The 72,089-nt window shown below is 41.7% G+C and overlaps 4 non-coding genes and 1 pseudogene across 4 annotated transcripts; 4 read left to right on the top strand and 1 right to left on the bottom strand.

Moving 5' to 3' along the window:
- Positions 1-4,110: 4,110 nt before the first annotated feature.
- Positions 4,111-4,224, bottom strand: LOC140317414 (U5 spliceosomal RNA). The gene has a single exon (XR_011917730.1). It is a non-coding gene; the product is annotated as a U5 spliceosomal RNA (small nuclear RNA).
- A 16,187-nt stretch (positions 4,225-20,411) lies between these two features.
- On the top strand, positions 20,412-20,547 carry LOC140317450 (U5 spliceosomal RNA; annotated as a pseudogene).
- A 17,637-nt stretch (positions 20,548-38,184) lies between these two features.
- On the top strand, positions 38,185-38,298 carry LOC140317364 (U5 spliceosomal RNA). Its single transcript, XR_011917685.1, has one exon. It is a non-coding gene; the product is annotated as a U5 spliceosomal RNA (small nuclear RNA).
- Positions 38,299-38,606: 308 nt separating this feature from the next.
- On the top strand, positions 38,607-38,790 carry LOC140317053 (U2 spliceosomal RNA). Its single transcript, XR_011917403.1, has one exon. It is a non-coding gene; the product is annotated as a U2 spliceosomal RNA (small nuclear RNA).
- Positions 38,791-57,042: 18,252 nt separating this feature from the next.
- Positions 57,043-57,156, top strand: LOC140317277 (U5 spliceosomal RNA). The gene has a single exon (XR_011917605.1). It is a non-coding gene; the product is annotated as a U5 spliceosomal RNA (small nuclear RNA).
- The last annotated feature ends 14,933 nt before the right edge of the window (positions 57,157-72,089 follow it).

Below are 72,089 nucleotides of genomic sequence, written 5' to 3'. Positions count from 1 at the left end.
ATTATGCTTAAGATACGAATGGGTTTATCAGTCACATCAGAATCCATACATACTGATCCTCCCGTAATAAAATGGTCGGATCTTATCAAACACACTTTGTTTCTTGTGACAATCAAGTCAGCGAAACAGCGTATACACGTCAAGACACTGAATCAAGTTTGCCACAAGAACTCATAAGTTTGGCAGTATTGCTCTGCCGTCAGCAATCATACACCCATTTTATTTTCGTGAGACGTGCAGGCACCTGTTCATCTACTGTTCTATCACTATGAATTAGTTTATCTATTATCAATAAGGATACTTCTACAACTACTATCAAAGTATGTCCAGACTTCTTATGTTGTCAGTTGCTATATATGAATAAGTGGGTAGCTACTGACAAGCATTAAGCATGTCACACAGCCCAAACATATAACATTTCAGGACACACCACACAGTTAACAACCACAGTGAAGTGTCAAAGCCCAAACCTTCAACAGGACACTTACACAACACATTCAAATCAAACAGTCAGACAACATACAAGAACATATACCCCAGCCGGCATTGCTCCCTGCCTATTTTCCTACAGCTCACTATGTGTGCGCACACCTTTATTCACAAACTCTTCAACTTATACTCTTTTACCGAAGCTGCTACAGCTCGATTGGCCGAATACCCTTAGATCCTATTTCGGTGAATTTGACATCTGCCTTACATGTAACAGATTAGCGGTTTAGCAGTTTTAATTTAGTTTGAGTGAAGGAATTCATTTTATAGCAAAATCCGAAATCGTGAAGCACTCATGAAAGTAAGCTTATTCTCGGATTCCTGAAACTTTAGATTTGCTCTTTCTTTTACTGCAAAGTACAACGTTGTTTTTTTTGTTTAAATCTTTCTAGACATGGTAAATATGAACGACAAAGCAGTTTTAACATAGTTTGAGTGAAGGAATTCATTTTATAGATAAAATCCCAAGAGTCTGCAGAGAAAAGAGAGTGAATGCGAAGTAGACTTTAACACGGCTATGGGAGCGAGCCGAGTGTCGGCTAACCGGGAGAATTGCTTGAAAGAAACGCGACACCGAATGAGCGGTCAGAACAAAGCCTCAATACGGGATTCTCGTGGTGTTTTTGTTGCTGCCTTGTCTTTTGCACAGAGTAAAAGACAAGGCAGCCATCGAATAGATTGTTTCTACTTGGTCAGCCGAGGAGCAGGGGGGGGGGGGGGCAAGCGTCTCAACCAAGCAAAGCTCACCAAGTAGGAACAATCGGGCCCTTTTCGATGGCTGCAACACCTGAAAGAGATATTGATGCGAGACCCGATCAAATGCTTTTTCAAAGTCTAAATTTAAGATGACAAGCCGGGTGTTTCTGTCTCTAGCGTAATCAATGATGTCTCGAATCAGTACGAGGCTGTCGGTGAGTTGTCTCCCTGAGATGGCACAAGCTTGGTCTGGGTGAATTACCTCCTCTAAAACAGAGGACATCCGTGTCGCTAAAACCTTGCTAAAAAGTTTACAGTCAAAGTTTAAAAGTGTGATGGGCCTCCAATTCTTTAGGTCAGTCTTATCATTTTTTTTATAAAGTAGAGTCACTATTCCCACTCTAAAACTGTCAGGCAGTCGGTCGAGTTTTTCAAAATCTTTAAAAACATCTAAAATGTCTGATGATAAAAGGTCCCAATAGGTCAGATAGAATTCTGCAGGAAGCCCGTCTAAACCCGGAGCTCGACTTCTCTTAAAACCTGTTAGGCATTTTTTTAACTCTAAAGCAGTAAAATTCTGTGTCAAGTGTGCATTCTCTTTTACGGTTTTGTCAACGAATTTTAAGATTTCTGCCGATGTTTCCAAGTGCACTGGTTTCTCTTTGTACATGTTACTATAAAAGGTATGTACAGTTTCAATCATCTCTTGTGTGGATTTTGTTAAAAACCCATCTACTCTTTTTAGATTTTGAATACACTCCTTTTTATTTATAAATTTCTTTCTTTTTCACCTTCCTCAATTTCCTGCTCCCTGCTTCTTACAAAAATTCCTTTACTCTTTATTTCTGCTAAAACTGACATTTCCTTTTTGACATCTTTGATTTCTTCTTTAAAGTCTATGCCACACTGATTTAGTTTAAAGTAGCGCTGTAAGCGTTTATGTAGTCCCATCATACATCTATTCTCTTTCCTTTTTTTACGTTTACCTTGCTGTTTAAAAAAAGTCTGGGTCGTTTCCTTCACCATTTCCCACCATTGTGCATGTGTTTCGTAGAGGTCTTGAAGGGTCTGCCACTCTTTATAACATTCCCTGTACTGACTGACTATGATTTCATCCTCCAACAGGGAACAGTTGAGTTTCCACAGACCACTTCCTACCGTCACACCAGAAGGGGGTGAAAGGGTGCAGGAGAGCATAAGGTGGTCTGAAAAGAAAACAGGGGTTAATCTAACATCAGTGGGTGGGCAATCTCTAGTAAAGAAATAATCAATGCGAGAGGCTCTGGTGCCATCATGACTAAACCAGGTGAAGCCCTCCTCTCTGGGATGCATGGTTTTAAAACAGTCAGTAAGCTTAAAATCCCTGCATATGCCCTGAAGTAAAATCGAAGTCTTATCCACTTTAAAATCTACCCCTGCTCTTTTTCTATCTTTCCTGCTCAAGATACAGTTAAAATCCCCTCCTACAACTAAAGGTACTTGCCCTAGCATGTAAAGCTGTATATCTTCTAAAAGGTCATACCTTTCATTTTTTCCATTGAAACCATAAATATTTAAGAGGTTAAAGTCTTGCCCCATAAAATTCAAGTGTGCTAAAAGTGCCCGTCCGTCTCTCACCACTGTGCTACCTTTCACCAGAACATGCGGATTTTTAATTAGAATGGCCACACCATCATTTTTATTTTGATTTGAGCCACTCCATATCGATAAATGGGGCCACATTTCCTCCCATTGTCTATGGTTTTTTAAAAAAGGTAGTCCACATTCTTGTATTAAAAACACATCTGATTTTATGGAGTCTAAGAAGGATAAAATACTCTGGGCTCTTGTCTTTGATTTCACACTTCTCACTTTTAGTGTTGAGAAGGTGAGAACCATTAAAAGCATAAAGGAAAGTAGGTATGTCATTTTCGTTTTTCTAAGTTATCAAAACAAATTGCACACAGGTTATTTCTTGGGAAACTAGCTCTTCCTTCATTTCTTTAGGTGAAAAGTGATTAGGGTGATCTATATTTCCTTTTCGGACTCTCGGTGTTGGCCTCTGACGCAATGTTGCATTTAACTTTGAGTCCCTGGGGGTTGATTGCAGAGCTGAAGTTAAAAAGGAGACCTCATTTGGTGAGTCGGAGGGGAAGACTCTAGGTTCTTCCACTGAAGAACTGTCTGAAAGGGACCTAACCCTTCCCCTCTTCTCTGATACCACTGGGGAATCAGAGGCTCAGATGCCGTCCTCTTCGGCCGTCCTCTTCACTAGACTCACCTGTCTGCTCTTCCTCCTCATTTAGCGTAGCTCCACCCTCTGCCTGTGAATTTTCACAGACTTCAACACTGAGTGGTGAGGCCTCTACAGGCCCTTTTTGCTCCTCACTTCCAATCCAAGCTTTTGGCGGGAAGTTTGAATTTATTGGGTCAACCTCTTCACTTTGTTCACCAACTGCCACCTTTGGTCCTTCTCTTTGTTGGCTTGACTGTGGCTTTACTGTCTTTAATTTGTTGGCAAAAGATTTAGGGCAATCTCTGAAGAGGTGACTTAATTCTCCACAGAGATTACATTTCCTGCCATTTGGACACTCTCCAAAAGTTTGCCCAATTTCTCTGCTCTTCCCACATAACACCTTGGTACAAGCCTCAACCAGGTGCCCATGCTCACCACACTTGCGGCAGGACTTGGGCTGCCCCTGGTAGTGGATGTAACCTCGGTTTTCAAGGTGGCCAGAGTGTCGCCCACCCGCTGCACTGAGCACTCTTCAGCCCTTTAAAATGGTATAACTTTGCACTCCCGCATGCTCCAGCAAGCACCATTCAAGCAACAACTTTACACTCCAGCTTCGAACATCGGCACAGTCGCAACAAGTAAGGTGACTCTACTCAGAGAAGTCACTCTGCACAGTAACAAGATTTCTTTTGCACAGACAGAAAGGGCTTCACCCGCAAAGGTAAAGCCTGCCAAAAATAGAAACAACTCATTAGTGCTGCTCTCCACAGAAATCTTTAGTAAAAGGCGAAAGACTTGTACATTATGAAGAGAAACCAGAGTACGATTATCCGTCACTGCGGGAGCAGGGCATCAGGCTAGTTGGCATAGCCACCTTCCCCATGGTGAGCTTTGCTTGGTTGAGACGCTTGCCCCCCCCCCCCCCCCCCCCCCCCCTTGCTCCTCGGCTGACCAACTAGGAACAATCGGGCCCTATTCGATGGCTGCCTTGTCTTTTACTCTGTGCAAAAGACAAGGCAGCAACAAAAACACCACGAGAATCCCGTATTGAGGCTTTGTTCTGATCGCTCATTCGGTGTCGCGTTTCTTTCAAGCAATTCTCCCGGTTAGCCCGCACTCGGCTCGCTCCCAGAGCCGTGTTAAAGTCTACTTCGCATTCACTCTCTTTTCTCAGCAGACTCTTGGGATTTTATCTATAAAATGAATTCCTTCACTCAAACTATGTGAAAACTGCTTTGTCCTTAATATTTACCATGTCTAGAAAGATTTAAACAAAAAAAACAACGTTGTACTTTGCAGTAAAAGAAAGAGCAAATCTAAAGTTTCAGGAATCCGAGAATAAGCTTACTTTCATGAGTGCTTCACGATTTCGGATTTTGCTATAAAATGAATTCCTTCACTCAAACTAAATTAAAACTGCTAAACCGCTAATCTGTTATATGTAAGGCAGATGTCAAATTCACCGAAATAGGATCAAAGGGTATTCGGCCAATCGAGCTGTAGCAGCTTCGGTAAAAGAGTATAAGTTGAAGAGTTTGTGAATAAAGGTGTGCGCACACATAGTGTGCTGTATGAAAATAGGCAGGGAGCAATGGGGTATATGTTCTTGTATGTTGTCTGACTGTTTGATTTGAATGTGTTGTGTAAGTGTCCTGTTGAATGTTACATGTTTGGGCTTTGACACGCTTCACTGTGGTTGTTAACTGTGTGGTGTGTCCTGAAATGTTATATGTTTGGGCTGTGTGACATGCTTAATGCTTGTCAGTAGCTACCCACTTATTCATATATAGCAACTGACAACATAAGAAGTCTGGACATACTTTGATAGTAGTTGTAGAAGTATCCTTATTGATAATAGATAAACTAATTCATAGTGATAGAACAGTAGATGAACAGGTGCCTGCACGTCTCACGAAAATAAAATGGGTGTATGATTGCTGACGGCAGAGCAATACTGCCAAACTTATGAGTTCTTGTGGCAAACTTGATTCAGTGTCTTGACGTGTATACGCTGTTTCGCTGACTTGATTGTCACAAGAAACAAAGTGTGTTTGATAAGATCCGACCATTTTATTACGGGAGGATCAGTATGTATGGATTCTGATGTGACTGATAAACCCATTCGTATCTTAAGCATAATCTAATACGTGAGACAACGCCCTGGCACACGATAAAAAAAAAAAAAGAGAGAGAGCGGTTTTGTGTCCCCACAGTCCATAATGTAGAAAAGAGAGAAAAAAAGCCTTTCTGATTTGGTGTGTGTGCTCATAGTGCAGAGTGTAGAGAAAAGAAAGCCGTTTTGGTGTCACTGGTGTTGTGACTTACACACACACATTTCTAAATTGAGAAAGGAAATTATTTTAGAGGAAGCACTAGAGTTTAGATCCCACATTTGTTGATAGGCATTCATTTATTTCTTCACTTCTGATGAAGTTTCAACAATAAACAACAAACTTTGTATTATGAGAAAGAACCAGACTCATTCTTCAGGAATCCGAAAATAAGCTCTATTTTATGAGTTATGCACGAATTCGGATTCTCCTATAAAACGAATTCATTAACTCAAACCAAGTTAAGACTGCTTTGTCCTTCATATTTATTCATGTCTAATCAAGTTTCAACGATAAACAACGTTGTACTTTGTAGAATGAGAAAGAACTTCTTCAGCAATAAGCATCTCTCGACATATGACGAAATACAGATTTTGCTATAAAATTAATTCCTATCAGCCTGACTTAAAACTGTTTGTCCTCCTTATTTATCCACTTCAAATCAAGTTTCAACAATTAAAAAAAATTTGTAGTTTGAGAAAGAACAACTTAATCTTCAGCAATCAGTATAAAAAGAGGTGCAAATGCCAACCATACATACCTAAAAGGTGGAGCGGAAGTATTCAGCTGCAAGTAGGTGTGAATGTTCGACCATAATTTGTAAAAAGTGGGTAAGAAAAGGTTCGAATGCCCGACTATATATTAACAAAAGCGGGAGGAGAGGTCTTCGGATGAGAGTGGGTGAGAATTTCCAACCATAATCTATAAAATACGGTGAAAAAAAATATGTGAATGCCTCATAGAACACTAAAAGCGGAAGTGTTCGGCTGCAAGAAGGTGTGAATGTCCGACTATATTTGGTGAAAAGCAGGTGAAGCAAGGTCTGAATGCCCAACCTTACATTATCAAAAGCGAGATCAGAGGTGTTTGGCTGCAAGAAGGCCATAGTTTGCCAAAAGCGGGTAAGGTGCGAATGTCCGACTAAATATCAACAAAATTTGGGGCGGAGGTCTTCGGATGCAAGTGGGTGTGAATATTCCACCATACAAGTATGGTGGAGAGGAAGCTGTGAATAGCCGACCATAGTTTGGAAAAAGCGGGTAAGAAAAGGTTTGAATGCCCGAACATACACCATCAAAAGAGGGAGCGGAGGTGTTCCGCTGTACGAAGGTGTGAATATCCGACCATAGTTGGTAAAAAGCGGGTAAGAAAAGGTTAAAATACCCGACTGTACACAATCAATAGCGGGAGCGGATGTGTTCGGCTACAAGAAGATGTGAAAGTCCGACCATGGTTTGTAAAAAGCGGGTAAGAAAAGGTGCGAATGTCCGACAATGTATGATCAAAAGAGAGAGCGGAGGTTTTCGGATACAAGAAGGTTTGAATGTCCCACCATAGTTTGTAAAAAGCGGGTAAGAAAAGCTTCGAATGCCCGACTATACACCATCAAAAGCGGGAGCAGAGGTGTTCCGCTGTAAGACGGTGTGAATGTCCGACCACAGTTGGTAAAAAGTGGGTAAGAAAAGGTTAAAATACCCGACTGTACACAATCAATAGCGGGAGCTGAGTTGTTCGGCTACAAGAAGGTGTGAAAGTCCGACCATGGTTTGTAAAAACTGGGAAGAAAAGGCTCGAAAGCCCGACTATACACCATCAAAAAGAAGGTTTGAATGTCCATCAATAATTGCTTTAAAACTAGAAAGTAAATTTTCGAATATCAAACCGCACATGATCATAAGCGGGAGAGGAGGTGTTCGGCTGCAAGAAGGTGTGAATGTCCACCCATAATTCATGAAAAATGGGTAAAAAAAAAGGTGCGAATGCCTAACAATACATTATCAAAAGCAGGTGTGAATGTCAGATCATAATTTGTAAAAAGCTGATGAGAAAGGGTGAGAATGCCCGACTATACACCATCAAATGCGGGAGCGGAGGTGTTCGGCTCTGAGTAGGTGTGAATGTCCGACCATAATTGCTGAAGAATGTGTTAGAAAAGGTAAGAATGCTGGACCATACATCATCAAAAGCGGGAGAGGTGGTGTTCGGCTGCAAAAAGGTGTGACTGTTCGACTAAAGTTTGTAAAAAGTGGGTAAGAAAAGGTGCGAATGCCTGACAATGTATGATCAAAAGCGGGAGCGGAGGTGTTCAGCTGCAAGAAGGTCTACATGTCCATCAATAATTGCTAGAAGACATGAAAGAAACTTTTCGAAAATCAAACCGCACATGATCAAGAGTGGGATAGGAGGTGTTCAGCTGCAAGGTGTGAATGTCCACCCATAATTCCTGAAAAATGGGCAAAAAAAAGGTGTGAATGCCCAACCATACATCATCAAAAGCAGGAGTGGAAGTGTTCGGCTACAAGAAGGTGTGAACGTCCAACCAAAATATGTAAAAAGAAGTTAAGAAAAGGTTCGAATATCCAACCAAACATAATCAAAAGCGGGAGCAGAGCTGTTCGACTGCAAGTAGGTGTGAATGTCAGATCATAATTTGCAAAAAGCTGATGAGAAAGGGTGAGAATGCCCGACTATACACCATCAAATGCGGGAGCGGAGTTGTTCGGCTGTGAGTAGGTGTGAATCTCCGACCATAATTGCTGAAAAATGTGTTAGAAAAGGTAACAATGCCGGTCCATACATCATCAAAAGCGAGAGAGGTTGTGTTCGGCTGCAAGTAGGTGTGAATGTCCAGCCATAATTACTCACAAACGGGTAAGAAAAGGTAGTTTTGCCAGACCATATATGATCAAAACAGGGAGCGGAGGTGGTTCAGCTGCAAGAAGGTTTGAATGTCCGACTAAAGTTCAAATATATTAACAAAAGCGGGAGGAGAGGTCTTCGGATGAGAGTGGTTGAAAATTTCCGAACATAATGTATAAAATGCGGTGAAAAAAAGGTGTGATAGAACACTAAAAGGTGGAGCGGAAGTGTTCGGCTACAAGAAGGTGTGAATGTCCGACTATATTTGGTGAAAAGCAGGTGAAGCAAGGTCTGAATGCCCAACCTTACATTATCAAAAGCGAGATCAGAGGTGTTTGGCTGCAAGAAGGCCATAGTTTGCCAAAAGCGGGTAAGGTGCGAATGTCCGACTAAATATCAACAAAATTTGGGGCGGAGGTCTTCGGATGCAAGTGGGTGTGAATATCCCACCATACAAGTATGGTGGAGAGGAAGCTGTGAATAGCCGACCATAGTTTGGAAAAAGCGGGTAAGAAAAGGTTTGAATGCCCGAACATACACCATCAAAAGAGGGAGCGGAGGTGTTCCGCTGTACGAAGGTGTGAATGTCCGACCATACTTGGTAAAAAGCGGGTACGAAAAGGTTAAAATACCCGACTGTACACAATCAATAGCGGGAGCGGATGTGTTCGGTTACAAGAAGATGTGAAAGTCCGACCATGGATTGTAAAAAGCGGGTAAGAAAAGGTGCGAATGTCCGACAATGTATGATCAAAAGAGAGAGCGGAGGTTTTCGGATACAAGAAGGTTTGAATGTCCCACCATAGTTTGTAAAAAGCGGGTAAGAAAAGGTTCGAATGCCCGACTATACACCATCAAAAGCGGGAGCAGAGGTGTTCCGCTGTAAGACGGTGTGAATTTCCGACCATAGTTGGTAAAAAGCGGGTAAGAAAAGGTTAAAATACCCGACTGTACACAATCAATAGCGGGAGCGGAGTTGTTCGGCTACAAGAAGGTGTGAAAGTCCGACCATGGTTTGTAAAAACCGGGAAGAAAAGGCTCGAAAGCCCGACTATACACCATCAATAAGAAGGTTTGAATGTCCATCAATAATTGCTTTAAAACAAGAAAGTAAATTTTCGAATATCAAACCGCACATGATCATAAGCGGGAGAGGAGGTGTTCGGCTGCAAGAAGGTGTGAATGTCCACCCATAATTCATGAAAAATGGGTAAAAAAAAAGGTGCGAATGCCTAACAATACATTATCAAAAGCAGGTGTGAATGTCAGATCATAATTTGTAAAAAGCTGATGAGAAAGGGTGAGAATGCCCGACTATACACCATCAAATGCGGGAGCGGAGGTGTTCGGCTCTGAGTAGGTGTGAATGTCCGACCATAATTGCTGAAGAATGTGTTAGAAAAGGTAAGAATGCTGGACCATACATCATCAAAAGCGGGAGAGGTGGTGTTCGGCTGCAAAAAGGTGTGACTGTTCGACTAAAGTTTGTAAAAAGTGGGTAAGACAAGGTGCGAATGCCTGACAATGTATGATCAAAAGCGGGAGCGGAGGTGTTCAGCTGCAAGAAGGTCTACATGTCCATCAATAATTGCTAGAAGACATGAAAGAAACTTTTCGAAAATCAAACCGCACATGATCAAGAGTGGGATAGGAGGTGTTCAGCTGCAAGGTGTGAATGTCCACCCATAATTCCTGAAAAATGGGCAAAAAAAAGGTGTGAATGCCCAACCATACATCATCAAAAGCAGGAGTGGAAGTGTTCGGCTACAAGAAGGTGTGAACGTCCAACCAAAATATGTAAAAAGAAGTTAAGAAAAGGTTCGAATATCCAACCAAACATAATCAAAAGCGGGAGCAGAGCTGTTCGACTGCAAGTAGGTGTGAATGTCAGATCATAATTTGCAAAAAGCTGATGAGAAAGGGTGAGAATGCCCGACTATACACCATCAAATGCGGGAGCGGAGTTGTTCGGCTGTGAGTAGGTGTGAATCTCCGACCATAATTGCTGAAAAATGTGTTAGAAAAGGTAAGAATGCCGGTCCATACATCATCAAAAGCGAGAGAGGTTGGGTTCGGCTGCAAGTAGGTGTGAATGTCCAGCCATAATTACTCACAAACGGGTAAGAAAAGGTAGTTTTGCCAGACCATATATGATCAAAACAGGGAGCGGAGGTGGTTCAGCTGCAAGAAGGTTTGAATGTCCGACTAAAGTTCAAATATATTAACAAAAGCGGGAGGAGAGGTCTTCGGATGAGAGTGGTTGAAAATTTCCGAACATAATGTATAAAATGCGGTGAAAAAAAGGTGTGATAGAACACTAAAAGGTGGAGCGGAAGTGTTCGGCTGCAAGAAGGTGTGAATGTCCGACTATATTTGGTGAAAAGCAGGTGAAGCAAGGTCTGAATGTCCAACCTTACATTATCAAAAGCGAGATCAGAGGTGTTTGGCTGCAAGAAGGCCATAGTTTGCCAAAAGCGGGTAAGGTGCGAATGTCCGACTAAATATCAACAAAATTTGGGGCGGAGGTCTTCGGATGCAAGTGGGTGTGAATATCCCACCATACAAGTACGGTGGAGAGGAAGCTGTGAATAGCCGACCATAGTTTGGAAAAAGCGGGTAAGAAAAGGTTTGAATGCCCGAACATACACCATCAAAAGAGGGAGCGGAGGTGTTCCGCTGTACGAAGGTGTGAATGTCCGACTATACTTGGTAAAAAGCGGGTAAGAAAAGGTTAAAATACCCGACTGTACACAATCAATAGCGGGAGCGGATGTGTTCGGCTACAAGAAGATGTGAAAGTCCGACCATGGTTTGTAAAAAGCGGGTAAGAAAAGGTGCGAATGTCCGACAATGTATGATCAAAAGAGAGAGCGGAGGTTTTCGGATACAAGAAGGTTTGAATGTCCCACCATAGTTTGTAAAAAGCGGGTAAGAAAAGGTTCGAATGCCCGACTATACACCATCAAAAGCGGGAGCAGAGGTGTTCCGCTGTAAGACGGTGTGAATGTCCGACCATAGTTGGTAAAAAGCGGGTAAGAAAAGGTTAAAATACCCGACTGTACACAATCAATAGCGGGAGCGGAGTTGTTCGGCTACAAGAAGGTGTGAAAGTCCGACCATGGTTTGTAAAAACCTGGAAGAAAAGGCTCGAAAGCCCGACTATACACCATCAAAAAGAAGGTTTGAATGTCCATCAATAATTGCTTTAAAACAAGAAAGTAAATTTTCGAATATCAAACCGCACATGATCATAAGCGGGAGAGGAGGTGTTCGGCTGCAAGAAGGTGTGAATGTCCACCCATAATTCATGAAAAATGGGTAAAAAAAAAGGTGCGAATGCCTAACAATACATTATCAAAAGCAGGTGTGAATGTCAGATCATAATTTGTAAAGAGCTGATGAGAAAGGGTGAGAATGCCCGACTATACACCATCAAATGCGGGAGCGGAGGTGTTCGGCTCTGAGTAGGTGTGAATGTCCGACCATAATTGCTGAAGAATGTGTTAGAAAAGGTAAGAATGCTGGACCATACATCATCAAAAGCGGGAGAGGTGGTGTTCGGCTGCAAAAAGGTGTGACTGTTCGACTAAAGTTTGTAAAAAGAGGGTAAGACAAGGTGCGAATGCCTGACAATGTATGATCAAAAGCGGGAGCGGAGGTGTTCAGCTGCAAGAAGGTCTACATGTCCATCAATAATTGCTAGAAAACATGAAAGAAACTTTTCGAAAATCAAACCGCACATGATCATAAGTGGGATAGGAGGTGTTCAGCTGCAAGGTGTGAATGTCCACCCATAATTCCTGAAAAATGGGCAAAAAAAAGGTGTGAATGCCCAACCATACATCATCAAAAGCAGGAGTGGAAGTGTTCGGCTACAAGAAGGTGTGAACGTCCAACCAAAATATGTAAAAAGAAGTTAAGAAAAGGTTCGAATATCCAACCAAACATAATCAAAAGCGGGAGCAGAGCTGTTCGACTGCAAGTAGGTGTGAATGTCAGATCATAATTTGCAAAAAGCTGATGAGAAAGGGTGAGAATGCCCGACTATACATCATCAAATGTGGGAGCGGAGTTGTTCGGCTGTGAGTAGGTGTGAATCTCCGACCATAATTGCTGAAAAATGTGTTAGAAAAGGTAAAAATGCCGGTCCATACATCATCAAAAGCGAGAGAGGTTGTGTTCGACTGCAAGTAGGTGTGAATGTCCAGCCATAATTACTCACAAACGGGTAAGAAAAGGTAGTAGCCAGACCATATATGATCAAAACAGGGAGCGGAGGTGGTTCAGCTGCAAGAAGGTTTGAATGTAAAACTAAAGTTCAAATATATTAACAAAAGCGGGATGAGAGGTCTTCGGATGAGAGTGGTTGAAAATTTCCAACCATAATGTATAAAATGCGGTGAAAAAAAAGGTGTGATAGAACACTAAAAGGTGGACGGAAGTGTTCGGCTGCAAGAAGGTGTGAATGTCCGACTATATTTGGTGAAAAGCAGGTGAAGCAAGGTCTGAATGCCCAACCTTACATCATCAAAAGCAAGATCAGAGTTGTTTGGCTGCAAGAAGGCCATAGTTTGCCAAAAGCGGGTAAGGTGCGAATGTCCGACTAAATATCAACAAAATTTGGGGCGGAGGTTTTCGGATGCAAGTGGGTGTGAATATCCCACCATACAAGTATGGTGGAGAGGAAGCTGTGAATAGCCGACCATAGTTTGGAAAAAGCGGGTAAGAAAAGGTTTGAATGCCCGAACATACACCATCAAAAGAGGGAGCGGAGGTGTTCCGCTGTACGAAGGTGTGAATGTCCAACCATACTTGGTAAAAAGCGGGTAAGAAAAGGTTAAAATACCCGACTGTACACAATCAATAGCGGGAGCGGATGTGTTCGGCTACAAGTGTGACAGTCCGACCATGGTTTGTAAAAAGCGGGTAAGAAAAGGTGCGAATGTCCAACAATGTATGATCAAAAGAGAGAGCGGAGGTTTTCGGATACACGAAGGTTTGAATGTCCTACCATAGTTTGTAAATAGCGGGTAAGAAAAGGTTCGAATGCCCGACTATACACCATAAAAAGCGGGAGCGGAGGTGTTCCGCTGTAAGATGGTGTGAATGTCCGACCATAGTTGGTAAAAAGCGGGTAAGAAAAGGTTAAAATACCCGACTGTACAAAATCAATACCGGGAGCGGAGTTGTTCGGCTACAAGAAGGTGTGAAAGTCCGACCATGGTTTGTAAAAAGCAGTTAAGAAAAGGTTCGAATATCCAACCAAACATAATCAAAAGCGGGAGCAGAGCTGTTCGACTGCAAGTAGGTGTGAATGTCAAGCCATAATTACTCACAAACGGGGGAAGAAAAGGTAGTATTGCCAGACCATACATGATCAAAACAGGGAGCGGAGGTTCAGCTGCAAGGTGTGAATGTCTGACTATAGTTTGTAAAAAGCGGGTAAGACAAGGTGCGAATGCCCGACAATGTATGATCAAAAGAGAATGCGGAGGTGTTCGGCTGCAAGGTCTGAATGTCCAACCATAATTTGTAAAAACCGGGGAAGAAAAGGCTCGAAAGCCCGACTATACATCATCAAAAGCGGGAGCGGAGGTGTTCAGCTGCAAGAAGGTGTGAATGTTCGACTAAAGTTTGTAAAAAGCTAGTAAGACAAGGAGCGATGTCCCGACATTGTATGATCAAAAGCGGGAGCGGAGGTGTCCAGCTGTGAGTAGGTGTGAATGTCCGACCATAATTGCTGAAAAATGTGTTAGAAAAGGTAAGAATACTGGACCATACATTATCAAAAGCGGGAGAGGTGGTGTTCGGCTGCAAGAAGGTGTGAAAGTCCGACAATGGTTTGTAAAAAACGGGTAATAAAAGGTTCGAATGCCCGAATATACATCATCAAAAGCGGAAGCGGAGGTGTTCGGATGCAAGAAGGTGTGAACGTCCGACCAAAGTTTGTAAAAAAGGGGAAAAGCGAGAAAAAGCTTTTCGTGAGTTCTGCATGATTTGGGATTTTGCTTATAAAATGCATTACTTCACTCAAACTATGTTAAAACTGATTTGTCCTTCATATTTACCATGTCTAGAAAGATTTAAACAAAAAAACAACGTTGTACTTTGCAGTAAAAGAAAGAGCAAATCTAAAGTTTCAGGAATCCGAGTATAAGCCTGCTTTCATGAGTTCTGCACGATTTCGGATTTTGCTATAAAATGAATTGCTTTGCTCAAACCAAGTTAAAACTGCTTTGTCCTTCCATATTCATCAATATCGACTTCAACAAAGAAAAACATTGGACTTTGCAGTAGAAGAAGTTGAAATCCATCTACACATTGATAAATATGAAGGACAAAGCAGTTCCCACTTGCCCATAAGAAAATAAGCTTATTCTCGGATTCCTGATCCTTCAGTTTTGCTCTTTTTTCTACTGCAAAATACAATGTTGGTCTTTGTTGAAGTCGATCTAGACATTGATAAATATGAATGAAAAACAGTTTTAACTTGGTTTGAGTGAATGAATTCATTTTATACATAAAATCCGAAATCGTGCAGAACTCCTCAAAAGGGGCGTATGGCTTAATCACAAGTGTGGCTCTTTCTCATTCAGGGTAGTATGAGGAAGTTTATGCTTGAAATATATGTAGAAATGGGTACATATGAAGGACAAAGCAGTGTTAACTTAGTTTGAGTGAAGGAATTCATTTTATAGATAAAATCCCAAATCATGCAGAACGTATGAAAAGAAGCTTATTCTCGGATTCCTGATCCTTCAGTTTTGCTCTTTCTTCTACTGCAAAATACAATGTTGTTCTTTGTTGAAGTCGATCTAGACATTGATAAATATGAAGGAAAAAGCAGTTTTAACTTGGTTTGAGTGAATGAATTCATTTTATACATAAAATCCGAAATCGTGCAGAACTCATGAAAATAAGCTTATTCTCGGATTCCTAAAACTTTTGATTTGCTCTTTCTTTTATTGCAAAGTACAACGTTGTTTTTTTGTTTAAATCTATCGAGACATTGATAAATATGAAGGTAAAAGCCGTTTTAACATAGTTTGAGTGAAGGAATTAATTTTATAGATAAAATCCCAAACCATGCAGAACTCCTCAAAAGGGGCGTATGGCTTAATCACAAGTGTGGCTCTTTCTCATTCAGGGTAATATGAGGAAGTTTATGCTTGAAATATATGTAGAAATGGGTACATATGAAGGACAAAGCAGTGTTAACTTAGTTTGAGTGAAGGAATTCATTTTATACATAAAATCCCAAATCATGCAGAACGTATGAAAAGAAGCTTATTCTCGGATTCCTGATCCTTCAGTTTTGCTCTTTCTTCTACTGCAAAATACAATGTTGTTCTTTGTTGAAGTCGATCTAGACATTGATAAATATGAAGGAAAAAGCAGTTTTAACTTGGTTTGAGTGAATGAATTCATTTTATACATAAAATCCGAAATCGTGCAGAACTCATGAAAATAAGCTTATTCTCGGATTCCTAAAACTTTTGATTTGCTCTTTCTTTTATTGCAAAGTACAACGTTGTTTTTTTGTTTAAATCTATCGAGACATTGATAAATATGAAGGTAAAAGCCGTTTTAACATAGTTTGAGTGAAGGAATTAATTTTACAGATAAAATCCCAAACCATGCAGAACTCCTCAAAAGGGTCGTATGGCTTAATCACAAGTGTGGCTCTTTCTCATTCAGGGTAGTATGAGAAAGTTTATGCTTGAAATATATGTAGAAATGGGTACATATGAAGGACAAAGCAGTGTTAACTTAGTTTGCGTGAAGGAATTCATTTTATACATAAAATCCGAAATCGTGCAGAACTCATGAAAATAAGCTTATTCTCGGATTCCTAAAACTTTTGATTTGCACTTTCTTTTACTGCAAAGTACAACGTTGTTTTTTGTTGAAATCTATCTAGACATTGATAAATACCAGCCGAAACTCTGCTGCCGCTTTTGATAATTTATGGTTGGGCATTCTTACCTTTTCTTACCCGCTTTTTAAATATTATGATCTTACATTCACACCTACTTGCAGTCGAACACCTTCTCATCCACTTATGATCATGTGCGGTTGGGCTTTCGCACCTTTTCTTACCCATTTTTCAGTAATTATGGGTGGACATTCAGACCTTCTTGCAGCCGAAAACCTCCGCTCCTCTTTTGATCATACATTGTCGGGCATTCACACCTTGTCTTACCCGCTTTTTACAAACTTTAGTCGGACATTCAAACCTTCTTGCAGCTGAACCACCTCTACTCCCTGTTTTGATCATATATGGTCTGGCAATAGTACCTTTTCTTACCCATTTGTGAGTAATTATGGCTGGACATTCACACCTACTTGCAGCCGAACACAACCTTTGATGATATATGGTCCGGCATTCTTACCTTTTCTAACACATTTTTCAGCAATTATGGTCGGACATTCACACCTACTCACAGACGAACACCTCCGCTCCCACATTTGATAGTGTATAGTCGGGATTTCTCACCCTTTCTCATCAGCTTTTTGCAAATTATGATCTGATATTCACACCTACTTGCAGTCGAACAGCTCTGCTCCCGCTTTTGATTATGTTTGGTTGGATATTCGAACATTTTCTTAACTGCTTTTTACAAACTTTGGTCGGACGTTCACACCGTCTTGCAGCCGAACACCTCCGCTTCCGCTTTTGATGGTATATAGTCGGGCATTCGAGCCTTTTCTTACCCGCCTATTACTTACTATGGTTGGACATTAAAACCTTCTTGTAGCCGAACACATCCGCTCCTGCTTTTGATGATGTATGATTTGGCATTTGCACCTTTTCTTACCCATTTTTCAGTAATTTTTGGGTGGACATTCAGACCTTCTTGCACCTGAACACCTCTGCACCCGCTTTTGATGGTGTATAGTCGGGCTTTCGAGCCTTTTCTTCCCCGATTTTTACAAATTGTGGTTGGACATTCAGACCTTGCAGCCGAAAACCTCCGCTCCCTCTTTTGATCATACATTGTCGGGCATTCGCACCTTCTCTTACCCGCTTTTTACAAACTATAGTCAGACATTCACACCTTGCAGCTGAACCACCTCCATTCCCTGTTTTGATCATGTGTGGTCTGGAAATACTACCTTTTCTTCCCCCGTTTGTGAGTAATTATGGCTGGACATTCACACCTACTTGCAGCCGAAAAACCATCTCTCCCGCTGTTGATGATGTATTGTCCGGCATTCTAGTCTTTTCTATCACATTTTTCAGCAATTATGATCTGACATTCACACCTACTTGCAGTCGAACAGCTCTGCTCCCGCTTTTGATTATGTTCGGTTGGATATTCAAACCTTTTCTTAACTGCTTTTTACAAACTTTGGTCGGACGTTCACACCTTCTTGCAGCCGAACACCTCTGCTTCCGCTTTTGATGGTATATATTCGGGTATTCGAACCTTCTCTTACCCGCTTTTTAAAACCAGGGTCGGACTTTCACACCTTTTAGTAGCCGAACAACTCCGCTCCCGCTATTGATTGTGTACAGTCGGGTATTTTAACCTTTTCTTACCCGCTTTTTACCAACTATGGTCGGACATTCACACCTTCTTACAGCGGAACACCTCCGCTCCCTCTTTTGATTGTGTATGTTTGGGCATTCGAATCTTTTCTTACCCGCTTTTTACAAACTATGGTCGGACATTCAAACCTTCTTGTAGCCGAACACATCCACTCGTGCATTTGATGATGTTTGGTTGGGAATTCGCATCTTTTCTTACCCATTTTTCAGTAATTATGGGTGGACATTCACACCTTCTTGCAGCTGAACACCTCCTCTCCCGCTTATTATCATGTGCGGTTTGATATTCGAAAATTCTCTTTCATGTTTTCTAGCAATTATTGATGGACATTCAGACCTTCTTTCAGCCGAAAACCTCCGCTCCCTCTTTTGATCATACATTGTCGGGCATTCGCACCTTTTCTTACCCGCTTTTTATAAACCTTAGTTGGACATTAACACCTTCTTGCAGCTTAACCACCTCCGCTCCCTGTTTTGATCATGTATGGTCTGGCAATACTACCTTTTCTTACCCATTTGTGAGTAATTATTGCTGGACATTCACACCTACTTGCAGCCGAACACATCCACTCCTGCTTTTGATGATATATGGTTGGGCATTCGAACCTACTTGTTGCCCGTTTTTCATTAATTATGGGTGGACATTCACACCTTGTCGCAGCCAAACACCTCCGCTCCCTGTTTTGATCATGTATGTTTTGACATTCGCACCTTTTCTCACCTGCTTTTTACTATTGTCGGCCAATCACAGCTTCCTCTCCACCATACTTGTATGGTAGGAAATTCTCACCCACTCTCATCCGAAGACCTCTCCTCCCGCTTTTGTTAATATTTAGTCGGGCATTCGAACCTTTTCTTACCCACTTTTTACAAATTATGGTCGAACATTCACACCTACTTGCAGCTGAATACTTCCGCTCCACCTTTTAGTCATGTATGGTTGGCATTTGCACCTTTTGTTACCCTCTTTTTATACTTATTGCTGAAGATTAAGTTGTTCTTTCTCAAACTACAATTTTTTTTTAATTGTTGAAACTTGATTTGAAGTGGATAAATAAGGAGGACAAACAGTTTTAAGTCACGCTGATAGAAGAAATTAATTTTATAGCAAAATCTGTATTTCGTCATATGTCGAGAGATGCTTATTGCTGAAGAAGTTCTTTCTCATTCTACAAAGTACAAAGTTGTTTATCGTTGAAACTTGATTAGACATGAATAAATATGAAGGACAAAGCAGTCTTAACTTGGTTTGAGTTAATTAATTCGTTTTATAGGAGAATCCGAATTCGTGCTTATTTTCGGATTCCTGAAGAATGAGTCTGGTTCTTTCTCATAATACAAAGTTTGTTGTTTATTGTTGAAACTTCATCAGAAGCGAAGAAATAAATGAATGCCTATCAACAAATGTGGGATCTAAACTCTACTGCTTCCTCTAAAATAATTTCTTTTCTCAATTCAGAAATGTGTGTGTGTAATGTGTGTTTTTTTTTTGATTGTGTGCCAGGGCGTTGTCTCACGTATTAGATTATGCTTAAGATACGAATGGGTTTATCAGTCACATCAGAATCCATACATACTGATCCTCCCGTAATAAAATGGTCGGATCTTATCAAACACACTTTGTTTCTTGTGACAATCAAGTCAGCGAAACAGCGTATACACGTCAAGACACTGAATCAAGTTTGCCACAAGAACTCATAAGTTTGGCAGTATTGCTCTGCCGTCAGCAATCATACACCCATTTTATTTTATTCCTACAGCTCACTATGTGTGCGCACACCTTTATTCACAAACTCTTCAACTTATACTCTTTTACCGAAGCTGCTACAGCTCGATTGGCCGAATACCGAATAATCCTAATTCGGTGAATTTGACATCTGCCTTACATGTAACAGATTAGCGGTTTAGCAGTTTTAATTTAGTTTGAGTGAAGGAATTCATTTTATAGCAAAATCCGAAATCGTGAAGAACTCATGAAAGTAAGCTTATTCTCGGATTCCTGAAACTTTAGATTTGCTATTTCTTTTACTGCAAAGTACAACGTTGTTTTTTTTGTTTAAATCTTTCAAGACATGGTAAATATGAAGGACAAAGCAGTTTTAACATAGTTTGAGTGAAGGAATTCATTTTATTGTTAAAATCCCAAGAGTCTGCTGAGAAAAGAGAGTGAATGCGAAGTAGACTTTAACACGGCTCTGGGAGCGAGCCGAGTGCGGGCTAACCGGGAGAATTGCTTGAAAGAAACGCGACACCGAATGAGCGGTCAGAACAAAGCCTCAATACGGTTTTCCCGTGGTGTTTTTGTTGCTGCCTTGTCTTTTGCACAGAGTAAAAGACAAGGCAGCCATCGAATAGGGCCCGATTGTTCCTACTTGGTCAGCCGAGGAGCAAGGGGGGGGAGCAAGCGTCTCAACAAAGCAAAGCTCACCATGGGGAAGGTGGCTATGCCAACTAGCCTGATGACCTGCTCCTGCAGTGACGGATAATCGTACTCTGGTTTCTCTTCATAACGTACAAGTCTTTCGCCTTTTACTAAAGACTTCATTAAGGTGAAAAAAAATATGTGAATGCCTCATAGAACACTAAAAGCGGAAATGTTGTAGTTTGAGTAAAAACAACTTAATCTTAAGCAATCAGTAGGGTAAGAAAGGGTAAGAAAAGGTGCAAATGCCAACCATACATCACTAAAAGGTGGAGCGGAAGTATTCGGCTGCAAGTAGGTGCGAATGCCTGACAATGTATGATCAAAAGAGGGAGCGGAGGTTTTCGGCTGCAAGGTCTGAATGTCCAACCATAATTAGTAAAAACCGGGGAAGAAAAGGCTCGAAAGCCCGACTATACACCATCAAAAGCGGGAGCGGAGGTGTTCAGCTTCAAGACGGTCTGAATGTCCATCAATAATTGCTAGAAAACATGAAAGAAAATTTTCGAATATCAAACTGCACATGATCATAAGCAGGAGAGGAGGTGTTCAGCTGCAAGAAGGTGTGAATGTCTACCCATAATTACTGAAAAATGGGTAAGAAAAGGTGCGAATGCCTAACCCTACATCATCAAAAGAGGGAGCGGAGGTGTTCCGCTGTAAGACGGTGTGAATGTCCGACCATAGATGGTAAAAAGCGGGTAAGAAAAGGTTAAATTACCCGACTGTACACAATCAAAAGAGGGAGCGGAGTTGTTCAGCTAAGAGAAGGTGTGAAAGTCCGACCTTGGTTTGTAAAAAGCGGGTAAGAAAAGGTTCGTATGCCCGAATATACACCATCAAAAGCGGAAGCGGAGGTGTTCGGCTGCAAGATATTGTGAACGTCCGACCAAAGTTTGTAAAAAGCAGTTAAGAAAAGGTTTGAATATCTAACCAAACATAAGAATGAGTCTTTTCCGCTGTAGAATGCCCGACTATAGACCATCAAATGCGGGAGCGGAAGTGTTCGGCTCTGAGTAGGTGTGAATGTCCGACCATAATTGCTGAAAAATGTGTTAGAAAAGGTAAGAATGCTGGACCATACATCATCAAAAGCGGTAGAGGTGGTGTTCGGCTGCAAAAAGGTGTGACTGTTCGACTAAAGTTTGTAAAAAGAGGGTAAGACAAGGTGCGAATGCCTGACAATGTATGATCAAAAGCGGGAGCGGAGGTGTTCAGCTGCAAGAAGGTCTACATGTCCATCAATAATTGCTAGAAAACATGAAAGAAACTTTTCGAAAATCAAACCGCACATGATCATAAATGGGATAGGAGGTGTTCAGCTGCAAGGTGTGAATGTCCACCCATAATTCCTGAAAAATGGGCAAAAAAAAGGTGTGAATGCCCAACCATACATCATCAAAAGCAGGAGTGGAAGTGTTCGGCTACAAGAAGGTGTGAACGTCCAACCAAAATATGTAAAAAGAAGTTAAGAAAAGGTTCGAATATCCAACCAAACATAATCAAAAGCGGGAGCAGAGCTGTTCGACTGCAAGTAGGTGTGAATGTCAGATCATAATTTGCAAAAAGCTGATGTGAAAGGGTGAGAATGCACGACTATACATCATCAAATGCGGGAGCGGAGTTGTTCGGCTGTGAGTAGGTGTGAATCTCCGACCATAATTGCTGAAAAATGTGTTAGAAAAGGTAAAAATGCCGGTCCATACATCATCAAAAGCGAGAGAGGTTGTGTTCGGCTGCAAGTAGGTGTGAATGTCCAGCCATAATTACTCACAAACGGGTAAGAAAAGGTAGTATTGCCAGACCATATATGATCAAAACAGGGAGCGGAGGTGGTTCAGCTGCAAGAAGGTTTGAATGTCCGACTAAAGTTCAAATATATTAACAAAAGCGGGAGGAGAGGTCTTCGGATGAGAGTGGTTGAAAATTTCCGACCATAATGTATAAAATGCGGTGAAAAAAAGGTGTGATAGAACACTAAAAGGTGGAGCGGAAGTGTTCGGCTGCAAGAAGGTGTGAATGTCCGACTATATTTGGTGAAAAGCAGGTGAAGCAAGGTCTGAATGCCCAACCTTACATCATCAAAACGGAGATCAGAGGTGTTTGGCTGCAAGAAGGCCATAGTTTGCCAAAAGCGGGTAAGGTGCGAATGTCCGACTAAATATCAACAAAATTTGGGGCGGAGGTCTTCGGATGCAAGTGGGTGTGAATATCCCACCATACAAGTATGGTGGAGAGGAAGCTGTGAATAGCCGACCATAGTTTGGAAAAAGCGGGTAAGAAAAGGTTTGAATGCCCGAACATACACCATCAAAAGAGGGAGCGGAGGTGTTCCGCTGTACGAAGGTGTGAATGTCCGACCATATTTGGTAAAAAGCGGGTAAGAAAAGGTTAAAATACCCGACTGTACACAATTAATAGCGGGAGCGGATGTGTTCGGCTACAAGAAGATGTGAAAGTCCGACCATGGTTTGTAAAAAGCGGGTAAGAAAAGGTGCGAATGTCCAACAATGTATGATCAAAAGAGAGAGCGGAGGTTTTCGGATACAAGAAGGTTTGAATGTCCCACCATAGTTTGTAAAAAGCGGGTAAGAAAAGCTTCGAATGCCCGACTATACACCATCAAAAGCGGGAGCAGAGGTGTTCCGCTGTAAGACGGTGTGAATGTCCGACCATAGTTGGTAAAAAGTGGGTAAGAAAAGGTTAAAATACCCGACTGTACACAATCAATAGCGGGAGCGGAGTTGTTCGGCTACAAGAAGGTGTGAAAGTCCGACCATGGTTTGTAAAAACCGGGAAGAAAAGGCTCGAAAGCCCGACTATACACCATCAAAAAGAAGGTTTGAATGTCCATCAATAATTGCTTTAAAACAAGAAAGTAAATTTTCGAATATCAAACCGCACATGAGGTGTTCGGCTGCAAGAAGGTGTGAATGTCCACCCATAATTCATGAAAAATGGGTAAAAAAAAAGGTGCGAATGCCTAACAATACATTATCAAAAGCAGGTGTGAATGTCAGATCATAATTTGTAAAGAGCTGATGAGAAAGGGTGAGAATGCCCGACTATACACCATCAAATGCGGGAGCGGAGGTGTTCGGCTCTGAGTAGGTGTGAATGTCCGACCATAATTGCTGAAGAATGTGTTAGAAAAGGTAAGAATGCTGGACCATACATCATCAAAAGCGGGAGAGGTGGTGTTCGGCTGCAAAAAGGTGTGACTGTTCGACTAAAGTTTGTAAAAAGAGGGTAAGACAAGATGCGAATGCCTGACAATGTATGATCAAAAGCGGGAGTGGAGGTTTTCAGCTGCAAGAAGGTCTACATGTCCATCAATAATTGCTAGAAAACATGAAAGAAACTTTTCGAAAATCAAACCGCACATGATCATAAGTGGGATAGGAGGTGTTCAGCTGCAAGGTGTGAATGTCCACCCATAATTCCTGAAAAATGGGCAAAAAAAAGGTGTGAATGCCCAACCATACATCATCAAAAGCAGGAGTGGAAGTGTTCGGCTACAAGAAGGTGTGAACGTCCAACCAAAATATGTAAAAAGAAGTTAAGAAAAGGTTCGAATATCCAACCAAACATAATCAAAAGCGGGAGCAGAGCTGTTCGACTGTAAGTAGGTGTGAATGTCAGATCATAATTTGCAAAAAGCTGATGAGAAAGGGTGAGAATGCCCGACTATACATCATCAAATGCGGGAGCGGAGTTGTTCGGCTGTGAGTAGGTGTGAATCTCCGACCATAATTGCTGAAAAATGTGTTAGAAAAGGTAAAAATGCCGGTCCATACATCATCAAAAGCGAGAGAGGTTGTGTTCGACTGCAAGTAGGTGTGAATGTCCAGCCATAATTACTCACAAACGGGTAAGAAAAGGTAGTAGCCAGACCATATATGATCAAAACAGGGAGCGGAGGTGGTTCAGCTGCAAGAAGGTTTGAATGTCCGACTAAAGTTCAAATATATTAACAAAAGCGGGAGGAGAGGTCTTCGGATGAGAGTGGTTGAAAATTTCCAACCATAATGTATAAAATGCGGTGAAAAAAAAGGTGTGATAGAACACTAAAAGTTGGAGCGGAAGTGTTCGGCTGCAAGAAGGTGTGAATGTCCGACTATATTTGGTGAAAAGCAGGTGAAGCAAGGTCTGAATGCCCAACCTTACATCATCAAAAGCAAGATCAGAGTTGTTTGGCTGCAAGAAGGCCATAGTTTGCCAAAAGCGGGTAAGGTGCGAATGTCCGACTAAATATCAACAAAATTTGGGGCGGAGGTCTTCGGATGCAAGTGGGTGTGAATATCCCACCATACAAGTATGGTGGAGAGGAAGCTGTGAATACCCGACCATAATTTGGAAAAAGCGGGTAAGAAAAGGTTTGAATGCCCGAACATACACCATCAAAAGAGGGAGCGGAGGTGTTCCGCTGTACGAAGGTGTGAATGTCCAACCATACTTGGTAAAAAGCGGGTAAGAAATTGTTAATATACCCGACTGTACACAATCAATAGCGGGAGCGGATGTGTTCGGCTACAAGAAGGTGTGACAGTCCGACCATGGTTTGTAAAAAGCGGGTAAGAAAAGGAGCGAATGTCCGACAATGTATGATCAAAAGAGAGAGCGGAGGTTTTCGGATACACGAAAGTTTGAATGTCCTACCATAGTTTGTAAATAGCGGGTAAGAAAAGGTTCGAATGCCCGACTATACACCATAAAAAGCGGGAGCGGAGGTGTTCCGCTGTAAGATGGTGTGAATGTCCGACCATAGTTGGTAAAAAGCGGGTAAGAAAAGGTTAAAATACCCGACTGTACAAAATCAATAGCGGGAGCGGAGTTGTTCGGCTACAAGAAGGTGTGAAAGTCCGACCATGGTTTGTAAAAAGCAGTTAAGAAAAGGTTCGAATATCCAACCAAACAAAATCAAAAGCGGGAGCAGAGCTGTTCGATTGCAAGTAGGTGTGAATGTCCAGCCATAATTACTCACAAACGGGGGAAGAAAAGGTAGTATTGCCAGACCATACATGATCAAAACAGGGAGCGGAGGTTCAGCTGCAAGGTGTGAATGTCTGACTATAGTTTGTAAAAAGCGGGTAAGACAAGGTGCGAATTCCCGACAATGTATGATCAAAAGAGAATGCGGAGGTGTTCGGCTGCAAGGTCTGAATGTCCAACCATAATTTGTAAAAACCGGTTAAGAAAAGGCTTGAAAGCCCGACTATACATCATCAAAAGCGGGAGCGGAGGTGTTCAACTGCAAGAAGGTGTGAATGTTCGACTAAAGTTTGTAAAAAGCTAGTAAGACAAGGAGCGATGTCCCGACATTGTATGATCAAAAGCGGGAGCGGAGGTGTCCAGCTGTGAGTAGGTGTGAATGTCCGACCATAATTGCTGAAAAATGTGTTAGAAAAGGTAAGAATACTGGACCATACATCATCAAAAGCGGTAGAGGTGGTGTTCGGCTGCAAGAAGGTGTGAAAGTCCGACAATGGTTTGTAAAAAGCGGGTAATAAAAGGTTCGAATGCCCGAATATACATCATCAAAAGCGGAAGCGGAGGTGTTCGGATGCAAGAAGGTGTGAACGTCCGACCAAAGTTTGTAAAAAGCAGTGATAAGCGAGAAAAAGCTTTTCGTGAGTTCTGCATGATTTGGGATTTTGCTTATAAAATGCATTACTTCACTCAAACTATGTTAAAACTGATTTGTCCTTCATATTTACCATGTCTAGAAAGATTTAAACAAAAAAACAACGTTGTACTTTGCAGTAAAAGAAAGAGCAAATCTAAAGTTTCAGGAATCCGAGTATAAGCCTGCTTTCATGAGTTCTGCACGATTTCGGATTTTGCTATAAAATGAATTGCTTTGCTCAAACCAAGTTAAAACTGCTTTGTCCTTCCATATTCATCAATGTCTAGATCGACTTCAACAAAGAAAAACATTGGACTTTGCAGTAGAAGAAGTTGAAATCCATCTACACATTGATAAATATGAAGGACAAAGCAGTTCCCACTTGCCCATAAGAAAATAAGCTTATTCTCGGATTCCTGATCCTTCAGTTTTGCTCTTTCTTCTACTGCAAAATACAATGTTTTTCTTTGTTGAAGTCGATCTAGACATTGATAAATATGAATGAAAAAGCAGTTTTAACTTGGTTTGAGTGAATGAATTCATTTTATACATAAAATCCGAAATCGTGCAGAACTCATAAAAATAAGCTTATTCTCGGATTCCTAAAACTTTTGATTGGCTCTTTCTTTTACTGCAAAGTACAACGTTGTTTTTTTGTTTAAATCTATCGAGACATTGATAAATATGAAGGTAAAAGCCGTTTTAACATAGTTTGAGTGAAGGAATTGATTTTATAGATAAAATCCCAAATCATGCAGAACTCCTCAAAAGGGGCGTATGGCTTAATCACAAGTGTGGTTCTTTCTCATTCAGGGTAGTATGAGGAAGTTTATGCTTGAAATATATGTAGAAATGGGTACATATGAAGGACAAAGCAGTGTTAACTTAGTTTGAGTGAAGGAATTCATTTTATACATAAAATCCCAAATCATGCAGAACGTATGAAAAGAAGCTTATTCTCGGATTCCTGATCCTTCAGTTTTGCTCTTTCTTCTACTGCGAAATACAATGTTGTTCTTTGTTGAAGTCGATCTAGACATTGATAAATATGAAGGAAAAAGCAGTTTTAACTTGGTTTGAGTGAATGAATTCATTTTATATATAAAATCCGAAATCGTGCAGAACACATGAAAATAAGCTTATTCTCGGATTCCTAAAACTTTTGATTTGCTCTTTCTTTTATTGCAAAGTACAACGTTGTTTTTTTGTTTAAATCTATCGAGACATTGATAAATATGAAGGTAAAAGCCGTTTTAACATAGTTTGAGTGAAGGAATTAATTTTATAGATAAAATCCCAAATCATGCAGAACTCCTCAAAAGGGAGGTATGGCTTAATCACAAGTGTGGCTCTTTCTCATTCAGGGTAATATGAGGAAGTTTATGCTTGAAATATATGTAGAAATGGGTACATATGAAGGACAAAGCAGTGTTAACTCAGTTTGCGTGAAGAAATTCATTTTATACATAAAATCCGAAATCGTGCAGAACTCATGAAAATAAGCTTATTCTCGGATTCCTAAAACTTTTGATTTGCACTTTCTTTTACTGCAAAGTACAACGTTGTTTTTTGTTGAAATCTATCTAGACATTGATAAATACCAGCCGAAACTCTGCTGCCGCTTTTGATAATTTATGGTTGGGCATTCTTACCTTTTCTTACCCGCTTTTTTCAAATTATGATCTTACATTCACACCTACTTGCAGTCGAACACCTTCTCATCCACTTATGATCATGTGCGGTTGGGCTTTCGCACCTTTTCTTACCCATTTTTCAGTAATTATGGGTGGACATTCAGACCTTCTTGCAGCCGAAAACCTCCGCTCCTCTTTTGATCATACATTGTCGGGCATTCACACCTTGTCTTACCCGCTTTTTACAAACTTTAGTCGGACATTCAAACCTTCTTGCAGCTGAACCACCTCCGCTCCCTGTTTTGATCATATATGGTCTGGCAATAGTACCTTTTCTTACCCGTTTGTGAGTAATTATGGCTGGACATTCACACCTTCTTGCAGCCGAACACAACCTCTCCCGCTTTTGATGATATATGGTCCGGCATTCTTACCTTTTCTAACACATTTTTCAGCAATTATGGTCGGACATTCACACCTACTCACAGACGAACACCTCCGCTCCCACATTTGATAGTGTATAGTCGGGCATTCTCACCCTTTCTCATCAGCTTTTTGCAAATTATGATCTGATATTCACACCTACTTGCAGTCGAACAGCTCTGCTCCCGCTTTTGATTATGTTTGGTTGGATATTCGAACATTTTCTTAATGCTTTTTACAAACTTTGGTCGGACCTTCACACCGTCTTGCAGACGAACACCTCCGCTTCCGCTTTTGATGGTGTATAGTCGGGCATTCGAGCCTTTTCTTACCCACCTATTACTTACTATGGTTGGACATTCAAACCTTCTTGTAGCCGAACACATCCTTTCCTGCTTTTGATGATGTCTGATTTGGCATTCGCACCTTTTCTTACCCATTTTTCAGTAATTATTGGTCGGACGTTCAGACCTTCTTGCACCTGAACACCTCTGCTCCCGCTTTTGATGGTGTATAGTCGGGCTTTCGAGCCTTTTCTTCCCCGATTTTTACAAATTATGGTTGGACATTCAGACCTTGCAGCCGAAAACCTCCGCTCCCTCTTTTGATCATACATTGTCGGGCATTCGCCCCTTGTCTTACACGGTTTTTACAAACTTTAGTCAGACATTCACACCTTGCAGCTGAACCACCTCCATTCCCTGTTTTGATCATGTGTGGTCTGGAAATACTACCTTTTCTTCCCCCGTTTGTGAGTAATTATGGCTGGACATTCACACCTACTTGCAGCCGAAAAACCACCTCTCCCGCTTTTGATGATGTATTGTCCGGCATTCTAGTCTTTTCTATCACATTTTTCAGCAATTATGATCTGACATTCACACCTACTTGCAGTCGAACAGCTCTGCTCCCGCTTTTGATTATGTTCGGTTGGATATTCAAACCTTTTCTTAACTGCTTTTTACAAACTTTGGTCGGACTTTCACACCTTCTTGCAGCCGAACACCCCCGCTTCCGCTTTTGATGGTATATATTCGGGTATTCGAGCCTTCTCTTACCCGCTTTTTACAAACCATGGTTGGACTTTCATACCTTCTTTTAGCTGAACAACTCCACTCCTGCTTTTGATGATTTATGGTTGGACATTCGCATCTTTTCCTACCCATTTTTCAGTAATTATGGGTGGATATTCACATCTTCTTGCAGCTGAACACCTCCTCTCCCGCTAATGATCATGTAAGGTTTGATATTCGAAATTTTTCTTTCATGTTTTAAAGCAATTATTAATGGACATTCACACCTACTTGCAGCCGAACACCACCTCTCCCGCTTTCGATGATGTATGGACCGGCATTCTTACCTTTTCTAACACATTTTTCAGCAATTATGGTTGGAGAATCACACCTACTCACAGCCGAACAACTCCGCTACCGCATTTGATGGTGTATAGTCGGGCATTCTCACCCTTTCTCATCAGCGTTTTGCAAATTATGATCTGACATTCACACCTACTTGCAGTCGAAAAGCTCTGCTCCCGCTTTTGATTATGTTTGGTTGGATATTCGAACCTTTTCTTAACTGCTTTTTACATATTTTGGTTGGACGTTCACACCTTCTTGTAGCCGAACACTTCCACTCCTGCTTTTGATGATGTATGGTTGGGCATTCACACCTTTTTTTTGCCCATTTTTCAGGAATTATGGGTGGACATTCACACCTTGCAGCTGAACACCTCCTATCCCACTTATGATCATGTGCGGTTTGATTTTCGAAAAATTTCTTTCATGTTTTCTAGCAATTATTGATGGACATGTAGACCTTCTTGCAGCTGAACACCTCCGCTCCCGCTTTTGATCATACATTGTCAGGCATTCGCACCTTGCCTTACCCACTTTTTACAAACTTTAGTCGAACAGTCACACCTACTTGCAGCCGAACACAACCTCTCTCGCTTTTGATGATGTATGGACCGGCATTCTTACCTTTTCTAACACATTCTTCAGCAATTATGGTCGGAGATTCACACCTACTCACAGCCGAACAACTCCGCTCCCGCATTTGATGGTGTATAGTCGGGCATTCTCACCCTTTCTCATCAGCTTTTTGCAAATTATGATCTGACATTCACACCTAATTGCAGTCGAACAGCTCTGCTCCCGCTTTTGATTATGTTTGGTTGGATATTCGAACCTTTTCTTAACTGCTTTTTACAAACTTTGGTTGGACGTTCACACCTTCTTGTAGCCGAACACATGCACTCCTGCTTTTGATGATGTATGGTTGGGCATTCGCACCTTTTTTTTACCCATTTTTCAGGTATTATGGGTGTACATTCAGACCTTCTTGCAGCTGAACACCTCCTCTCCCACTTATGATCATGTGTGGTTTGATTTTCGAAAATTTTCTTTCATGTTTTCTAGCAATTATTGATGGACATTTAGACCTTCTTGCAGCTGAACACCACATCTCCCGATTTTGATGATGCATGGACCGGCATTTTTACCTTTTCTAACACATTTTTCAGCAATTATGGTTGGAGATTCACACCTACTCACAGCCGAATAACTCCGCTACCGCATTTGATGGTGTATAGTCGGGCATTCTCACCCTTTCTCATCAGCTTTTTGCAAATTATGATCTGACATTCACACCTACTTGCAGTCGAACAGCTCTGCTCCCGCTTTTGATTATGTTTGGTTAGATATTCGAACCTTTTCTTAACTGCTTTTTACAAACTTTGGTCGGACGTTCACAATATCTTGCAGCCGAACACCTCCGCTTCCGCTTTTGATGGTGTATATTCGGGCATACGAACCTTTTCTTACCCGCTTTTTACAAACCAAGGTCGGACTTTCACACCTTCTCTTAGCTGAACAACTCCGCTCCCTCTTTTGATTGTGTACAGTCGGGTAATTTAACCTTTTCTTACCCGCTTTTTACCATCTATGGTCGGACATTCACACCGTCTTACAGCGGAACACCTCCGCTCCCTCTTTTGATGATGTATGGTTAGGCATTCGCACCTTTTCTTACCCATTTTTCAGTAATTATGGGTAGACATTCACACCTTCTTGCAGCTGAACACCTCCTCTCCCGCTTATGATCATGTGCAGTTTGATATTCGAAAATTTTCTTTCATGTTTTCTAGCAATTATTGATGGACATTCAGACCGTCTTGCAGCAGAACACCTCCGCTCCCACTTTTGATGGTGTATAGTCGGGCATTCGAGCCTTTTCTTCCCCGGTTTTTACAAATTATGGTTGGACATTCAGACCTTCTTGCAGCCGAAAACCTCCACTCCCTCTTTTGATCATACATTGTCGGGCATTCGCACCTTTTCTTACCCGCTTTTTACAAACCATGGTCGGACTTTCACACCTTTTAGTAGCCGAACAACTCCGCTCCCGCTATTGATTGTGTACAGTCGGGTATTTTAACCTTTTCTTACCCGCTTTTTACCAACTATGGTTGGACATTCACACCTTCTTACAGCAGAACACCTCCGCTCCCTGTTTTGATTATGTATGGTTTGACATTCGCACCTTCTCTCACCCGCCTTTTACTATGGTCGGCCATTCACAGCTTCCTCTCCACCATACTTGTATGGTGGGATATTCACACCCACCTGCATCCGAAGACCTCCGCCCCCACTTTTGTTGATATTTAGTCGGTCATTCGCACCTTACCCGCTTTTGGCAAACTATGGCCTTCTTGCAGCCCAACACCTCTGATCTCGCTTTTGATGATGTAAGGTTGGGCATTCAGACCTTGCTTCACCTGCTTTTCACCAAATATAGTCGGACATTCACACCCACTTGCATCCGAAGACCTCCGCCCCAAATTTTGTTGATATTTAGTCGGACATTCGCACCTTACCCGCTTTTGGCAAACTATGGCCTTCTTGCAGCCAAACACCTCTGATCTCGCTTTTGATGATGTAAGGTTGGGCATTCAGACCTTGCTTCACCTGCTTTTCACCAAATATAGTCGGACATTCACACCTTCTTGCAGCCGAACACTTCCGCTCCACCTTTTAGTGTTCTATCACACCTTTTTTTTCACCGCATTTTATACATTATGGTTGGAAATTTTCAACCAATTTCATCCGAAGACCTCTCCTCCCGCTTTTGTTAATATATTTGAACTTTAGTTAGACATTCAAACCTTCTTGCAGCTGAACCACCTCCGCTCCCTGTTTTGATCATATATGGTCTGGCAATACTACCTTTTCTTACCCGTTTGTGAGTAATTATGGCTGGACATTCACACCTTCTTGCAGCTGAACACCACCTCTCCCGATTTTGATTATGTATGGACCGGCATTTTTACCTTTTCTAACACATTTTTCAGCAATTATGGTTGGAGATTCACACCTACTCACAGCCGAACAACTCGGATTTTGCTATAAAATTGCTTTGCTCAAACCAAGTTAAAACTGCTTTGTCCTTCCATATTCATCAATGTCTAGATTGACTTCAACAAAGAAAAACATTGGACTTTGCAGTAGAAGAAGTTGAAGTCCATCTACACATTGATAAATATGAAGGAAAAAGCAGTTTTAACTTGGTTTGAGTGAATGAATTCATTTTATACATAAAATCCGAAATCGTGCAGAACTCATGAAAATAAGCTTATTCTCGGATTCCTAAAACTTTTGATTGGCTCTTTCTTTTACTGCAAAGTACAACGTTGTTTTTTTGTTTAAATCTATCGAGACATTGATAAATATGAAGGTAAAAGCCGTTTTAACATAGTTTGAGTGAAGGAATTAATTTTATAGATAAAATCCCAAATCATGCAGAACTCCTCAAAAGGGAGGTATGGCTTAATCACAAGTGTGGCTCTTTCTCATTCAGGGTAATATGAGGAAGTTTATGCTTGAAATATATGTAGAAATGGGTACATATGAAGGACAAAGCAGTGTTAACTTAGTTTGCGTGAAGAAATTCATTTTATACATAAAATCCGAAATCGTGCAGAACTCATGAAAATAAGCTTATTCTCGGATTCCTAAAACTTTTGATTTGCACTTTCTTTTACTACAAAGTACAACGTTGTTTTTGTTGAAATCTATCTAGACATTGATAAATACCAGCCGAAACTCTGCTGCCGCTTTTGATAATTTATGGTTGGGCATTCTTACCTTTTCTTACCCGCTTTTTACAAATTATGATCTTACATTCACACCTACTTGCAGTCGAACACCTTCTCATCCACTTATGATCATGTGCGGTTGGGCTTTCACACCTTTTCTTACCCATTTTTCAGTAATTATGGGTGGACATTCAGACCTTCTTGCAGCCGAAAACCTCCGCTCCTCTTTTGATCATACATTGTCGGGCATTCACACCTTGTCTTACCCGCTTTTTACAAACTTTAGTCGGACATTCAAACCTTCTTGCAGCTGAACCACCTCCGCTCCCTGTTTTGATCATATATGGTCTGGCAATAGTACCTTTTCTTACCCGTTTGTGAGTAATTATGGCTGGACATTCACACCTTCTTGCAGCCGAACACAACCTCTCCCGCTTTTGATGATATATGGTCCGGCATTCTTACCTTTTCTAACACATTTTTCAGCAATTATGGTCGGACATTCACACCTACTCACAGACGAACACCTCCGCTCCCACATTTGATAGTGTATAGTCGGGCATTCTCACCCTTTCTCATCAGCTTTTTGCAAATTATGATCTGATATTCACACCTACTTGCAGTCGAACAGCTCTGCTCCCGCTTTTGATTATGTTTGGTTGGATATTCGAACATTTTCGTAATGCTTTTTACAAACTTTGGTTGGACGTTCACACCTTCTTGTAGCCGAACACATGCACTCCTGCTTTTGATGATGTATGGTTGGGCATTCGCACCTTTTTTTTACCCATTTTTCAGGTATTATGGGTGGACATTCACACCTTCTTGCAGCTGAACACCTCCTCTCCCACTTATGATCATGTGTGGTTTGATTTTCGAAAATTTTCTTTCATGTTTTCTAGCAATTATTGATGGACATTTAGACCTTCTTGCAGCTGAACACCACCTCTCCCGATTTTGATTATGTATGGACCGGCATTTTTACCTTTTCTAACACATTTTTCAGCAATTATGTTTGGAGATTCACACCTACTCACGCCGAACAACTCCGCTACCGCATTTGATGGTGTATAGTCGGGCATTCTCACCCTTTCTCATCAGCTTTTTGCAAATTATGATCTGACATTCACACCTACTTGCAGTCGAACAGCTCTGCTCCCGCTTTTGATTATGTATGGTTGGATATTCGAACCTTTTCTTAACTGCTTTTTACAAACTTTGGTCGGACGTTCACAATATCTTGCAGCCGAACACCTCCGCTTCCGCTTTTGATGGTGTATATTCGGGCATACGAACCTTTTCTTACCCGCTTTTTACAAACCAAGGTCGGACTTTCACACCTTCTCTTAGCTGAACAACTCCGCTCCCTCTTTTGATTGTGTACAGTCGGGTAATTTAACCTTTTCTTACCCGCTTTTTACCAACTATGATCGGACATTCACACCGTCTTACAGCGGAACACCTCCGCTCCCTCTTTTGATGATGTATGGTTAGGCATTCGCACCTTTTCTTACCCATTTTTCAGTAATTATGGGTAGACATTCACACCTTCTTGCAGCTGAACACCTCCTCTCCCGCTTATGATCATGTGCGGTTTGATATTCGAAAATTTTCTTTAATGTTTTCTACCAATTATTGATGGACATTCAGACCGTCTTGCAGCTGAACACCTCCGCTCCCACTTTTGATGGTGTATAGTCGGGCTTTCGAGCCTTTTCTTCCCCGGTTTTTACAAAATTATTGTTGGACATTCAGACCTTCTTGCAGCAGAAAACCTCCACTCCCTCTTTTGATCATACATTGTCGGGCATTCGCACCTTTTCTTACCCGCTTTTTACAAACCATGGTCGGACTTTCACACCTTCTTGTAGCCGAACAACTCCGCTCCCGCTATTGATTGTGTACAGTCGGGTATTTTAACCTTTTCTTACCCGCTTTTTACCAACTATTGTTGGACATTCACACCGTCTTACAGCGGAAATCCTCCGCTCCCTCTTTTGATGGTGTATGTTCGGGCATTCGAACCTTTTCTTACCCGCTTTTTACAAACTATGGTCAGACATTCAAACCTTCTTGTAGCCGAACACATCCACTCCTGCTTTTGATGATGGGTATTCAAACCTACTTGTTGCCCGCTTTTCATTAATTATGGGTGGACATACACACCTTGTCGCAGCCAAACACCTCCGCTCCCTGTTAGGATCATGTATGGTTGGGCATTCGTACCTTTTCTTACCCATTTTGCAGTAATTATGGGTGGACATTCACACCTTCTTGCATTTGTACACCTCCTCTCCCGCTAATGATCATGTGCGGTTTGATATTCGAAAATTCTCTTCCATGTTTTCTAGCAATTATTGATGGACATTCAGACCTTCTTGCAGCTGAACACCTCCGCTCCAGCTTTTGATGGTGTATAGTCGGGCTTTCGAGCCTTTTCTTCCCAGATTTTTACAAAATATGGATGGACATTCAGACCTTGTTTCAGCCGAAAACCTCCACTCCCTCTTTTGATCATACATTGTCGGGCATTCGCACCTTTTCTTACCCGCTTTTTACAAACCATGGTCGGACTTTCACACCTTTTAGTAGCGGAACAACTCTGCTCCCGCTATTGATTGTGTACAATCGGGTATTTTAACCTTTTCTTACCTGCTTTTTGCCAACTATGGTCGGACATTCACACCTTCTTACAGCGGAACACCTCCGCTCCCTCCTTTGATGGTGTATGTTCGGGCATTCGAAACTTTTCTTACCCGCTTTTTACAAACTATGGTCAGACATTCACACCTTCTTGCAGCCGAACACTTCCGCTCTACCTTTTAGTGTTCTATGGGGTATTCACACCTTTTTTTTCACCGCATTTTATAGATTATGGTTGTAAATTCTCACCCACTCTTATCCGAAGACCTCTCCTCCTGCTTTGGTTAATATATAGTCGGGCATTCAAACCTTTTCTTACCCGCTTTTTACAAATTATGGTCGAACATTCACACCTACTTGCAGCCGAACACCTCCGCTCCCGCTTTTGTTGGTGTATAGTCGGGCTTTCGAGCCTTTTCTTCCCCGGTTTTTACAAATTATGGTTGGACATTCAGACCTTGCAGCCGAAAACCTCCGCTCCCTCTTTTGATCATACATTGTCAGGCATTCGCACCTACTTGCAGCCGAATACTTCCGCTCCACCTTTTAGTGATGTATGGTTGGCATTTGCACCTTTTCTTACCCTTTCTTACCCTACTGATTGCTTAAGATTAAGTTGTTTTTTCTCAAACTACAACATTTTTTTAATTGTTGAAACTTGATTTGAAGTGGATAAATAAGGAGGACAAACAGTTTTAAGTCAGGCTGATAGAAGGAATTAATTTTATAGCAAAATCTGTATTTCGTCATATGTCGAGAGATGCTTATTGCTGAAGAAGTTCTTTCTCATTCTACAAAGTAAAACGTTGTTTATCGTTGAAACTTGATTAGACATGAATAAATATGAAGGACAAAGCAGTCTTAACTTGGTTAGAGTTAAGGAATTCGTTTAATAGGAGAATCCGAATTCGTGCATAACTCGTAAAATAGAGCTTATTTTCGGATTCCTGAAGAATGAGTCTGGTTCTTTCTCATGATACAAAGTTTGTTGTTTATTGTTGAAACTTCATCAGAAGTGAAGAAATAAATGAATGCCTATCAACAAATGTGGGATCTAAACTCTAGTGCTTCCTCTAAAATAATTTCCTTTCTCAATTCAGAAATGTGTGTGTGTAAGTCACAACACCCGTGACACCAAAACGGCTTTCTTTTCTCTCTTTTCTCTACACTCTGCACTGTGAGCACACACACCAAATCAGAAAGGCTTTTTTCTCTCTTTTCTATATTATGGACTGTGGGGACTCTCTTTTTTTTTTTTATTGTGTGCCAGGGCGTTGTCTCACGTATTAGATTATGCTTACGATACGAATGGGTTTATCAGTTACATCAGAATCCATACATACTGATCCTCCCGTAATAAAATGGTCGGATCTTATCAAACACACTTTGTTTCTTGTGACAATCAAGTCAGCGAAACAGCGTATACACGTCAAGACACTGAATCAAGTTTGCCACAAGAACTCATAAGTTTGGCAGTATTGCTCTGCCGTCAGCAATCATACACCCATTTTATTTTCGTGAGACATGTTGCTATATATGAATAAGTGGGTAGCTACTGACAAGCATTAAGCATGTCACACAGCCCAAACATATAACATTTCAGGACACACCACACAGTAACAACCACAGTGAAGCGTGTCAAAGCCCAAACATGTAACATTCAACAGGACACTTACACAACACATTCAAATCAAACAGTCAGACAACATACAAGAACATATACCCCAGCCGGCATTGCTCCCTGCCTATTTTCCTACAGCTCACTATGTGTGCGCACACCTTTATTCACAAACTCTTCAACTTATACTCTTTTACCAAAGCTGCTACAGCTCGATTGGCCGAATACCCTTAGATCCTATTTCGGTGAATTTGACATCTGCCTTACATGTAACAGATTAGCGGTTTAGCAGTTTTAATTTAGTTTCAGTGAAGGAATTCATTTTATAGCAAAATCCGAAATCGTGAAGAACTCATGAAAGTAAGCTTATTCTCGGATTCCTGAAACTTTAGATTTGCTCTTTCTTTTACTGCAAAGTACAACGTTGTTTTTTTTTTGTTTAAATCTTTCTAGACATGGTAAATATGAAGGACAAAGCAGTTTTAACATAGTTTGAGTGAAGGAATTCATTTTATAGATAAAATCCCAAGAGTCTGCTGAGAAAAGAGAGTGAATGCAAAGTAGACTTTAACACGGCTCTGGGAGCGAGCCGAGTGTGGGCTAACCGGGAGAATTGCTTGAAAGAAACGCGACACCGAATGAGCGGTCAGAACAAAGCCTCAATACGGTGTTCCCGTGGTGTTTTTGTTGCTGCCTTGTCGATTGCACAGGGGCAAGCGTTTCAACCAAGCAACGCTCACCATGGGGAAGGTGGCTATGGCAACTAGCCTGATGCCCTGCTCCCGCAGTGACGGATAATCGTACTCTGGTTTCTCTTCATAACATACAAGTCTTTCGCCTTTTACTAAAGACTTTCGTGGAGAGCAGCACTAATGAGTTGTTTCTATTTTTGGCAGGCTTTACCTTTGCGGGTGAAGCCCTTTCTGTCTGTGCAAAAGAAATCTTGTTACTGTGCAGAGTGACTTCTCTGAGTAGAGTCGCCTTACTTGTTGCGATTGTGCCGATGTTCGAAGCTGGAGTGCAAAGTTGTTGCTTGAATGGTGCTTGCTGGAGCATGCGGGAGTGCAAAGTTATACCATTTAAAAGGGCTGAAGAGTGCTCAGTGCAGCGGGTGGGCGGAGGTGCAACGTGACACTCTGGCCACCTATGGCCATAAAAAGAACACTGCTACAAGTGCGCATTGTGCCAGCAAGGGCCCTCGGACCTGAAACAGTGGACAGTTATCGCTTCTCGGCCTTTTGGCTAAGATCAAGTGTAGTATCTGTTCTTATCAGTTTAATATGTCCTCTATACGAGGACTACATATTAAATGGATTTTTAAGAATAGGAGTTGAAAAAGAAGCTTGCTCCGTTCACTCCAAGCATCGACCCAGTACTGCAGTGCCGCTGGGAACGGTGCGCTCTTCTCTGCTCTTGTGAAAAAGCAAACAGCGGTGCAGGATGGAAGTTTCAGGGAGCCCAAGATGAAACTTTCTTTTAATCTGCTGAGAAAAGAGAGTGAATGCGAAGTAGACTTTAACACGGCTCTGGGAGCGAGCCGAGTGTGGGCTAACCGGGAGAATTGCTTGAAAGAAACGCGACACCAAATGAGTGGTCAGAACAAAGCCTCAATACGGTGTTCCCGTGGTGTTTGTGGCTGCCTTGTCTTTTGCACAGAGTAAAAGACAAGGCAGCCATCGAATAGGGCCCGATTGTTCCTACTTGGTCAGCTGAGGAGCAAGGGGGGGGAGCAAGCGTCTCAACCAAGCAAATCTCACCAAGTAGGAACAATCGGGCCCTATTCAATGGCTGCAACACCTGAAAGAGATATTGATGCGAGACCCGATCAAAAGCTTTTTCAAAGTCTAAATTTAAGATGACAAGCCGGGTGTTTCTGTCTCTAGCGTAATCAATGATGTCTCGAATCAGTACGAGGCTGTCGGTGAGTTGTCTCTCTGAGATGGCACAAGCCTGGTCTGGGTGAATTACCTCCTCTAAAACAGAGGACATCCGTGTCGTTAAAACCTTGCTAAAAAGTTTACAGTCATAGTTTAAAAGTGTGATGGGCCTCCAATTCTTTAGGTCAGTCTTATAATTTTTATCAGAAGTGAAGAAATAAATGAATGCCTATCAACAAATGTGGGATCTAAACTCTAGTGCTTCCTCTAAAATAATTTCCTTTCTCAATTTAGAAATGTGTGTGTGTAAGTCACAACACCCGTGACACCAAAACGGCTTTCTTTTCTCTACACTCTGCACTATGAGCACACACACCAAATCAGAAAGGGTTTTTTCTCTCTTTTCTACATTATGGACTGTGGGGACACAAAACCGCTCTCTCTTTTTTTTTTATCGTGTGCCAGGGCGTTGTCGCGTTTCTTTCAAGCAATTTTCCCGGTTAGCCCACACTCGGCTCGCTCCCAGAGCCGTGTTAAAGTCTGCTTCGCATTCACTCTCTTTTCTCAGCAGACTCTTGGGATTTTATCTATAAAATGAATTCCTTCACTCAAACTATGTTAAAACTGCTTTGTCCTTCATATTTACCATGTCTAGAAAGATTTAAACAAAAAAAAAAAACAACGTTGTACTTTGCAGTAAAAGAAAGAGCAAATCTAAAGTTTCAGGAATCCGAGAATAAGCTTACTTTCATGAGTTCTTCACGATTTCGGATTTTGCTATAAAATGAATTCCTTCACTCAAACTAAATTAAAACTGTTAAACCGCTAATCTGTTACATGTAAGGCAGATGTCAAATTCACCGAAATAGGATCTAAGGGTATTCGGCCAATCGAGCTGTAGCAGCTTTGGTAAAAGAGTATAAGTTGAAGAGTTTGTGAATAAAGGTGTGCGCACACATAGTGAGCTGTAGGAAAATAGGCAGGGAGCAATGCCGGCTGGGGTATATGTTCTTGTATGTTGTGTGACTGTTTGATTTGAATGTGTTGTGTAAGTGTCCTGTTGAATGTTACATGTTTGGGCTTTGACACTTCACTGTGGTTGTTAACTGTGTGGTGTGTCCTGAAATGTTATATGTTTGGGCTGTGTGACATGCTTAATGCTTGTCAGTAGCTACCCACTTATTCATATATAGCAACTGACAACATAAGAAGTCTGGACATACTTTGATAGTAGTTGTAGAAGTATCCTTATTGATAATAGATAAACTAATTCATAGTGATAGAACAGTAGATGAACAGGTGCCTGCACATGTCTCACGAAAATAAAATGGGTATATGATTGCTGACGGCAGAGCAATACTGCCAAACTTATGAGTTCTTGTGGCAAACTTGATTCAGTGTCTTGACGTGTATACGCTGTTTCGCTGACTTGATTGTCACAAGAAACAAAGTGTGTTTGATAAGATCCGACCATTTTATTACGGGAGGATCAGTATGTATGGATTCTGATGTGACTGATAAACCCATTCGTATCGTAAGCATAATCTAATACGTGAGACAACGCCCTGGCACACAATCAAAAAAAAAAAAAGAGAGAGCGGTTTTGTGTCCCCACAGTCCATAATGTAGAAAAGAGAGAAAAAAGCCTTTCTGATTTGGTGTGTGTGCTCACAGTGCAGAGTGTAGAGAAAAGAGAGAAAAGAAAGCCGTTTTGGTGTCACGGGTGTTGTGACTTACACACACACATTTCTGAATTGAGAAAGGAAATTATTTTAGAGGAAGCACTAGAGTTTAGATCCCACATTTGTTGATAGGCATTCATTTATTTCTTCACTTCTGATGAAGTTTCAACAATAAACAACAAACTTTGTATTATGAGAAAGAACCAGACTCATTCTTCAGGAATCCGAAAATAAGCTCTATTTTATGAGTTATGCACGAATTCGGATTCTCCTATAAAACGAATTCCTTAACTCTAACCAAGTTAAGACTGCTTTGTCCTTCATATTTATTCATGTCTAATCAAGTTTCAACGATAAACAACGTTGTACTTTGTAGAATGAGAAAGAACTTCTTCAGCAATAAGCATCTCTCGACATATGACGAAATACAGATTTTGCTATAAAATTAATTCCTTCTATCAGCCTGACTTAAAACTGTTTGTCCTCCTTATTTATCCACTTCAAATCAAGTTTCAACAATTAAAAAAATTTTGTAGTTTCAGAAAAAACAACTTCATCTTAAGCAATCAGTAGGGTAAGAAAGGGTAAGAAAAGGTGCAAATGCCAACCATACATCACTAAAAGGTGGAGCGGAAGTATTCGGCTGCAAGTAGGTGCGAATGCCTGACAATGTATGATCAAAAGAGGGAGCGGAGGTTTTCGGCTGCAAGGTCTGAATGTCCAACCATAATTTGTAAAAACCGGGGAAGAAAAGGCTCGAAAGCCCGACTATACACCATCAAAAGCGGGAGCGGAGGTGTTCGGCTGCAAGTAGGTGTGAATGTTCGACCATAATTTGTAAAAAGCGGGTAAGAAAAGGTTCGAATGCCCGACTATATATTAACCAAAGCAGGAGGAGAGGTCTTCGGATAAGAGTGGGTGAGAATTTACAACCATAATCTATAAAATGCGGTGAAAAAAAAGGTGTGAATACCCCATAGAACACTAAAAGGTAGAGCGGAAGTGTTCGGCTGCAAGAAGGTGTGAATGTCTGACCATAGTTTGTAAAAAGCGGGTAAGAAAAGGTTCGAATGCCCGAACATACACCATCAAAGGAGGGAGCGGAGGTGTTCCGCTGTAAGAAGGTGTGAAAGTCCGACCATAGTTGGCAAAAAGCAGGTAAGAAAAGGTTAAAATACCCGATTGTACACAATCAATAGCGGGAGCAGAGTTGTTCCGCTACTAAAAGGTGTGAAAGTCCGACCATGGTTTGTAAAAAGCGGGTAAGAAAAGGTGTGAATGCCCGACAATGTATGATCAAAAGAGGGAGAGGAGGTTTTCGGCTGAAACAAGGTCTGAATGTCCATCCATATTTTGTAAAAATCTGGGAAGAAAAGGCTCGAAAGCCCGACTATACACCATCAACAGCTGGAGCGGAGGTGTTCAGCTGCAAGAAGGTCTGAATGTCCATCAATAATTGCTAGAAAACATGGAAGAGAATTTTCGAATATCAAACCGCACATGATCATAAGCGGGAGAGGAGGTGTTCAAATGCAAGAAGGTGTGAATGTCCACCCATAATTACTGCAAAATGGGTAAGAAAAGGTACGAATGCCCAACCATACATGATCCTAACAGGGAGCGGAGGTGTTTGGCTGCGACAAGGTGTGTATGTCCACCCATAATTAATGAAAAGCGGGCAACAAGTAGGTTTAAATACCCATCATCAAAAGCAGGAGTGGATGTGTTCGGCTACAAGAAGGTTTGAATGTCTGACCATAGTTTGTAAAAAGCGGGTAAGAAAAGGTTCGAATGCCCGAACATACACCATCAAAGGAGGGAGCGGAGGTGTTCCGCTGTAAGAAGGTGTGAATGTCCAACCATAATTGGCAAAAAGCAGGTAAGAAAAGGTTAAAATACCCTATTGTACACAATCAATAGCGGGAGCAGAGTTGTTCCGCTACTAAAAGGTGTGAAAGTCCGACCATGAATTGTAAAAAGCGGGTAAGAAAAGGTGCGAATGCCCGACAATGTATGATCAAAAAAGGGAGCGGAGGTTTTCGGCTGAAAGAAGGTCTGAATGTCCATCCATAATTTGTAAAAATCGGGGAAGAAAAGGCTCGAAAGCCCGACTATACACCATCAACAGCTGGAGCGGAGGTGTTCAGCTGCAAGAAGGTCTGAATGTCCATCAATAATTGCTAGAAAACATGGAAGAGAATTTTCGAATATCAAACCGCACATGATCATAAGCGGGAGAGGAGGTGTTAAAATGCAAAAAGGTGTGAATGTCCACACATAATTACTGCAAAATGGGTAAGAAAAGGTACGAATGCCCAACCATACATCATCAAAAGCAGGAGTGGATGTGTTCGGCTACAAGAAGGTTTTAATGTCCGACCATAGTTTGTAAAAAACGGGTAAGAAAAGTTTCGAATGCCCGAACATACACCATCAAAAGAGGGAGCGGAGGTGTTCCACTGTAAGAAGGTGTGAATGTCTGACCATAGTTAGTAAAAAGCGGGTAAGAAAAGGTGAAAATACCCGACTGTACACAATCAATAGCGGGAGCGGAGTTGTTCGGCTACTAAAAGGTGTGAAAGTCCGACCCTGGTTTGTAAAAAGCGGGTAAGAGAAGGTGCGAATGCCCGACAATGTATGATCAAAAGAGGGAGCGGAGGTTTTCGGCTGCAAGAAGGTCTGAATGTCCAACAATAATTATGTAAAAACCGGGGAAGAAAAGGCTCGAAAGCCCGACTATACATCATCAAAAGCGGGAGCGGAGGTGTTCAGCTGCAAAAAGGTCTGAATGTCCATCAATAATTGCTAGAAAACATGAAAGAAAATTTTCGAATATCAAACCACACATCATCATAAGCGGGAGAGGAGGTGTTCAGCTGCAAGAAGGTGTGAATGTCCGACCATAGTTTGTAAAAAATGGGTAAGAAAAGGTGCGAATGCTCAACCATACATCATCAAAAGCAGGAGTGGATGTGTTCGGCTACAAGAAGGTTTGAATGTCTGACCATAGTTTGTAAAAATGGGTAAGAAAAGGTACGAATGCCCAACCATACATCATCAAAAGCAGGAGTGGATGTGTTCGGCTACAAGAAGGTTTTAATGTCCGACCATAGTTTGTAAAAAACGGGTAAGAAAAGTTTCGAATGCCCGAACATACAACATCAAAAGAGGGAGTGGAGGTGTTCCACTGTAAGAAGGTGTGAATGTCTGACCATAGTTGGTAAAAAGCGGGTAAGAAAAGGTGAAAATACCCGACTGTACACAATCAATAGCGGGAGCGGAGTTGTTCGGCTACTAAAAGGTGTGAAAGTCCGACCCTGGTTTGTAAAAAGCGGGTAAGAGAAGGTGCGAATGCCCGACAATGTATGATCAAAAGAGGGAGCGGAGGTTTTCGGCTGCAAGAAGGTCTGAATGTCCAACAATAATTATGTAAAAACCGGGGAAGAAAAGGCTCGAAAGCCCGACTATACATCATCAAAAGCGGGAGCGGAGGTGTTCAGCTGCAAAAAGGTCTGAATGTCCATCAATAATTGCTAGAAAACATGAAAGAAAATTTTCGAATATCAAACCACACATCATCATAAGCGGGAGAGGAGGTGTTCAGCTGCAAGAAGGTGTGAATGTCCGACCATAGTTTGTAAAAAATGGGTAAGAAAAGGTGCGAATGCTCAACCATACATCATCAAAAGCAGGAGTGGATGTGTTCGGCTACAAGAAGGTTTGAATGTCTGACCATAGTTTGTAAAAAGCGGGTAAGAAAAGGTTCGAGTGCCCGAACATACACCATCAAAAGAGGGAGCGGAGGTGTTCCGCTGTAAGACGGTGTGAATGTCCAACAATAGTTGGTAAAAAGCGGGTAAGAAAAGGTTAAAATACCCGACTGTACACAATCAATAGCGGGAGCGGAGTTGTTCGGCTACAAGAAGGTGTGAAAGTCCGACCATGGTTTGTAAAAAGCGGGTAAGAAAAGGTGCGAATGCCCGACAATGTATGATCAAAAGAGGGAGTGGAGGTTTTTGGCTGCAAGAAGGTCTGAATGTCCAACCATAATTTGTAAAAACCGGGGAAGAAAAGGCTCGAAAGCCCGACTATACACCATCAAAAGTGGGAGCGGAGGTGTTCAGCTTCAAGACAGTCTGAATGTCCATCAATAATTGCTAGAAAACATGAAAGAAAATTTTCGAATATCAAACTGCACATGATCATAAGCAGGAGAGGAGGTGTTCAGCTGCAAGAAGGTGTGAATGTCTACCCATAATTACTGAAAAATGGGTAAGAAAAGGTGCGAATGCCTAACCATACATCATCAAAAGAGGGAGCGGAGGTGTTCCGCTGTAAGACGGTGTGAATTTCCGACCATAGATGGTAAAAAGCGGGTAAGAAAAGGTTAAATTACCCGACTGTACACAATCAAAAGAGGGAGCGGAGTTGTTCAGCTAAGAGAAGGTGTGAAAGTCCGACCTTGGTTTGTAAAAAGCGGGTAAGAAAAGGTTCGTATGCCCGAATATACACCATCAAAAGCGGAAGCGGAGGTGTTCGGCTGCAAGATATTGTGAACGTCCGACCAAAGTTTGTAAAAAGCAGTTAAGAAAAGGTTTGAATATCTAACCAAACATAACAATGAGTCTTTTCCGCTGTAGAATGCCCGACTATAGACCATCAAATGCGGGAGTGGAGGTGTTCGGCTCTGAGTAGGTGTGAATGTCCGACCATAATTGCTGAAGAATGTGTTAGAAAAGGTAAGAATGCTGGACCATACATCATCAAAAGCGGTAGAGGTGGTGTTCGGCTGCAAAAAGGTGTGACTGTTTGACTAAAGTTTGTAAAAAGTGGGTAAGACAAGGTGCGAATGCCTGACAATGTATGATCAAAAGCGGGAGCGGAGGTGTTCAGCTGCAAGAAGGTCTACATGTCCATCAATAATTGCTAGAAAACATGAAAGAAACTTTTCGAAAATCAAACCGCACATGATCATAAGTGGGATAGGAGGTGTTCAGCTGCAAGGTGTTAATGTCCACCCATAATTCCTGAAAAATGGGCAAAAAAAAGGTATGAATGCCCAACCATACATCATCAAAAGCAGGAGTGGAAGTGTTCGGCTACAAGAAGGTGTGAAAGTCCAACCAAAATATGTAAAAAGAAGTTAAGAAAAGGTTCGAATATCCAACCAAACATAATCAAAAGCGGGAGCAGAGCTGTTCGACTGCAAGTAGGTGTGAATGTCAGATCATAATTTGCAAAAAGCTGATGAGAAAGGGTGAGAATGCCCGACTATACATCATCAAATGCGGGAGCGGAGTTGTTCGGCTGTGAGTAGGTGTGAATCTCCGACCATAATTGCTGAAAAATGTGTTAGAAAAGGTAAAAATGCCGGTCCATACATCATCAAAAGCGAGAGAGGTTGTGTTCGGCTGCAAGTAGGTGTGAATGTCCAGCCATAATTACTCACAAACGGGTAAGAAAAGGTAATATTGCCAGACCATATATGATCAAAACAGGGAGCGGAGGTGGTTCAGCTGCAAGAAGGTTTGAATTCTGATGTGACTGATAAACCCATTCGTATCTTAAGCATAATCTAATACATGAGACAACGCCCTGGCACACGATAAAAAAAAAAAAGAGAGAGCGGTTTTGTGTCCCCACAGTCCATAATGTAGAAAAGAGAGAAAAAAAGCCTTTCTGATTTGGTGTGTGTGCTCATAGTGTAGAGTATAGAGAAAAGAAAGCCGTTTTGGTGTCACGGGTGTTGTGACTTACACACACACATTTCTAAATTGAGAAAGGAAATTATTTTAGAGGAAGCACTAGAGTTTAGATCCCACATTTGTTGATAGGCATTCATTTATTTCTTCACTTCTGATGAAGTTTCAACAATAAACAACAAACTTTGTATTATGAGAAAGAACCAGAATCATTCTTCAGGAAACCGAAAATAAGCTCTATTTTATGAGTTATGTACGAATTCGGATTCTCCTATAAAACGAATTCCTTAACTCAAACCAAGTTAAGACTGCTTTGTCCTTCATATTTATTCATGTCTAATCAAGTTTCAACGATAAACAACGTTGTACTTTGTAGAATGAGAAAGAACTTCTTCAGCAATAAGCATCTCTCGACATATGACGAAGTACAGATTTTGCTATAAAATTAATTCCTTCTATCAGCCTGACTTAAAACTGTTTGTTCTCCTTATTTATCCACTTCAAATCAAGTTTCAACAAATAAAAAAATGTTGTAGTTTGAGAAAGTACAACTTAATCTTCAGCAATCAGTATAAAAAGAGGTGCAAATGCCAACCATACATACCTAAAAGGTGGAGCGGAAGTGTTCGGCTGCAAGTAGGTGTGAATGTTCGACTATAATTTGTAAAAAGCGGGTAAGAAAAGGTTCGAATGCCCGACTATATATTAACAAAAGCTGGAGGAGAGGTCTTCGGATGAGAGTGGGTGAGAATTTCCAACCATAATCTATAAAATACGGTGAAAAAAAATATGTGAATGCCTCATAGAACACTAAAAGCGGAAGTGTTCGGCTGCAAGAAGGTGTGAATGTCCGACTATATTTGGTGAAAAGCAGGTGAAGCAAGGTCTGAATGCCCAACCTTACATCATCAAAAGCGAGATCAGAGGTGTTTGGCTGCAAGAAGGCCATAGTTTTCCAAAAGCGGGTAAGGTGCGAATGTCCGACTAAATATCAACAAAATTTGGGGCGGAGGTCTTCGGATGCAAGTGGGTGTGCATATCCCACCATACAAGTATGGTGGAGAGGAAGCTGTGAATAGCCGACCATAGTTTGGAAAAAGCGGGTAAGAAAAGGTTTGAATGCCCGAACATACACCATCAAAAGAGGGAGCGGAGGTGTTCCGCTGTACGAAGGTGTGAATGTCCGACCATAGTTGGTAAAAAGCGGGTAAGAAAAGGTTAAAATACCCGACTGTACACAATCAATAGCGGGAGCGGATGTGTTCGGCTACAAGAAGATGTGAAAGTCCGACCATGGTTTGTAAAAAGCGGGTAAGAAAAGGTGCGAATGTCCGACAATGTATGATCAAAAGAGAGAGCGGAGGTTTTCGGATACAAGAAGGTTTGAATGTCCCACCATAGTTTGTAAATAACGGGTAAGAAAAGCTTCGAATGCCCGACTATACACCATCAAAAGCGGGAGCAGAGGTGTTCCGCTGTAAGACGGTGTGAATTTTCGACCATAGTTGGTAAAAAGCGGGTAAGAAAAGGTTAAAATACCCGACTGTACACAATCAATAGCGGAAGCGGAGTTGTTCGGCTACAAGAAGGTGTGAAAGTCCGACCATGGTTTGTAAAAACCGGGAAGAAAAGGCTCGAAAGCCCGACTATACACCATCAATAAGAAGGTTTGAATGTCCATCAATAATTGCTTTAAAACAAGAAAGTAAATTTTCGAATATCAAACCGCACATGATCATAAGCGGGAGAGGAGGTGTTCGGCTGCAAGAAGGTGTGAATGTCCACCCATAATTCATGAAAAATGGGTAAAAAAAAAGGTGCGAATGCCTAACAATACATTATCAAAAGCAGGTGTGAATGTCAGATCATAATTTGTAAAAAGCTGATGAGAAAGGGTGAGAATGCCCGACTATACACCATCAAATGCGGGAGCGGAGGTGTTCGGCTCTGAGTAGGTGTGAATGTCCGACCATAATTGCTGAAGAATGTGTTAGAAAAGGTAAGAATGCTGGACCATACATCATCAAAAGCGGGAGAGGTGGTGTTCGGCTGCAAAAAGGTTTGACTGTTCGACTAAAGTTTGTAAAAAGAGGGTAAGACAAGGTGCGAATGCCTGACAATGTATGATCAAAAGCGGGAGCGGAGGTGTTCAGCTGCAAGAAGGTCTACATGTCCATCAATAATTGCTAGAAAACATGAAAGAAACTTTTCGAAAATCAAACCGCACATGATCATAAGTGGGATAGGAGGTGTTCAGCTGCAAGGTGTGAATGTCCACCCATAATTCCTGAAAAATGGGCAAAAAAAAGGTGTGAATGCCCAACCATACATCATCAAAAGCAGGAGTGGAAGTGTTCGGCTACAAGAAGGTGTGAACGTCCAACCAAAATATGTAAAAAGAAGTTAAGAAAAGGTTCGAATATCCAACCAAACATAATCAAAAGCGGGAGCAGAGCTGTTCGACTGCAAGTAGGTGTGAATGTCAGATCATAATTTGCAAAAAGCTGATGAGAAAGGGTGAGAATGCCCGACTATACACCATCAAATGCGGGAGCGGAGTTGTTCGTCTGTGAGTAGGTGTGAATCTCCGACCATAATTGCTGAAAAATGTGTTAGAAAAGGTAAGAATGCCGGTCCATACATCATGAAAAGCGAGAGAGGTTGTGTTCGGCTGCAAGTAGGTGTGAATGTCCAGCCATAATTACTCACAAACGGGTAAGAAAAGGTAGTATTGCCAGACCATATATGATCAAAACAGGGAGTGGAGGTGGTTCAGCTGCAAGAAGGTTTGAATGTCCGACTAAAGTTCAAATATATTAACAAAAGCGGGAGGACAGGTCTTCGGATGAGAGTGGTTGAAAATTTCCGACCATAATGTATAAAATGCGGTGAAAAAAAGGTGTGATAGAACACTAAAAGGTGGAGCGGAAGTGTTCGGCTGCAAGAAGGTGTGAATGTCCGACTATATTTGGTGAAAAGCAGGTGAAGCAAGGTCTGAATGCCCAACCTTACATCATCAAAACGGAGATCAGAGGTGTTTGGCTGCAAGAAGGCCATAGTTTGCCAAAAGCGGGTAAGGTGCGAATGTCCGACTAAATATCAACAAAATTTGGGGCGGAGGTCTTCGGATGCAAGTGGGTGTGCATATCCCACCATACAAGTATGGTGGAGAGGAAGCTGTGAATAGCCGACCATAGTTTGGAAAAAGCGGGTAAGAAAAGGTTTGAATGCCCGAACATACACCATCAAAAGAGGGAGCGGAGGTGTTCCGCTGTACGAAGGTGTGAATGTCCGACCATACTTGGTAAAAAGCGGGTAAGAAAAGGTTAAAATACCCGACTGTACACAATTAATAGCGGGAGCGGATGTGTTCGGCTACAAGAAGATGTGAAAGTCCGACCATGGTTTGTAAAAAGCGGGTAAGAAAAGGTGCGAATGTCCAACAATGTATGATCAAAAGAGAGAGCGGAGGTTTTCGGATACAAGAAGGTTTGAATGTCCCACCATAGTTTGTAAAAAGCGGGTAAGAAAAGCTTCGAATGCCCGACTATACACCATCAAAAGCGGGAGCAGAGGTGTTCCGCTGTAAGATGGTGTGAATGTCCGACCATAGTTGGTAAAAAGCGGGTAAGAAAAGGTTAAAATACCCGACTGTACAAAATCAATAGCGGGAGCGGAGTTGTTCGGCTACAAGAAGGTGTGAAAGTCCGACCATGGTTTGTAAAAAGCAGTTAAGAAAAGGTTCGAAAATCCAACCAAACATAATCAAAAGCGGGAGCAGAGCTGTTCGACTGCAAGTAGGTGTGAATGTCCAGCCATAATTACTCACAAACGGGGGAAGAAAAGGTAGTATTGCCAGACCATACATGATCAAAACAGGGAGCGGAGGTTCAGCTGCAAGGTGTGAATGTCTGACTATAGTTTGTAAAAAGCGGGAAAGACAAGGTGCGAATGCCCGACAATGTATGATCAAAAGAGAATGCGGAGGTGTTCGGCTGCAAGGTCTGAATGTCCAACCATAATTTGTAAAAACCGGTTAAGAAAAGGCTTGAAAGCCCGACTATACATCATCAAAAGCGGGAGCGGAGGTGTTCAGCTGCAAGAAGGTGTGAATGTTCGACTAAAGTTTGTAAAAAGCTAGTAAGACAAGGAGCGATGTCCCGACATTGTATGATCAAAAGCGGGAGCGGAGGTGTCCAGCTTTGAGTAGGTGTGAATGTCCGACCATAATTGCTGAAAAATGTGTTAGAAAAGGTAAGAATACTGGACCATACATCATCAAAAGCGGTAGAGGTGGTGTTCGGCTGCAAGAAGGTGTGAAAGTCCGACAATGGTTTGTAAAAAGCGGGTAATAAAAGGTTCGAATGCCCGAATATACATCATCAAAAGCGGAAGCGGAGGTGTTCGGATGCAAGAAGGTGTGAACGTCCGACCAAAGTTTGTAAAAAGCAGTGAAAAGCGAGAAAAAGCTTTTCGTGAGTTCTGCATGATTTGGGATTTTGCTTATAAAATGCATTACTTCACTCAAACTATGTTAAAACTGATTTGTCCTTCATATTTACCATGTCTAGAAAGATTTAAACAAAAAAACAACGTTGTACTTTGCAGTAAAAGAAAGAGCAAATCTAAAGTTTCAGGAATCCGAGTATAAGCCTGCTTTCATGAGTTCTGCACGATTTCGGATTTTGCTATAAAATGAATTGCTTTGCTCAAACCAAGTTAAAACTGCTTTGTCCTTCCATATTCATGGGTATTATTCAGGGTAATATGAGGAAGTTTATGCTTGAAATATATGTAGAAATGGGTACATATGAAGGACAAAGCAGTGTTAACTTAGTTTGCGTGAAGAAATTCATTTTATACATAAAATCCGAAATCGTGCAGAACTCATGAAAATAAGCTTATTCTCGGATTCCTAAAACTTTTGATTTGCACTTTCTTTTACTGCAAAGTACAACGTTGTTTTTTGTTGAAATCTATCTAGACATTGATAAATACCAGCCGAAACTCTGCTGCCGCTTTTGATAATTTATGGTTGGGCATTCTTACCTTTTCTTACCCGCTTTTTAAAAATTATGATCTTACATTCACACCTACTTGCAGTCGAACACCTTCTCATCCACTTATGATCATGTGCGGTTGGGCTTTCGCACCTTTTCTTACCCATTTTTCAGTAATTATGGGTGGACATTCAGACCTTGCAGCCGAAAACCTCCGCTCCTCTTTTGATCATACATTGTCGGGCATTCACACCTTGTCTTACCCGCTTTTTACAAACTTTAGTCGGACATTCAAACCTTCTTGCAGCTGAACCACCTCCGCTCCCTGTTTTGATCATATATGGTCTGGCAATAGTACCTTTTCTTACCCGTTTGTGAGTAATTATGGCTGGACATTCACACCTTCTTGCAGCCGAACACAACCTCTCCCGCTTTTGATGATATATGGTCCGGCATTCTTACCTTTTCTAACACATTTTTCAGCAATTATGGTCGGACATTCACACCTACTCACAGACGAACACCTCCGCTCCCACATTTGATAGTGTATAGTCGGGATTTCTCACCCTTTCTCATCAGCTTTTTGCAAATTATGATCTGATATTCACACCTACTTGCAGTCGAACAGCTCTGCTCCCGCTTTTGATTATGTTTGGTTGGATATTCGAACATTTTCTTAATGCTTTTTACAAACTTTGGTCGGACGTTCACACCGTCTTGCAGCCGAACACCTCCGCTTCCGCTTTTGATGGTGTATAGTCGGGCATTCGAGCCTTTTCTTACCCACCTATTACTTACTATGGTTGGACATTCAAACCTTCTTGTAGCCGAACACATCCTTTCCTGCTTTTGATGATGTATGATTTGGCATTCGCACCTTTTCTTACCCATTTTTCAGTAATTATTGGTCGGACGTTCAGACCTTCTTGCACCTGAACACCTCTGCTCCCGCTTTTGATGGTGTATAGTCGGGCTTTCGAGCCTTTTCTTCCCCGATTTTTACAAATTATGGTTGGACATTCACACCTTGCAGCCGAAAACCTCCGCTCCCTCTTTTGATCATACATTGTCGGGCATTCGCCCCTTGTCTTACACGGTTTTTACAAACTTTAGTCAGACATTCACACCTTGCAGCTGAACCACCTCCATTCCCTGTTTTGATCATGTGTGGTCTGGAAATACTACCTTTTCTTCCCCCGTTTGTGAGTAATTATGGCTGGACATTCACACCTACTTGCAGCCGAAAAACCACCTCTCCCGCTTTTGATGATGTATTGTCCGGCATTCTAGTCTTTTCTATCACATTTTTCAGCAATTATGATCTGACATTCACACCTACTTGCAGTCGAACAGCTCTGCTCCCGCTTTTGATTATGTTCGGTTGGATATTCAAACCTTTTCTTAACTGCTTTTTACAAACTTTGGTCGGACGTTCACACCTTCTTGCAGCCGAACACCCCCGCTTCCGCTTTTGATGGTATATATTCGGGTATTCGAACCTTCTCTTACCCGCTTTTTACAAACCATGGTTGGACTTTCATACCTTCTTGTAGCTGAACAACTCCACTCCTGCTTTTGATGATTTATGGTTGGACATTCGCATCTTTTCCTACCCATTTTTCAGTAATTATGGGTGGATATTCACATCTTCTTGCAGCTGAACACCTCCTCTCCCGCTAATGATCATGTAAGGTTTGATATTCGAAAATTTTCTTTCATGTTTTAAAGCAATTATTAATGGACATTCACACCTACTTGCAGCCGAACACCACCTCTCCCGCTTTTGATGATGTATGGACCGGCATTCTTACCTTTTCTAACACATTTTTCAGCAATTATGGTTGGAGAATCACACCTACTCACAGCCGAACAACTCCGCTACCGCATTTGATGGTGTATAGTCGGGATTTCTCACCCTTTCTCATCAGCTTTTTGCAAATTATTCTCTGACATTCACACCTACTTGCAGTTGAACAGCTCTGCTCCCGCTTTTGATTATGTTTGGTTAGATATTCGAAACTTTTCTTAACTGCTTTTTTACAAACTTTGGTCGGAAGTTCACATCTTCTTGCAGCCGAACACCTACGCTTCCGGTTTTGATAGTGTATATTCGGGCATACGAACCTTTTCTTACCCGCTTTTTACAAACCATGGTCGGACTTTCACACCTTCTCTTAGCTGAACAACTCCGCTCCCTCTTTTGATTGTGTACAGTCGGGTATTTTAACCTTTTCTTACCCGCTTTTTACCAACTATGATCGGACATTCACACCGTCTTACAGCGGAACAGCTCCGCTCCCTCTTTTGATGGTGTATGTTCGGGCATTCGAACCTTTTCTTACCCGCTTTTTAAAAACCAGGGTCGGAATTTCACACCTTTTAGTAGCCGAACAACTCCGCTCCCGCTATTGATTGTGTACAGTCGGGTATTTTAACCTTTTCTTACCCGCTTTTTACCAACTATGGTCGGACATTCACACCGTCTTACAGCGGAACACTTCCTCTCCCGCTTTTGATGGTGTATAGTCGGGCATTCTCACCTTTTCTTACCCGCTTTTTACAAACTATGGTGGGACATTCAAACCTTCTTGTATCCGAAAACCTCCGCTCTCTCTTTTGATCATACATTGTCGGACATTCGCACCTTTTCTTACCCGCTTTTTACAAACCATGGTCGGACTTTCACATCTTCTTGTAGCCGAACACATCCGCTCCCGCTATTGATTGTGTACAGTCGGGTATTTTAACCTTTTCTTACCCGCTTTTTACCAACTATGGTCGGACATTCACACCTTCGTACAGCGGAACACCTCCGCTCCCTCTTTTGATGGTGTATGTTCGGGTATTCAAACCTTTTCTTACCCGCTTTTTCCAAACTATGGTCGACTATTCACAGCTTCCTCTCCACCATACTTGTATGGTGGGATATTCACACCCACTTGCATCCGAAGACCTCCGCCCCAAATTTTGTTGATATTTAGTCGGACATTCGGACCTTACCCGCTTTTGGCAAACTATGGCCTTCTTGCAGCCAAACACCTCTGATCTCGCTTTTGATGATGTAAGGTTGGGCATTCAGACCTTGCTTCACCTGCTTTTCACCAAATATAGTCGGACATTCACACCTTCTTGCAGCCGAACACTTCCGCTTTTAGTGTTCTATGAGGCATTCACATATTTTTTTTCACCGTATTTTATAGATTATGGTTGGAAATTCTCACCCACTCTCATCCGAAGACCTCTCCTCCCGCTTTTGTTAATATTTAGTCGGGCATTCGAACCTTTTCTTACCCACTTTTTACAAATTATGGTCGAACATTCACACCTACTTGCAGCTGAATACTTCCGCTCCACCTTTTAGGTATGTATGGTTGGCATTTGCACCTCTTTTTATACTGATTGCTGAAGATTAAGTTGTACTTTCTCAAACTACAACATTTTTTTATTTGTTGAAACTTGATTTGAAGTGGATAAATAAGGAGGACAAACAGTTTTAAGTCAGGCTGATAGAAGGAATTAATTTTATAGCAAAATCTGTACTTCGTCATATGTCGAGAGATGCTTATTGCTGAAGAAGTTCTTTCTCATTCTACAAAGTACAACGTTGTTTATCGTTGAAACTTGATTAGACATGAATAAATATGAAGGACAAAGCAGTCTTAACTTGGTTTGAGTTAAGGAATTCGTTTTATAGGAGAATCCGAATTCGTGCATAACTCATAAAATAGAGCTTATTTTCGGATTCCTGAAGAATGATTCTGGTTCTTTCTCATAATACAAAGTTTGTTGTTTATTGTTGAAACTTCATCAGAAGTGAAGAAATAAATGAATGCCTATCAACAAAAGTGGGATCTAAACTCTAGTGCTTCCTCTAAAATAATTTCCTTTCTCAATTTAGAAATGTGTGTATGTAAGTCACAACACCCGTGACACCAAAACGGCTTTCTTTTCTCTACACTCTGCACTATGAGCACACACACCAAATCAGAAAGGCTTTTTTCTCTCTTTTCTACATTATGGACTGTGGGGACACAAAACCGCTCTCTCTCTTTTTTTTTTTTTTATCGTGTGCCGGGGCGTTGTCTCATGTATTAGATTATGCTTAAGATACGAATGGGTTTATCAGTCACATCAGAATCCATACATACTGATCCTCCCGTGATAAAATGGTCGGATCTTATCAAACACACTTTGTTTCTTGTGACAATCAAGTCAGCGAAACAGCGTATACACGTCAAGACACTGAATCAAGTTTGCCACAAGAACTCATAAGTTTGGCAGTATTGCTCTGCCATCAGCAATGATACACCCATTTTATTTTCGTGAGACATGTGCAAGCACCTGTTCATCTACTGTTCTATCACTATGAATTAGTGATCTATTATCAATAAGGATACTTCTACAACTACTATCAAAGTATGTCCGGACTTCTTATGTTGTCAGTTGCTATATATGAATAAGTGGGTAGCTACTGACAAGCATTAAGCATGTCTCACAGCCCAAACATATAACATTTCAGGACACACCACACAGTTAACAACCACAGTGAAGCGTGTCAAAGCCCAAACATGTAACATTCAACAGGACACTTACACAACACATTCAAATCAAACAGTCATACAACATACAAGAACATATACCCCAGCCGGCATTGCTCCCTGCCTATTTTCGTACAGCTCACTATGTGTGCGCACACCTTTATTCACAAACTCTTCAACTTATACTCTTTTACCGAAGCTGCTACAGCTCGATTGGCCGAATACCCTTTGATCCTATTTCGGTGAATTTGACATCTGCCTTACATATAACAGATTAGCGGTTTAGCAGTTTTAATTTAGTTTGAGTGAAGGAATTCATTTTATAGCAAATCGTGAAGAACTCATGAAAGTAAGCTTATTCTCGGATTCCTGAAACTTTAGATTTGCTCTTTCTTTTACTGCAAAGTACAACGTTGTTTTTTTTGTTTAAATCTTTCTAGACATGGTAAATATTAAGGACAAAGCAGTTTTCACATAGTTTGAGTGAAGGAATTCATTTTATAGATAAAATCCCAAGAGTCTGCTGAGAAAAGAGAGTGAATGCGAAGTAGACTTTAACACGGCTATGGGAGCGAGCCGAGTGTGGGCTAACCGGGAGAATTGCTTGAAAGAAACGCGACACCGAATGAGCGATCAGAACAAAGCCTCAATACGGGATTCTCGTGGTGTTTTTGTTGCTGCCTTGTCTTTTGCACAGAGTAAAAGACAAGGCAGCCATCGAATAGGGCCCGATTGTTCCTACTTGGTCAGCCGAGGAGCAAGGGGGGGGGAGCAAGCGTCTCAACCAAGCAAAGCTCACCATGGGGAAGGTGGCTATGCCAACAAGCCTGATGCCCTGCTCCCGCAGTGACGGATAATCGTACTCTGGTTTCTCTTCATAACGTACAAGTCTTTCGCCTTTTACTAAAGATTTCTGTGGAGAGCAGCACTAATGAGTTGTTTCTATTTTTGGCAGACTTTACCTTTGCGGGTGAAGCCCTTTCTGTCTGTGCAAAAGAAATCTTGTTACTGTGCAGAGTGACTTCTCTGAGTAGAGTCGCCTTACTTGTTGCGACTGTGCCGATGTTCGAAGCTGGAGTGCAAAGTTGTTGCTTGAATGGTGCTTGCCGGAGCGTGCGGGAGTGCAAAGTTATACCATTTAAAAGGGCTGAAGAGTGCTCAGTGCAGCGGGTGGGCGACACTCTGGCCACCATGAAAACCGAGGTTACATCCACTACCAGGGGCAGCCCAAGTTCTGCCGCAAGTGTGGTGAGCATGGGCACCTGGTTGAGGCTTGTACCAAGGTGTTATGTGGGAAGAGCAGAGAAATTGGGCAAACTTTTGGAGAGTGTCCAAATGGCAGGAAATGTAATCTCTGTGGAGAATTAAGTCACCTCTTCAGAGATTGCCCTAAATCTTTTGCCAACAAATTAAAGACGGTAAAGCCACAGTCAAGCCAACAAAGAGAAGGACCAAAGGTGGCAGTTGGTGAACAAAGTGAAGAGGTTGACCCAATAAATTCAAACTTCCCGCCAAAAGCTTGGATTGGAAGTGAGGAGCAAAAAGGGGAGGGGCCTGTAGAGGCCTCACCACTCAGTGTTGAAGTCTGTGAGAATTCACAGGCAGAGGGTGGAGCTACGCTAAATGAGGAGGAAGAGCAGACAGGTGAGTCTAGTGAAGATACTCACCTCCCCGAAGGTCAACAGAAGGTCAATTTGTTGATAGGCATTCATTTATTTCTTCACTTCTGATGAAGTTTCAACAATAAACAACAAACTTTGTATTATGAGAAAGAACCAGAATCATTCTTCAGGAATCCGAAAATAAGCTCTATTTTATGAGTTATGCACGAATTCGGATTCTCCTATAAAACGAATTCCTTAACTCAAACCAAGTTAAGACTGCTTTGTCCTTCATATTTATTCATGTCTAATCAAGTTTCAACGATAAACAACGTTGTACTTTGTAGAATGAGAAAGAACTTCTTCAGCAATAAGCATCTCTCGACATATGACGAAGTACAGATTTTGCTATAAAATTAATTCCTTCTATCAGCCTGACTTAAAACTGTTTGTCCTCCTTATTTATCCACTTCAAATCAAGTTTCAACAAATAAAAAAATGTTGTAGTTTGAGAAAGTACAACGTAATCTTCAGCAATCAGTATAAAAAGAGGCGCAAATGCCAACCATACATACCTAAAAGGTGGAGCGGAAGTATTCAGCTGCAAGTAGGTGTGAATGTTCGACTATAATTTGTAAAAAGCGGGTAAGAAAAGGTTCGAATGCCCGACTATATATTAACAAAAGCGGGAGGAGAGGTCTTCGGATGAGAGTGGGTGAGAATTTCCAACCATAATCTATAAAATACGGTGAAAAAAAATATGTGAATGCCTCATAGAACACTAAAAGCGGAAGTGTTCGGCTGCAAGAAGGTGTGAATGTCCCACTATATTTGGTGAAAAGCAGGTGAAGCAAGGTCTGAATGCCCAACCTTACATCATCAAAAGCGAGATCAGAGGTGTTTGGCTGCAAGAAGGCCATAGTTTTCCAAAAGCGGGTAAGGTGCGAATGTCCGACTAAATATCAACAAAATTTGGGGCGGAGGTCTTCGGATGCAAGTGGGTGTGAATATTCCACCATACAAGTATGGTGGAGAGGAAGCTGTGAATAGCCGACCATAGTTTGGAAAAAGCGGGTAAGAAAAGGTTTGAATGCCCGAACATACACCATCAAAAGAGGGAGCGGAGGTGTTCCGCTGTACGAAGGTGTGAATGTCCGACAATAGTTGGTAAAAAGCGGGTAAGAAAAGGTTAAAATACCCGACTGTACACAATCAATAGCGGGAGCGGATGTGTTCGGCTACAAGAAGATGTGAAAGTCCGACCATGGTTTGTAAAAAGCGGGTAAGAAAAGGTGCGAATGTCCGACAATGTATGATCAAAAGAGAGAGCGGAGGTTTTCGGATACAAGAAGGTTTGAATGTCCCACCATAGTTTGTAAAAAGCGGGTAAGAAAAGGTTCGAATGCCCGACTATACACCATCAAAAGCGGGAGCAGAGGTGTTCCGCTGTAAGACGGTGTGAATGTCCGACCATAGTTGGTAAAAAGCGGGTAAGAAAAGGTTAAAATACCCGACTGTACACAATCAATAGCGGGAGCGGAGTTGTTCGGCTACAAGAAGGTGTGAAAGTCCGACCATGGTTTGTAAAAACCGGGAAGAAAAGGCTCGAAAGCCCGACTATACACCATCAAAAAGAAGGTTTGAATGTCCATCAATAATTGCTTTAAAACAAGAAAGTAAATTTTCGAATATCAAACCGCACATGATCATAAGCGGGAGAGGAGGTGTTCGGCTGCAAGAAGGTGTGAATGTCCACCCATAATTCATGAAAAATGGGTAAAAAAAAGGTGCGAATACCTAACAATACATTATCAAAAGCAGGTGTGAATGTCAGATCATAATTTGTAAAAAGCTGATGAGAAAGGGTGAGAATGCCCGACTATACACCATCAAATGCGGGAGCGGAGGTGTTCGGCTCTGAGTAGGTGTGAATGTCCGACCATAATTGCTGAAGAATGTGTTAGAAAAGGTAAGAATGCCGGACCATACATCATCAAAAGCGGGAGAGGTGGTGTTCGGCTGCAAAAAGGTGTGACTGTTCGACTAAAGTTTGTAAAAAGTGGGTAAGACAAGGTGCGAATGCCTGACAATGTATGATCAAAAGCGGGAGCGGAGGTGTTCAGCTGCAAGAAGGTCTACATGTCCATCAATAATTGCTAGAAAACATGAAAGAAACTTTTCGAAAATCAAACCGCACATGATCATAAGTGGGATAGGAGGTGTTCAGCTGCAAGGTGTGAATGTCCACCCATAATTCCTGAGAAATGGGCAAAAAAAAGGTGTGTTACACAATGCCCAACGATACATCATCAAAAGCAGGAGTGGAAGTGTTCGGCTACAAGAAGGTGTGAACGTCCAACCAAAATATGTAAAAAGAAGTTAAGAAAAGGTTCGAATATCCAACCAAACATAATCAAAAGCGGGAGCAGAGCTGTTCGACTGCAAGTAGGTGTGAATGTCAGATCATAATTTGCAAAAAGCTGATGAGAAAGGGTGAGAATGCCCGACTATACACCATCAAATGCGGGAGCGGAGTTGTTCGGCTGTGAGTAGGTGTGAATCTCCGACCATAATTGCTGAAAAATGTGTTAGAAAAGGTAACAATGCCGGTCCATACATCATCAAAAGCGAGAGAGGCTGTGTTCGGCTGCAAGTAGGTGTGAATGTCCAGCCATAATTACTCACAAACGGGTAAGAAAAGGTAGTATTGCCAGACCATATATGATCAAAACAGGGAGCGGAGGTGGTTCAGCTGCAAGAAGGTTTGAATGTCCGACTAAAGTTCAAATATATTAACAAAAGCGGGAGGAGAGGTCTTCGGATGAGAGTGGTTGAAAATTTCCGACCATAATGTATAAAATGCGGTGAAAAAAAGGTGTGATAGAACACTAAAAGGTGGAGCGGAAGTGTTCGGCTGCAAGAAGGTGTGAATGTCCGACTATATTTGGTGAAAAGCAGGTGAAGCAAGGTCTGAATGCCCAACCTTGCATCATCAAAAGCGAGATCAGAGGTGTTTGGCTGCAAGAAGGCCATAGTTTGACAAAAGCAGGTAAGGTGCGAATGTCCGACTAAATATCAACAAAATTTGGGGCGGAGGTCTTCGGATGCAAGTGGGTGTGAATATCCCACCATACAAGTATGGTGGAGAGGAAGCTGTGAATAGCCGACCATAGTTTGGAAAAAGCGGGTAAGAAAAGGTTTGAATGCCCGAACATACACCATCAAAAGAGGGAGCGGAGGTGTTCCGCTGTACGAAGGTGTGAATGTCCGACCATACTTGGTAAAAAGCGGGTAAGAAAAGGTTAAAATACCCGACTGTACACAATCAATAGCGGGAGCGGATGTGTTCGGCTACAAGAAGATGTGAAAGTCCGACCATGGTTTGTAAAAAGCGGGTAAGAAAAGGTGCGAATGTCCGACAATGTATGATCAAAAGAGAGAGCGGAGGTTTTCGGATACAAGACGGTTTGAATGTCCCACCATAGTTTGTAAAAAGCGGGTAAGAAAAGGTTCGAATGCCCGACTATACACCATCAAAAGCGGGAGCAGAGGTGTTCCGCTGTAAGACGGTGTGAATGTCCGACCATAGTTGGTAAAAAGCGGGTAAGAAAAGGTTAAAATACCCGACTGTACACAATCAATAGTGGGAGCGGAGTTGTTCGGCTACAAGAAGGTGTGAAAGTCCGACCATGGTTTGTAAAAACCGGGAAGAAAAGGCTCGAAAGCCCGACTATACACCATCAAAAAGAAGGTTTGAATGTCCATCAATAATTGCTTTAAAACAAGAAAGTAAATTTTCGAATATCAAACCGCACATGATCATAAGTGGGATAGGAGGTGTTCAGCTGCAAGGTGTGAATGTCCACCCATAATTCCTGAAAAATGGGCAAAAAAAAGGTGTGTTACACAATGCCCAACGATACATCATCAAAAGCAGGAGTGGAAGTGTTCGGCTACAAGAAGGTGTGAACGTCCAACCAAAATATGTAAAAAGAAGTTAAGAAAAGGTTCGAATATCCAACCAAACATAATCAAAAGCGGGAGCAGAGCTGTTCGACTGCAAGTAGGTGTGAATGTCAGATCATAATTTGCAAAAAGCTGATGAGAAAGGGTGAGAATGCCCGACTATACACCATCAAATGCGGGAGCGGAGTTGTTCGGCTGTGAGTAGGTGTGAATCTCCGACCATAATTGCTGAAAAATGTGTTAGAAAAGGTAACAATGCCGGTCCATACATCATCAAAAGCGAGAGAGGTTGTGTTCGGCTGCAAGTAGGTGTGAATGTCCAGCCATAATTACTCACAAACGGGTAAGAAAAGGTAGTATTGCCAGACCATATATGATCAAAACAGGGAGCGGAGGTGGTTCAGCTGCAAGAAGGTTTGAATGTCCGACTAAAGTTCAAATATATTAACAAAAGCGGGAGGAGAGGTCTTCGGATGAGAGTGGTTGAAAATTTCCGACCATAATTTATAAAATGCGGTGAAAAAAAGGTGTGATAGAACACTAAAAGGTGGAGCGGAAGTGTTCGGCTGCAAGAAGGTGTGAATGTCCGACTATATTTGGCTGAAAAGCAGGTGAAGCAAGGTCTGAATGCCCAACCTTACATCATCAAAAGCGAGATCAGAGGTGTTTGGCTGCAAGAAGGCCATAGTTTGCCAAAAGCGGGTAAGGTGCGAATGTCCGACTAAATATCAACAAAATTTGGGGCGGAGGTCTTCGGATGCAAGTGGGTGTGAATATCCCACCATACAAGTATGGTGGAGAGGAAGCTGTGAATAGCCGACCATAGTTTGGAAAAAGCGGGTAAGAAAAGGTTTGAATGCCCGAACATACACCATCAAAAGAGGGAGCGGAGGTGTTCCGCTGTACGAAGGTGTGAATGTCCGACCATACTTGGTAAAAAGCGGGTAAGAAAAGGTTAAAATACCCGACTGTACACAATCAATAGCGGGAGCGGATGTGTTCGGCTGTAAGACGGTGTGAATGTCCGACCATAGTTGGTAAAAAGCGGGTAAGAAAAGGTTAAAATACCCGACTGTACACAATCAATAGCGGGAGCGGAGTTGTTCGGCTACAAGAAGGTGTGAAAGTCCGACCATGGTTTGTAAAAACCGGGAAGAAAAGGCTCGAAAGCCCGACTATACACCATCAAAAAGATGGTTTGAATGTCCATCAATAATTGCTTTAAAACAAGAAAGTAAATTTTCGAATATCAAACCGCACATGATCATAAGCGGGAGAGGAGGTGTTCGGCTGCAAGAAGGTGTGAATGTCCACCCATAATTCATGAAAAATGGGTAAAAAAAAAAGGTGCGAATGCCTAACAATACATTATCAAATGCAGGTGTGAATGTCAGATCATAATTTGTAAAAAGCTGATGAGAAAGGGTGAGAATGCCCGACTATACACCATCAAATGCGGGAGCGGAGTTGTTCGGCTGTGAGTAGGTGTGAATCTCCGACCATAATTGCTGAAGAATGTGTTAGAAAAGGTAAGAATGCTGGACCATACATCATCAAAAGCGGGAGAGGTGGTGTTCGGCTGCAAAAAGGTGTGACTGTTCGACTAAAGTTTGTAAAAAGTGGGTAAGACAAGGTGCGAATGCCTGACAATGTATGATCAAAAGCGGGAGCGGAGGTGATCAGCTGCAAGAAGGTCTACATGTCCATCAATAATTGCTAGAAAACATGAAAGAAACTTTTCGAAAATCAAACCGCACATGATCATAAGTGGGATAGGAGGTGTTCAGCTGCAAGGTGTGAATGTCCACCCATAATTCCTGAAAAATGGGCAAAAAAAAGGTGTGAATGCCCAACCATACATCATCAAAAGCAGGAGTGGAAGTGTTCGGCTACAAGAAGGTGTGAACGTCCAACCAAAATATGTAAAAAGAAGTTAAGAAAAGGTTCGAATATCCAACCAAACATAATCAAAAGCGGGAGCAGAGCTGTTCGACTGCAAGTAGGTGTGAATGTCAGATCATAATTTGCAAAAAGCTGATGAGAAAGGGTGAGAATGCCCGACTATACACCATCAAATGCGGGAGCGGAGTTGTTCGGCTGTGAGTAGGTGTGAATCTCCGACCATAATTGCTGAAAAATGTTTTAGAAAAGGTAAGAATGCCGGTCCATACATCATCAAAATCGAGAGAGGTTGTGTTCGGCTGCAAGTAGGTGTGAATGTCCAGCCATAATTACTCACAAACGGGTAAGAAAAGGTAGTATTGCCAGACCATATATGATCAAAACAGGGAGCGGAGGTGGTTCAGCTGCAAGAAGGTTTGAATGTCCGACTAAAGTTCAAATATATTAACAAAAGCGGGAGGAGAGGTCTTCGGATGAGAGTGGTTGAAAATTTCCGACCATAATGTATAAAATGCGGTGAAAAAAAGGTGTGATAGAACACTAAAAGGTGGAGCGGAAGTGTTCGGCTGCAAGAAGGTGTGAATGTCCGACTATATTTGGTGAAAAGCAGGTGAAGCAAGGTCTGAATGCCCAACCTTACATCATCAAAAGCGAGATCAGAGGTGTTTGGCTGCAAGAAGGCCATAGTTTGCCAAAAGCGGGTAAGGTGCGAATGTCCGACTAAATATCAACAAAATTTGGGGCGGAGGTCTTCGGATGCAAGTGGGTGTGAATATCCCACCATACAAGTATGGTGGAGAGGAAGCTGTGAATAGCCGACCATAGTTTGGAAAAAGCGGGTAAGAAAAGGTTTGAATGCCCGAACATACACCATCAAAAGAGGGAGCGGAGGTGTTCCGCTGTACGAAGGTGTGAATGTCCGACCATAGTTGGTAAAAAGCGGGTAAGAAAAGGTTAAAATACCCGACTGTACACAATCAATAGCGGGAGCGGATGTGTTCGGCTACAAGAAGATGTGAAAGTCCGACCATGGTTTGTAAAAAGCGGGTAAGAAAAGGTGCGAATGTCCGACAATGTATGATCAAAAGAGAGAGCGGAGGTTTTCGGATACAAGAAGGTTTGAATGTCCCACCATAGTTTGTAAAAAGCGGGTAAGAAAAGGTTCGAATGCCCGACTATACACCATCAAAAGCGGGAGCAGAGGTGTTCCGCTGTAAGACGGTGTGAATGTCCGACCATAGTTGGTAAAAAGCGGGTAAGAAAAGGTTAAAATACCCGACTGTACACAATCAATAGCGGGAGCGGAGTTGTTCGGCTACAAGAAGGTGTGAAAGTCCGACCATGGTTTGTAAAAACCGGGAAGAAAAGGCTCGAAAGCCCGACTATACACCATCAAAAAGAAGGTTTGAATGTCCATCAATAATTGCTTTAAAACAAGAAAGTAAATTTTCAAATATCAAACCGCACATGATCATAAGCGGGAGAGGAGGTGTTCGGCTGCAAGAAGGTGTGAATGTCCACCCATAATTCATGAAAAATGGGTAAAAAAAAGGTGCGAATGCCTAACAATACATATCAAAAGCAGGTGTGAATGTCAGATCATAATTTGTAAAAAGCTGATGAGAAAGGGTGAGAATGCCCGACTATACACCATCAAATGCGGGAGCGGAGGTGTTCGGCTCTGAGTAGGTGTGAATGTCCGACCATAATTGCTGAAGAATGTGTTAGAAAAGGTAAGAATGCTGGACCATACATCATCAAAAGCGGGAGAGGTGGTGTTCGGCTGCAAAAAGGTGTGACTGTTCGACTAAAGTTTGTAAAAAGTGGGTAAGAAAAGGTGCGAATGCCTGACAATGTATGATCAAAAGCGGGAGCGGAGGTGTTCAGCTGCAAGAAGGTCTACATGTCCATCAATAATTGCTAGAAAACATGAAAGAAACTTTTCGAAAATCAAACCGCACATGATCATAAGTGGGATAGGAGGTGTTCAGCTGCAAGGTGTGAATGTCCACCCATAATTCCTGAAAAATGGGCAAAAAAAAGGTGTGAATGCCCAACCATACATCATCAAAAGCAGGAGTGGAAGTGTTCGGCTACAAGAAGGTGTGAACGTCCAACCAAAATATGTAAAAAGAAGTTAAGAAAAGGTTCGAATATCCAACCAAACATAATCAAAAGCGGGAGCAGAGCTGTTCGACTGCAAGTAGGTGTGAATGTCAGATCATAATTTGCAAAAAGCTGATGAGAAAGGGTGAGAATGCCCGACTATACACCATCAAATGCGGGAGCGGAGTTGTTCGGCTGTGAGTAGGTGTGAATCTCCGAACATAATTGCTGAAAAATGTGTTAGAAAAGGTAAGAATGCCGGTCCATACATCATCAAAAGCGAGAGAGGTTGTGTTCGGCTGCAAGTAGGTGTGAATGTCCAGCCATAATTACTCACAAACGGGTAAGAAAAGGTAGTATTGCCAGACCATATATGATCAAAACAGGGAGCGGAGGTGGTTCAGCTGCAAGAAGGTTTGAATGTCCGACTAAAGTTCAAATATATTAACAAAAGCGGGAGGAGAGGTCTTCGGATGAGAGTGGTTGAAAATTTCCAACCATAATGTATAAAATACGGTGAAAAAAAGGTGTGATAGAACACTAAAAGGTGGAGCGGAAGTGTTCGGCTGCAAAAAGGTGTGAATGTCCGACTATATTTGGTGAAAAGCAGGTGAAGCAAGGTCTGAATGCCCAACCTTACATCATCAAAAGCGAGATCAGAGGTGTTTGGCTGCAAGAAGGCCATAGTTTGCCAAAAGCGGGTAAGGTGCGAATGTCCGACTAAATATCAACAAAATTTGGGGCGGAGGTCTTCGGATGCAAGTGGGTGTGAATATCCCACCATACAAGTATGGTGGAGAGGAAGCTGTGAATAGCCGACCATAGTTTGGAAAAAGCGGGTAAGAAAAGGTTTGAATGCCCGAACATACACCATCAAAAGAGGGAGCGGAGGTGTTCCGCTGTACGAAGGTGTGAATGTCCGACCATAGTTGGTAAAAAGCGGGTAAGAAAAGGTTAAAATACCCGACTGTACACAATCAATAGCGGGAGCGGATGTGTTCGGCTACAAGAAGATGTGAAAGTCCGACCATGGTTTGTAAAAAGCGGGTAAGAAAAGGTGCGAATGTCCGACAATGTATGATCAAAAGAGAGAGCGGAGGTTTTCGGATACAAGAAGGTTTGAATGTCCCACCATAGTTTGTAAAAAGCGGGTAAGAAAAGGTTCGAATGCCCGACTATACACCATCAAAAGCGGGAGCAGAGGTGTTCCGCTGTAAGACGGTGTGAATGTCCGACCATAGTTGGTAAAAAGCGGGTAAGAAAAGGTTAAAATACCCGACTGTACACAATCAATAGCGGGAGCGGAGTTGTTCGGCTACAAGAAGGTGTGAAAGTCCGACCATGGTTTGTAAAAACCGGGAAGAAAAGGCTCGAAAGCCCGACTATACACCATCAAAAAGAAGGTTTGAATGTCCATCAATAATTGCTTTAAAACAAGAAAGTAAATTTTCAAATATCAAACCGCACATGATCATAAGCGGGAGAGGAGGTGTTCGGCTGCAAGAAGGTGTGAATGTCCACCCATAATTCATGAAAAATGGGTAAAAAAAAGGTGCGAATGCCTAACAATACATTATCAAAAGCAGGTGTGAATGTCAGATCATAATTTGTAAAAAGCTGATGAGAAAGGGTGAGAATGCCCGACTATACACCATCAAATGCGGGAGCGGAGGTGTTCGGCTCTGAGTAGGTGTGAATGTCCGACCATAATTGCTGAAGAATGTGTTAGAAAAGGTAAGAATGCTGGACCATACATCATCAAAAGCGGGAGAGGTGGTGTTCGGCTGCAAAAAGGTGTGACTGTTCGACTAAAGTTTGTAAAAAGTGGGTAAGAAAAGGTGCGAATGCCTGACAATGTATGATCAAAAGCGGGAGCGGAGGTGTTCAGCTGCAAGAAGGTCTACATGTCCATCAATAATTGCTAGAAAACATGAAAGAAACTTTTCGAAAATCAAACCGCACATGATCATAAGTGGGATAGGAGGTGTTCAGCTGCAAGGTGTGAATGTCCACCCATAATTCCTGAAAAATGGGCAAAAAAAAGGTGTGAATGCCCAACCATACATCATCAAAAGCAGGAGTGGAAGTGTTCGGCTACAAGAAGGTGTGAACGTCCAACCAAAATATGTAAAAAGAAGTTAAGAAAAGGTTCGAATATCCAACCAAACATAATCAAAAGCGGGAGCAGAGCTGTTCGACTGCAAGTAGGTGTGAATGTCAGATCATAATTTGCAAAAAGCTGATGAGAAAGGGTGAGAATGCCCGACTATACACCATCAAATGCGGGAGCGGAGTTGTTCGGCTGTGAGTAGGTGTGAATCTCCGAACATAATTGCTGAAAAATGTGTTAGAAAAGGTAAGAATGCCGGTCCATACATCATCAAAAGCGAGAGAGGTTGTGTTCGGCTGCAAGTAGGTGTGAATGTCCAGCCATAATTACTCACAAACGGGTAAGAAAAGGTAGTATTGCCAGACCATATATGATCAAAACAGGGAGCGGAGGTGGTTCAGCTGCAAGAAGGTTTGAATGTCCGACTAAAGTTCAAATATATTAACAAAAGCGGGAGGAGAGGTCTTCGGATGAGAGTGGTTGAAAATTTCCAACCATAATGTATAAAATACGGTGAAAAAAAGGTGTGATAGAACACTAAAAGGTGGAGCGGAAGTGTTCGGCTGCAAAAAGGTGTGAATGTCCGACTATATTTGGTGAAAAGCAGGTGAAGCAAGGTCTGAATGCCCAACCTTACATCATCAAAAGCGAGATCAGAGGTGTTTGGCTGCAAGAAGGCCATAGTTTGCCAAAAGCGGGTAAGGTGCGAATGTCCGACTAAATATCAACAAAATTTGGGACGGAGGTCTTCGGATGCAAGTGGGTGTGAATATCCCACCATACAAGTATGGTGGAGAGGAAGCTGTGAATACCCGACCATAGTTTGGAAAAAGCGGGTAAGAAAAGGTTTGAATGCCCGAACATACACCATCAAAAGAGGGAGCGGAGGTGTTCCGCTGTACGAAGGTGTGAATGTCCAACCATACTTGGTAAAAAGCGGGTAAGAAAAGGTTAATATACCCGACTGTACACAATCAATAGCGGGAGCGGATGTGTTCGGCTACAAGAAGGTGTGACAGTTCGACCATGGTTTGTAAAAAGCGGGTAAGAAAAGGTGCGAATGTCCGACAATGTATGATCAAAAGAGAGAGCGGAGGTTTTCGGATACACGAAAGTTTGAATGTCCTACCATAGTTTGTAAATAACGGGTAAGAAAAGGTTCGAATGCCCGACTATACACCATCAAAAGCGGGAGCGGAGGTGTTCCGCTGTAAGACGGTGTGAATGTCCGACCATAGTTGGTAAAAAGTGGGTAAGAAAAGGTTAAAATACTCGACTGTACACAATCAATAGCGGGAGCGGAGTTGTTCGGCTACAAGAAGGTGTGAAAGTTCGACCATGGTTTGTAAAAAGCGGGTAAGAAAAAGTTCGAATATCCAACCAAACATAATCAAAAGCGGGAGCAGAGCTGTTCGACTGCAAGTAGGTCTGAATGTCCAGCCATAATTACTCACAAACGGGGGAAGAAAAGGTAGTATTGCCAGACCATACATGATCAAAACAGGGAGCGGAGGTTCAGCTGCAAGGTGTGAATGTCTGACTATAGTTTGTAAAAAGCGGGTAAGACAAGGTGCGAATGCCCAACAATGTATGATCAAAAGAGAGAGCGGAGGTGTTCGGCTGCAAGGTCTGAATGTCCAACCATAATTTGTAAAAACCGGGTAAGAAAAGGCTCGAAAGCCCGACTATACATCATCAAAAGCGGGAGCGGAGGTGTTCAGCTGCAAGAAGGTGTGAATGTTCGACTAAAGTTTGTAAAAAGCTGGTAAGACAACGAGCGATGTCCCGACATTGTATGATCAAAAGCGGGAGCGGAGGTGTCCAGCTGTGAGTAGGTGTGAATGTCCGACCATAATTGCTGAAAAATGTGTTAGAAAAGGTAAGAATACTGGACCATACATCATCAAAAGTGGGGGAGGTTGTGTTCGGCTGCAAGAAGGTGTGAAAGTCCGACAATGGTTTGTAAAAAGTGGGTAAAAAAAGGTTCGAATGCCCGAATATACATCATCAAAAGCGGAAGCGGAGGTGTTCGGATGCAAGAAGGTGTGGACGTCCGACCAAAGTTTGTAAAAAGCAGTGAAAAGCGAGAAAAAGCATTTCGTGAGTTCTGCATGATTTCGGATTTTGCTATAAAATGAATTGCTTTGCTCAAACCAAGTTAAAACTGCTTTGTCCTTCCATATTCATCAATGTCTAGATCGACTTCAACAAAGAAAAACATTGGACTTTGCAGTAGAAGAAGTTGAAATCCATCTACACATTGATAAATATGAAGGACAAAGCAGTTCCCACTTGCCCATAAGAAAAGAAGCTTATTCTCGGATTCCTGATCCTTCAGTGTTGCTCTTTCTTCTACTGCAAAATACAATGTTGTTCTTTGTTTAAGTCGATCTAGACATTGATAAATATGAAGGAAAAGGCAGTTTTAACTTGGTTTGAGTGAATGAATTCATTTTATACATAAAATCCGAAATCGTGCAGAACTCATGAAAATAAGCTTATTCTCGGATTCCTAAAACTTTTGATTGGCTCTTTCTTTTACTGCAAAGTACAACGTTGTTTTTTTGTTTAAATCTATCGAGACATTGATAAATATGATGGTAAAAGCCGTTTTAACATAGTTTGAGTGAAGGAATTGATTTTATAGATAAAATCCCAAATCATGCAGAACTCCTCAAAAGGGGCGTATGGCTTAATCACAAGTGTGGTTCTTTCTCATTCAGGGTAGTATGAGGAAGTTTATGCTTGAAATATATGTAGAAATGGGTACATATGAAGGACAAAGCAGTGTTAACTTAGTTTGAGTGAAGGAATTCATTTTATACATAAAATCCCAAATCATGCAGAACGTATGAAAAGAAGCTTATTCTCGGATTCCTGATCCTTCAGTTTTGCTCTTTCTTCTACTGCAAAATACAATGTTGTTCTTTGTTGAAGTCGATCTAGACATTGATAAATATGAAGGAAAAAGCAGTTTTAACTTGGTTTGAGTGAATGAATTCATTTTATACATAAAATCCGAAATCGTGCAGAACTCATGAAAATAAGCTTATTCTCGGATTCCTAAAACTTTTGATTTGCTCTTTCTTTTATTGCAAAGTACAACGTTGTTTTTTTGTTTAAATCTATCGAGACATTGATAAATATGAAGGTAAAAGCCGTTTTAACATAGTTTGAGTGAAGGAATTAATTTTATAGATAAAATCCGAAATCATGCAGAACTCCTCAAAAGGGAGGTATGGCTTAATCACAAGTGTGGCTCTTTCTCATTCAGGGTAATATGAGGAAGTTTATGCTTGAAATATATGTAGAAATGGGTACATATGAAGGACAAAGCAGTGTTAACTTAGTTTGCGTGAAGAAATTCATTTTATACATAAAATCCGAAATCGTGCAGAACTCATGAAAATAAGCTTATTCTCGGATTCCTAAAACTTTTGATTTGCACTTTCTTTTACTGCAAAGTACAACGTTGTTTTTTGTTGAAATCTATCTAGACATTGATAAATACCAGCCGAAACTCTGCTGCCGCTTTTGATAATTTATGGTTGGGCATTCTTACCTTTTCTTACCCGCTTTTTACAAATTATGATCTTACATTCACACCTACTTGCAGTCGAACACCTTCTCATCCACTTATGATCATGTGCGGTTGGGCTTTCGCACCTTTTCTTACCCATTTTTCAGTAATTATGGGTGGACATTCAGACCTTCTTGCAGCCGAAAACCTCCGCTCCTCTTTTGATCATACATTGTCAGGCATTCACACCTTGTCTTACCCGCTTTTTACAAACTTTAGTCGGACATTCAAACCTTCTTGCAGCTGAACCACCTCCGTTTTGATCATATATGGTCTGGCAATAGTACCTTTTCTTACCCGTTTGTGAGTAATTATGGCTGGACATTCACACCTACTTGCATCCGAACACAACCTCTCTCGCTTTTGATGATATATGGTCCGGCATTCTTACCTTTTCTAACACATTTTTCAGCAATTATGGTCGGACATTCACACCTACTCACAGACGAACACCTCCGCTCCCACATTTGATAGTGTATAGTCGGGCATTCTCACCCTTTCTCATCAGCTTTTTGCAAATTATGATCTGACATTCACACCTACTTGCAGTCGAACAGCTCTGCTCCCGCTTTTGATTATGTTTGGTTGGATATTCGAACATTTTCTTAATGCTTTTTACAAACTTTGGTCGGACGTTGACA

The sequence above is a fragment of the Leuresthes tenuis genome, unplaced genomic scaffold (assembly GCF_036924035.1).
Source record: "Leuresthes tenuis unplaced genomic scaffold, fLeuTen1.0.hap1 SCAF_10, whole genome shotgun sequence".
NCBI classification, from domain to species: Eukaryota; Metazoa; Chordata; class Actinopteri; order Atheriniformes; family Atherinopsidae; genus Leuresthes; species Leuresthes tenuis.
Note: the sequence above shows the minus strand (reverse complement) of the source record. Positions and strands in the feature narration are given on the sequence as shown.